Raw genomic sequence first — 61,736 nt, 5'->3', positions numbered from 1 at the left:
ATCTGTAGGTGTACTGTGCAAAAACTTGTTTTGCACAAAGCGGCCTCCTGGTGGCGCTATAACAGGCCGTTCTGGAAAGTTTGGGGCAGAGGTTCATCGTTGGCATCCAGGGAGTGTGTGTGGAAAATTTGGCATCGACCGGGTTAACGGTGGCCGAGATTAGCTGCTCACGGACACACGGACGGACGGACGGACGGACACACAAACGGACGGACACACGGACGGACGGAGTGCAAAACATACTCTCCCCACATGCCTTCGGCCTGGTGGAGACAACTATAGGCAAATTTATGCAGTCTGGTAATCACAGTTTCTGCAAAATTGTGGAGAATATATTACAAGAACCTAGTGTAGAAAAGCCTTCAGCATGTACAGTATAGCAAAGCGAATGGTATTTCACTCACAATACTCAGTGACGGCAAACCGCAATATGATTGTTTTGTCATTATTAAAGGTATATTCAGTGATTTCACTCAAAAAACCATAGGTTTCGTTTTTGGCTGTGGGACCCAGCCTTTCGTCCAATCAGGATAGAGAGTCAAAAACGAAACCTAAGGTTTTTTGACCCCCAGGGGTTAACTGGGGACAGGGAGGAACTCCTTATATGGTCAGCACACTCTATAGTAGGGAGGATTATCACAACAAAACAAAAAAATAAGTGATATTTGAATTAAGTGAAATCACTGAATATACCTTTAACACCCGCCAGGCCGGAACAGCCGGGGGTGGGGATAATGTTTTTGCTCCCATGAGTCCGGACGTCTTTTCCACCATTTTGAAAAACACTTTTTCCCCAAACTCATATACAATATCTCTGCAGTGATGTGATCAAGACGTACGTATCTGTCAGATTTTGGCTACGACAGGCTTTCCAAGTTTATGGAAGGTGTAGGACACGCTTTGCACAAAATGCCACAAATCATGAACAGTTTACGATTGGCGTGAAACTTCACACGCACACTCCCAGTAGGCCAAGAAAGAACTGGGTGTGCCAGAAATGTTTCTTTTTGCGTGAGGGCCCCATTCCACCTCCAAATCACATGAGGGCCCCATTCCACCTCCAAATCACAATCACAAATGTCTTTAACAACACAGAACCAAAAGCACTTCCATCCATACGGGGAACCACTCATGCTAGACAGCTGTTGGGGGGGGGGGGTCTGTGCTCAGAGGAACGCACTTATCTAGTTGATTGTAAAAACTGTAAAAAGGGAGTGTAACTGCCTCTGTGTCAGTCAGTGCAGTATTTTTGAGTTATTTATTTTGATAGGAACCAAAGTTCTCTAAGGCGGAACCTTTGTCCTTTATATCGCTCGTTTCCGTCAAGACGTATTTTAACGTAACACTCGCCAAAAAGTCCGCGGATTTAGTACATGTTTCTCAGTGTATAATGCATCTGCAAGCTAGCTCATAGCTTCAAGAGAGAAAGAATCACACAAAGTAATACAAGCTACACAATTTCTTCATGCAATGCAGCTACTAAGGTACATTTTGCTGACGTTTTTTGTGTGTTTTCTGTCCATTGTTTTGTATTGAATTGTTATACAGCTAAGGGCTAATACAGCTAAGGGCTAACACAGCTAAGGTCTAACACATGCTGGGCTGTAGTTGGATGTAGTCTTTGTGTTTTATTGGATTTTATGTAAGTTTGTGTATACAGTAATTGAAAGTGACGACATTATCAAGACAATGTTTGAGATATTACTGTATGTGTTTTGTTATTATTTTGACTAGTGATTATTGTATTTGTGTATATGTTTTTTGCTTACAGTTTTCACGGTCTGGATTGAACAAAAATAAATCCTGCCAGTATATAAAAACTCGTTGCTGTCGTCTGTACTGAGGGAATTACAGTGAAAACTTAACTGCTCACGAAGACAGCACCAAAGAGCAGTGAATGACAACAGACAAGTAAGATGTCCCGAAATGGCGAAGAGCACACAATTGCAGAAGTACATCGCACAGACATGGAGTCACACGCACCTGACAAGACAGAGTGTGTGCACGAGCACAGCACAACCGTGCAGCCACAAGTGACTGAAGGCATCAGAGTGGACAACCCCGCTTCCTCAGAAGAGCCACCACTAGGCCAAAGAGTCCGCAGAATGACGGAAAAGGGTCAAGAACAGCATGATGAGCAAGTAAGAAAGGTTGCACATCGGTTCAGTGTGTGCTATGAGAAGTGGAAGGACGCCACTAAAGAAGCCGACCAAGCGCTGAGTGGAAAGTGCTCAGACGACATGCTAGATGGAAACAGCGCTATACACAGTACGCTATACACAGTATGCAATACCTATAAGAGTCTAAATGACGTTTATGACGATTGGAAACGCCTTGAGGTTCCTGACCTTGACACACGTCGCAGAATCGACACCTGTGAAACAGTAACAAAGAAGATGGCCAAGGATGCAATGGACCTTATAGGTGCAAGGGAGGAAGCTACAGTCCATAGGCATACTATGAGTCAAAAGCATGAAGAACATCAAGTCATTGAAGAGGTAATGTCTGTAGCCTCAGGAAGGACAGGCATTAGCTCCCACCACACTAATTGCTCCTCTGCAAGCAGGAAGAGTGCAGCTGCTGAGGTTGCTGCCAACAAAGCCACCTTAGAAGTACAGCTGGAGCAAGAGCATTATATTGAAGAGCTTCAGAGACTGGAAGTTGAAGCCGCTCAGCTAAAAGCCAAACAAGAGGCTGAAAATGCAGAGAGACAAAGAGTGCTAGAAGCCGAAGCCGCTCAGTTAAAAGCCAAACAAGAGGCTGAAAATGCAGAGAGACGAAGAGTGCTAGAAGCCAAGCGCAGAGAACTAGATCGATTGGAGACTATTAAGAAGCTAAAGGCTGCCGAGGCACGACAGCAAGTATATGACCAGAGCGAACGTTCATGTCCAGCATCTAAGGGCGACTGCTCAGATGAAGAAATAAATTATCTTCTCCATCGTGTCTCTGTGAAGAAAGAAGAAGTCAAGCCTCGAACTATAAATGATCTTCTCCATCGTGTCTCTGTGAAGAAAGAAGAAGTCAAGCCTCAAACTAGCCCGCTGCGGCACCGTTCTACACCACCAGCTGTAGCACAAGCAAGGCAAGAAAACAAATATGAAGATGGCACAGCAGTTCTCGTCAGAGCGCTCGCAGAAGCCATCAGTGCGAGTCGCATTCCTCTACCTGAACCTACAGTGTTCAGCGGTGACCCACTCCGATTCAACGACTGGAAAGTGTCCTTTCAGACGCTCGTTGACAGGAAGAACATACCAGCTGAAGAGAAGATATATTATCTACGCAAGTATGTGGGTGGATCTGCTAAAAAGGCCATAGAGAGCTACTTTCTACTTGGCACAGAGCCAGCATATTATGCAGCATGGGACATCCTAGAAGAGCGATACGGCAATCCATTCCTCATCGCCAAGGCCTTCAGAGAGAAGCTCGACGCGTGGCCCAAGATAAGCTCCAAAGGCAGTATGGAACTTCAAGAACTCGCCGACTTCCTGCGCTGCTGTGAGGCAGCCATGTCTCAGATCAGAAGTCTTGAAATACTTAATGATTGCAACGAGAACCAGAAAATACTCTCTAAACTCCCAGACTGGTTGACTTCAAGATGGAATAGGAAAGTCATAGAAGCAGAAGAAGACACTCACATGTTCCCGAGCTTCAGCCAGTTTGTCAAGTTCCTCACACGTGAAGCTAAAATCGCTTGCAGCCCAATAACATCTCTTCATGCTCTTAAGTCAAGTGAAAGGATTCCAGACAAGAGTGTAAAGAGCGGAGGTCCTGGAGCAAAGGTGTTCGCAACCACCTCCGATGAGAAAGCCGTCGTCACAAGCTGTGTCTTCTGTGAGGAGGCAGGACACAGTCTACAAGAGTGTTACAAGTTTATGCAAAGGACAATCGTGGAGCGAATCAAGTTTGTTCAAGAAAATAGGTTGTGTTTTGGCTGTCTCAATTTTGGCCACCGATCTAAAGATTGTGAAGAAAGAAACAGCTGCGACACCTGTGAGAGAAGACACCCAACTTGTCTTCATGACGATCGCACCAAGGAAGAAAGGATGTCTACAAGATCTGACAGAGCAAGGTACAGTGACGAGTACGAAGAAAGGAAGAATGAACAGTCACAAGACCAGTCAGAGAGACCATCACGTGAGGCGACGGCACTTAGAGTCATCCAGAATGGTGGAGACACTCATACCTCCACAATAATTCCAGTGTGGGTGTCATCTACGAGTGTGCCAAGTCGTGAAGTTCTGGTATACGCGCTCCTCGATACACAAAGTGACACAACCTTTATCCTCGAAGAGACAGCGAAGGCTCTCAATGCTAGGAGTGAACCAGTCCAGCTAAAGCTCTCCACGTTGGCTTCAAGAAACACAGTCGTGTCCTGTCGGAAGCTAGCTGGTCTACAAGTTAGAGGATTTTATTCAGACAAGATAATCACTCTGCCAGTGACTTACTCAAGAGAGTTTATCCCTGCAAACAGAGACCATATTCCCACACCGGAGACGGCAAAAGCATGGCCTCATCTTGAACACATTGCAGATGAGATCGCTCCTCAACAAAGCTGTGATGTCGGCCTATTAATTGGCTACAACTGTGCCCAAGCCCTCGTTCCAAGACAAGTGGTGCCTGGTGAGGAACACCAGCCGTTTGCACAGAAGACAGACTTGGGCTGGAGTGTAGTGGGATATGGCAACCCGTGTCTCAGGAAAGAAGTGCACTATGTCTGTAGGACACAGATCAAAGAAGTTCTCTTACCTGCAGATGTCATCAAGATGCTGGAGTCTGACGTCGTTGAAAGAGCGTCGGAGACCAGCCCCATCTCTCAAGAAGATCTAAGGTTCCTGTCGAAAATGGAAAAGAGCATCAAGTTAAAGAGCGACGGTCATTGCGAAATGCCGCTGCCATTCAAGAAAGAAAGACCTAACTTACCTGATAATAAGATCTGTGCTATCCATCGTCTCGAGTGCCTAGAAAGGAAGCTGAGAAAAAACGATCGGTACTACAAGGACTACAAGACCTTCATGGATGATACCATAAGACGCGGAGATGCGGAAAGGTTTGTGGCAAATCGTGTGGAACGCACCAAGCAAAGCACAGAGTCTACACAATGGAGGTATGTGGCTTCAGAAGAGAATCCAGCAGACCATGCCTCAAGAGGTCTTTGGCAGAAGGAGTTACCAAGTGGAGACGTCAAGGTGGGAGAGATCACATGTGACGATCCTGAACTTAAGAAGGTCCAGGTTCTCGACACCCAGGCGAAAGAAGTCAAGTCGCTGCTAGATCGCCTACACAAGCTTTCAGACTGGTCCAAAATGGTGAATGCTATCGCCAGACTCCAGCGCCATGTGAAAGAAATGAAGGAGCTCCAGCCAAAGTCCTGTGAAGCCAGCAGTTTGGAGGAAGTGTACCCAGGAAAGGATGGGAACGTGCGAAGACTCAAGTTGCTCATCAGCGACTCAACCCTTGATGAGAAAGGAAAGCGCATCTCCAAACCTATCCACCTGGAAAGGCCCATCCATAAGACGGTGACGCTGATGGAAGCAGACTGAAGACTCCGGCCTCTCTCTTTCTGTTTCCTCCCCTCTCTCTCTATCTGTCTCACTACAGGTGCAGTCATAGGTGATCGTTCTCTGGGGAAGCCAAGGACTGAAGTTGTTTGTTTTTTGTTTATCTCTTTTACGCAGTATGTTGTCTCTCAATAGTTGAAGGAAATCATATACATGTGATATGTTTTGGTGGGAGTGTAACTGCCTCTGTGTCAGTCAGTGCAGTATTTTTGAGTTATTTATTTTGATAGGAACCAAAGTTCTCTAAGGCGGAACCTTTGTCCTTTATATCGCTCGTTTCCGTCAAGACGTATTTTAACGTAACACTCGCCAAAAAGTCCGCGGATTTAGTACATGTTTCTCAGTGTATAATGCATCTGCAAGCTAGCTCATAGCTTCAAGAGAGAAAGAATCACACAAAGTAATACAAGCTACACAATTTCTTCATGCAATGCAGCTACTAAGGTACATTTTGCTGACGTTTTTTGTGTGTTTTCTGTCCATTGTTTTGTATTGAATTGTTATACAGCTAAGGGCTAATACAGCTAAGGGCTAACACAGCTAAGGTCTAACACATGCTGGGCTGTAGTTGGATGTAGTCTTTGTGTTTTATTGGATTTTATGTAAGTTTGTGTATACAGTAATTGAAAGTGACGACATTATCAAGACAATGTTTGAGATATTACTGTATGTGTTTTGTTATTATTTTGACTAGTGATTATTGTATTTGTGTATATGTTTTTTGCTTACAGTTTTCACGGTCTGGATTGAACAAAAATAAATCCTGCCAGTATATAAAAACTCGTTGCTGTCGTCTGTACTGAGGGAATTACAGGGAGGCATTCAAAAGGGCATCTTAAATTTAATGTGGGAGGAGATTTTGGAGAGATTTCGGTGTATGCACGCACACGTGTCCAAATATCATGGACACCGAAAACGTAAATCTCTTTATGTGATTAATTTTAAAGAGCCAAAGAGCTTCCCGGATGGTTTTAATTGAAGAACATGTTCAGCATACAGTAGTAGGCACTTCCAGTATATTGAGTATATTGACCTTGGGATACATCACTGAGGATACGTCCCAGGTGCATCCATTTATGTGTGTATTTTGTTATAGTTCTTCTATTTATAGTGACTCATAGGAATAGACTAAGTGACAACCAGGAATAGTCTGGTGACCACCGGAGAGACGGGTGGCAGCCGGAAATTAGACGGCACCCGGGAGCAGTATGGGTTAGCGCCCCAGCCTGTGTCTTCCGTGAGGAAGAAGCCCAACAAACCCACGGTGAGGCCTTTAGGAGGGCCATGCAAGCCTCAAGTGGAGTCTGCGGCACCACCAAGGGCAAGGTGGAGCCTGCGGAACCGTTGCGGCTTGAGAATCCACCATTCCTGAATAAAGTGCCTGGTGCTGGGAGTCTGGTGCAACGCACAGCGCCTGACCTGGTGAGAGCAGGAGTGGACCTGGTGAGACGTAGGAGGGGCCCGGGCAGGTGTCAACCCACAGAGCCTAGTCCTTCCATGTGCCAGAATGGTACCTCCCAGTCCCGGCAGAATAGTTCAGGAGGAACGGATTGTGTGGCCCTGGTTTTTCCCTAATGGGACTTATCGAGGGTAGCTACTGGGACGTAAGTCGGGACTTGATCACTCCCGGCTGGGTCACCTGAGTGAGGGGTATGATGTTGCGAGACCCGAAACCCTGATGACCTTGGGATACATCACTGAGGATATGTCCCAGGTGCATCCATTTATGTGTGTATTTTGTTATAAGGTAAGCTAGGCCTACAGTATGGTCATTTATACTTAGCCGTACGACAGAGACTAGACATTAGGCCAGGGTTCCCCAATTAATTTTCCTCAAGGGCCATATTTTGACTAGCGTACCAGGCTGGGGGCCGAGTCTGCACGCGCGAGGTCGAGGTCTTGCCCTGAAAATTCATTTTCAGGGCAAGACCCCATTTGAAAAGGATGCCCAGTTTGACATGCATAGGCTACTGACCCCCATTTAATGCCATTTATATCTGGGACACTTAAAAAAAACCCAAAAAAACCCCCCCCTTTTTTTTTTTTTTCTTTTTTATTCTTTCATGGGCCACAAGGGGGCGCTCTGTGGGCCGCAAATGGCCCGCGGGCCGCCTATTGGGGAACCCTGCATTAGGCAATAGAGTGACAGACATGAGACAGTGAGATTAAATCAGCCAATCAATAAAAGTCAGTTTGTGTGGCTGAGAATTCAAATAAGACACAAAAGGGGATTTATTGGGTGGATGTTTGTGCATATGTGCAGCATGAGTCTGCAGAAATATGCTGTATAGATATAATACATATATAATATAATACCAGTGTTGCTGTGGTTGGATTGTATTGCCTGAATGATGAGCAAATAAATACTAGCAGACAGCCTCCCTCACCAGAGGGATGCTGTGTCAGCAATTAAGATGAGCAAGCCCGCTCAGTTGCTCTTCTACAGGAGGGACATCTACAGTATACACAGGAAAGATCTTGTGTTAATCTAAAGCTGTTATCTCAATTTGTACACGATCAGAGTTCAATTCCCACGCTAGATTTAGCTGTGTATGCACTAATGCACACCGCTCTGCTCAGTGCTCACACACACAAACTTGCATTGTCGCTTAAAAACCTACTGTTGGTAGTCCCAGCATTGTGAGCACACACAGACATGATTCTGTTACCACGCACACGCACACACACACACACACACACACACACACACACACACACACAGTATGTTCTTTATTTGATTCCGCAGATTACAATTAATTTTACAGGGAAACAAATAAAAAAAGAGTTCATGGACAGTGGACACCTATAGGATCCACATGGCACCTTCTCCTCCACACAGACAAACTGCATATAACAGCCGAAACAGAGCAGTATTTGACAAGTTGTTTGCTCTTTGTCATGCCAGCTATTGTTAGGCCACTCGTGGTCGGTTTATGTACATGGCCCAGGCTTCCAAATATCAGTATGACGAATCTACATCGATACCCAAGGTTTGTTATGATTCCAAGTTCCAAATGTTTGGTACTTAGAATCTTTATCTCCAAAATCAGGACTTCCTTGTGACTTGTGTCAACAAAAACAACATTAGGTGTAACTGGGATGTTAGCAAAGACATCACATGCACAACTAAACCAATCTGGTAACACTTGAACGGCATCTGACACTAGGTGGTAACAATACGGTAGTGGCGAGCAATATACAAAGTCTTGTATGCACTACATCCATTTGTTATGTGTGCAATGGATTCTAGGTGTTGTTCAGAATCATGGTGGTTTGTACAGAGTGTGGATGTCAGGGTACCAGATTGACAGATTGTATTACTTGGTAATACTTGCAGTCTAGCTTTTATTTGATGGTGAATTTTAAAACATCCTCCCCAATAGCAGCATTTTTACACATCGAATGGGAAACAGAGTGATCAGCTGAATCAACACAGGCCAACTTTCCCTGCAGCCGAAGTCCACGCCAATGTTGTTCAGTCTGTTTCGTACTAAGCAGAAACCTTTCTCGCTGTTTCTACCTGTAGTCTACCTGTACTGGCCAAAATGGTAGAAATCATGTCATATAGGCTACGTATCTGTTACCCTTATTCATCTTTAGGAACAGCATATGTCTCTAAAGATGGATAATAGCCACTATACATTCATCAGATGTTGTTCATCTTGACCACAATGCGACAGGAAGAAGACTATAAGGCCCAATTACCGTAGTCGAGTCCAAGAGCTCAACCATCATACTCCCCCTCAACACACACACATCCAGATGCCATTAGGAGCTATACCGTATTCCAAAGAGCTGTCATACAAGTCACAGACTATCGCTACGTTAGAGTTAGAGAGCACACAAAGCTGTTACACAAGATAATCTGTTTTACACAAGATCCTGTAAAAACAAGCCCAAATTGACTTTAGAGATTTTGGATTAAAGGTATATTCAGTGATTTCACTCAAAAAACCTTAGGTTTCGTTTTTGGCTGTGGGACCCAGCCTTTTGTCCAATCAGGATAGAGAGTCAAAAACGAAACCTAAGGTTTTTTGACCCCCAGGGGTTAACTGGGGACAGGGAGGAACTCCTTATATGGCCAGCACACTCTATAGTAGGGAGGATTATCACAACAAAACAAAAAAATAAGTGATATTTGAATTAAGTGAAATCACTGAATATACCTTTAATGCAGCAGGTTGACATTTTGCACAGGCCTACATTGGACAGGTGGTGTGCAATATGTAATGTTATGAAGCGATGGTGTGCTTTGTTGTTATGTGATGAACATCATAAGAAAAGCTATTAAAGCTGGAGTGCCGTGATTTTTGTATTTGTTCCAGTTTTTCATGTGTTTATGAGGTGACAGTACTTCATTAGACCCCTTTGGTGTGGTTGTTATGTGCAATGATGTATTCCCTTTGTATTTAGGGTTTCTTCCTGGAGGCTAGAAACCTTGACAGTCAAACGTGCCAATGAAGAAAACAGTGACGTCACAATATCATCCCCTTCCCTAACCCCTCCCCCTTTATCATACAACAACAGCTGTGGCTGCGGCTTCAGTTCAGGTGGATCACCACCCATCACCACCCACCAGTGGGTCCTTATATAATAATAATACCTGATGATCATGTTTTAGGGTGGAACAAACATCACGACACTTTAACAAATCACAAACTAACGGTAATTGCTTGTTCTTGTTTCACATCCCTGGCACTCATACATCACCCTTGCAGCACTTCTGCGCAATCTCACACTCTACTCTACCACTGCTGCAGAACAGACTCCTGCATTAGCCACGCAGCTCCTTGGCAATAAGCAAGCAAAATCCTGCAAGACCTCCTCGGGAGGAACTTGGGGAAGTGAGTCACTACTATAGGCTGTTGTTGTACATGTTGTACACCTCCTTCTACCTCACTCAAAAACAACATTTCTATAGCGAGACATAAATGATACCATGTCTCGCTCGAAATGTTGTTTTTCAATGTATTTGCCACTGTTGTCCTGCACTTTTTTGCCATGGAAAAATAATTGTGTGAGTGTTGTTTCTGTTGTTGTAACTGTTTTTTTTTAAATTGTTGATGAGACCGAAGACAAATTTCCACGACAATAAATGAAACTAACTAACTAACTAACTAACTAACTGTCTTGTTGTGTGGCTTGTACGTGTGCAGTCTGGAAAGAGGCATAAAGCAGGGTTACATTTTCAGAGATGGGATGGGTGGAAAACCATCCCTCTGCTTTTGATACCCCCTTTGGTCATTCATTTTTATCACCTCTCTATATATTTATTTTCTTATCCCTGACTTATGTTGATGACTTTCAAAAAAGTTAGACATTTCTCACTTTTTCACATTGCACTCTTTGTGTGTGTGTGTGCACACAGTCGCACACACACACACACACACACACACACACACACACACACACACACACACACACACACACACACACACACACACACACACACACACCATATCATAAAGCTACAATCTCTCTCACTAAAGCAGCATGTATATTGGATCTCTTTGGGTCTTATAGGCCTACTCTAATTCAGAAACTCTCCATTTCCAATTTTCTCTGGAGAGATTAGTTTCACACTGCACTGCACCTAACAGGATGCAGAAAATATTGACACGCTCTTTACATCAACAAGACAAATCAGGACATCCAATTGACACTGCCCATGTGTAACTAATGACATAACATGGCATACAAATCAATGCAGTTCTCTATAATTAGAATAGCAAACATACAGATCATTACATTCATTTATGTTATACTTAAGATATCCACAATTAGATTCTAAAGAGATACGAGCTTGTAAAATGCTGATAAATGATAATTGTATTATTTAAAGATGATGAATGATGAATATAGTTTATTTCAGTGTTAAAATCATGTACAGGATTAAAACAGGGTTAAACACTTTTCAGAAAGTATTTGGACCGAATGGGTGTAGGCTGAAGCTGTAGCTTATAGTGCCTACCCTTTTTATCTTGTATATAATACAAAGAAATAACAAAACAAAACAATAACAACTTTGATGCAACAGGCAAAACAAAGGAAGTAATTTTGTCGACTCACATAATAAAGATAATAAAGGAAGGATGATGAACATCTGAGATTGAGGCTTGCAAAAAAGTCGCAGGCCATTATTCAAGCAACAAACACCAACAATAACTGCAATTTGAGATGTTGGTGGTACCCAGGGCAAGGAATTTCAACGTGGCCATGGCCCTCATTGGCCCTCTCCTTTACTTTAGTAAGGCCGTGTACCTTACTAAAGTCATTATTAGTGCAACTATTATTGGTCAGTCATTGGACCGACAACCTAGATACCTCTATCCCTAACCTAACCCTAACTGCAAGCACGGGAGCAGCACATGTTCGAGCGCTAGTCCGACCATTGTTTCTGCATGTCGGACTAAAGCTCGTTCGGATCCCAGTCCAATCACATTTCATTTTCATGAAAATACAATATAATCTCTATTCTGTGAATTCAGTCAGTGAAGTCCAGGGCTGAATGTGACAAATATTGGCCAATACATTATTTTGTGAAATTAATGGGTTATATTTCACTGATAGTAACTATTCTTGTATTACGTATATGAAAATTAAATCACCTCAAGTTAAATTCATGATTTCTGTGTACTACAGGCCAATTAAGTGGCCTTGCCCCAAAAATGACAACATTCCAGGCCTGGTGGTACCTGCATGTGCAGTAGCTCTCAAAGTGGTGTCTGGGGACACCAGGGGTACTTGAGGGGGTCCCCAACTAAATTTGTTTAGCTTAACCATGTTTTATAGGCTATTTGAAAATATCTGATCTACAAACTCACAACACAATGTGTCAACATTTCCTTATGAATTTCAATGCCACACATTTATTTTGCAGATAGCCCATCTGCCAAATACATTAGGGGATCCTTGACATGAAAATGTTTGAGAACCACTGTGTACTCTACATCTCTTCACCGAAAATAGCCGATCTACAAGCTATCTATCGTCAAATGTTCGCCCCCAGAATATGTATGCTAAGGTGGTGGGTATACTGCACATAACAGGCTACAGTTCCTATACCCTGAAGAAGGCATGCAGTTGTCTGCCAAAACGTTGGTTTATTTATTATTTGCGTCCTATAACTAATATAACCACTTTGGCTATATCAGTGTGCGGACACTTTTTTGTCTTTCAAAGACTACCTTTTAGGCTATACAGTTCAGTCCATGGGGCTTTGAATATCATATACAATTCATATTTTAAAAGCAGAAAAAGCAAGAGGTGGTATCTGACTGTATCAGGCTACATTTCTAGCAGCCCATGGGGCTGGTAACATCCTATATACGTTGAATATTTTTAAAGCAGAAAAGGATGTTGGATTGAACATTTTACATTAGTGATTAGATTACTATAAACCTGTGTGCACATGTGACACTCTGACTCTAGCACACAGCATGGAGCAAACGGTCGCATCATTGTAAATACTAAACTCTTTGATGAATTCTAGGTTATCTAAAGATTCAGTCAGTATGAAGAACAAGCATTAACTTGTTTTGTGAGGAAGATAATTACATTTTGAGTAGCCTAAATAGCATGCAGAATCCTGTTGACTCAGCCAGAGAAAAATGCCAAGTCACCATGGTAACAAGGGATGCAACACACACTTCAGACTGGAAGATGGAGACATGGCTATAACACACACACACACACACACACACACACACACACACACACACACACACACACACACCATATCATAAAGCTACAATCTCTCTCACTAAAGCAGCATGTATATTGGATCTCTTTGGGTCTTATAGGCCTACTCTAATTCAGAAACACACGAAAGCCGAATATACCTCGTTGCCAGGTAACAGCTTGGGTCCAAGTTTATGTCCTGAGTGGCTGACAGTCTGATATTCACAAACACTAACAGGAAATAAACTTGGGCCCATTTAGAATGTTTTATGTATCTTGTTTAAAATGCACAGGTTAAAACGCCAAGTGCAGCTGTAAAATAAGCTGTTTTGTATAGCCTATACTTATATACTATAGTCATTAGTCAGTCTATCCATTATCCACAGCTGTGAACCGCAAATTCCGCAATACTCTCCATCGTCAAAGCTCTGGCAATAGCCTCCTACAAATCACGTTGAAGCTCCTGTTATGTAACTGCGCTGAATTAGCCGTGGCAGCAATTTATAGCCTACCCAGTGTGTTTGTAATGTTAACCATATCAAACTTCATAGACTAACCCGTCCTACCAGTATGCCTTAACACAGCCCTGCTGGTAAACTACCCTCTCTGTCAGGTATAACCCTTTAATGCTGTTTTATTCCAGTGCCTTAATCTGTCACTGTCAACCAAAATGTCACCTCCCAATGTATGAATGAATGAAGATGATGAAGTCAATGAACCATTGTAAAGCGCTTTGACCACTTGGAAAAGCGCTATAAAAATGCAATTCGTTAAAAATTCAATTCATTATAAAAATCTGTTAATGCCACTTAATATAATTAATCATCCACATTTCCCACAAAGTTCTCCATCTGGATTTCAAAATGTAATACAAATAAAATCTGACTTTCACACCATATATGGCATTACTACAAACTTAAATCTCATATAGGATGGGGAATGGTTTCCCCCCATCCCATGCCATGCAGTGTGTGTGAACATAGAATTGGGATGGGATAGGCAGGCAGGCAGGCTGCATACATGTACCATAATGGTGTGTACTGTATGGTGCACCTTACCTGTCTTCAGGTTGAAGGAGATCCGGGCTTCGACCAGATAAGGGGTGTCGCTTTTAGAACGCAGTCTTCTGATCGGTCGGCGGTCTGTACCCAGCCCGTCCGTGCTGGTCGCCATCAATCTGAACAGGGTCCGCCAGACAGTGACTGGAGGAGACCAGAGCGAGCCACGACCGCACAGTGGGAGGTATTGATGATGCTGGTGGGGGGGGGGGGGGGGGACAGAAAGGGGAGTGAGTTCAGTTGTACGCGTGTGTGTGGGACTGTGGAGTGTGGGGGCTGGGGGCTACGTGTTTGTGTGCGTATGTGTGTGGGGGGATAGGGGCTAAGATCATAGAGAGTTATTTATAAGGCTAAGATAAGATCCGTTACGAATTGAGAAAAATGTGTCACAGGGAAAGGAAAGCAAAGAAAGGGAGAAAATGAGTGAAAGAGAGGGAGAGAAGAAGGCGGCAAATAGTGACGAAATGGGAGTGAAACGAGTGGGAAATGGAATGCATGGTGGTGGGATGTAATGAATGAATCATTTAGTCACACAGAACGCAGTTGTCTTGTCTCCCACCAGATGGCGCTCCTAAACTGCAACATTTCACCCAACCTTTCTAATTGTTTTCAAGCATACTTTGCGACCTGTGGTGGAAAATGTTTACAAAATGTTAGGCTACTTGAGTATATTGCACTATCAATACTGCAATATAAAAAAAATAGTCTTCGAAATGTACTTAGCCTGCTCATTGTGCATATGTCCCATTTAAAGTTTTCAAATGTATAAAAAAATCTGATACGAGTTCATTGCAGATCACATTACAATGCAATGCAAATCAGATGATCTACGTACGAACTCACACAATGCAATGCAAATCACATGTAAAACTGCAAACTGTAAAATGCAAACTGTTAATAAATACTTCAATCACTTCACATCTAAAAGCTCACAATTCCACCAGATGGCGCGCCTAGACTGCAACATTTCAACAGATTTCAACCAGACTTCAACCCACTTTTCTTTGGCTCCGTCGTTTGAGCTAATTTAGAACTTCCTGTCTGAGAGCTAGCTAATTTAAGACATCCGGTTGCCTTCAGAATAAAATAAGGTTATTTAATTAATAATTATTACATTACATTATTAGTATTATTATTACATTACAGTTATTGTAAAGACACACATTATGTTTCTGTGTAAAAATAAGTAATTAAATAACATCAAAAAGTTATCTAAATGGATAAATGCTATTCACTGGAGTGAATATTCTATTATATTCTAAAAACGACTTATAAATCCTAAAGCCTTGTTTATACTTCACTGTGCAACGGTCCTATGCTGGACAATAGCAGATATGCAAACTCACAGCACATCTCATTCAAGACACTGAACTTGCAGATCTGCCATTTTTGAACACACTATAAAGTTAACCATTTATCATGCTGCTCTACGTGGCACTGCATTCTGTGACATTAAACCAAATGGCATTTTCCACTCTATGACACTACTGTTCTACATTTTTGTCTAATAAAATAGGCTATTAATTTAATCAATCAAACTGCATTAACTAACAGAGATACTACTAACCAAGCTATCCATGTCAACATGCTCTATAGGAGTCTCAATAACAGGTATAAGTAACGTTTAATGTTTAGTAATGTTTAATGTAGCAGAAGAGGCCATTCATTGAACAGAGTTTTGCACAATTTTAACATCCCAGATCGATTGAAATATGAATCTACTGTGCTGTGCTACACCATGATATATTAAGAGTACAATAACATTCCATTGTGAATAAAAACCTATTAACCACAGTGTAATGCTAAAGGTTTCATCACAGGGCTGTCTGCTTCATGTAATATCATTAAAAGTGTTGTTGGTGACAGTTATATGAGTTGGAAGCATTAAGACCCATTTTAACCCTCAATGGCTTCCTTTCTGACAAATAACGTTATTGTAAAAAAAAAATAAGATTCACGCGTTCATATGTAGCTATTTTGCATTAGAAGCGGATGGGACCAAGGGACCCGGATGTAACGTAAGAGGACTACAATATGACTAATAGATTCGCGGTTAAATCTCGCGGGCGTGGCCTCACACCGGAAGGAAGTGCCGCCGCCCTCAAATACGGAAGAGACGCGTGGAGGTAGGTTTGGTCAGTGTTTGTTTGGAACGTGCCACGTCACCATCGCGGGTCCGTCTTCGGAGCAAGTAAGTGATTACATGTTATTTAATACTTAACGCTGTTGTTGTTTGTGTGTTCAAACGTCTATCACTTGAAGTTACTTGTTATGATGTTTATATATGATGTTTGTACGAAACTGTAAAACAGTGTTTCAGTAGCCGAATGGTTAGTGTCGAAGGTTTATAAACAACTATGCCCGGCCTCAATGTTTACTAACCGTCGACAGTACCCACTCGACTACCGAAACACGGCTTTAAAGAGTAGTATTTACATATCTAAACACAACAAGTAACAACAAGTGATAACATGTTTGATCCACGGACCACCATTTCACATTAATAGACTCTCACAATGGTGGTCAGTGGCTCAAATGGGTCTGAGAGACTAGATGGCCTCAAATGGTGGTCCGTGGCTCAAACGCTGAATAAATAATCGACTAGAGGTGAAAATAGTATTGTTTGGTAGGTAAAAGGACAAACATTCTGTGAAAATTGGCACGAAGCAACAAACATTCTTTGAAATTGGTGGGAAACGATCCCGGGCACTCATGTTAACAAAGCTCAGTCACTAACCACTATGCTACAATCAGCATTATATAATCAAAGGATCAAAAGTAGCAATCTTCTACATTCTCTAATTGTGTAGTTTTTTTGGAAATTAAGCAGATGCTTAACAACAAAGATCTACTATTGGGGTCAATTTGGTTACCTAAATTAAATTGCTCTGTATTGTGACAGTAATCATTGCTATAGTGTGTGTTCAGTAACAGTGTTAAATAGCTCTATAGTGTGACAGTAATCATTGCTATAGTGTGTGTTCAGTAACAGTGTTAAATAGCTCTATATTGTGACAGTAATCATTGCTATAGTGTGTGTGTTCAGTAACAGTGTTAAATAGCTCTATATTGTGACAGTAATCATTGCTATAGTGTGTGTGTTCAGTAACAGTGTTAAATAGCTCTATATTGTGACAGTAATCATTGCTATAGTGTGTGTTCAGTAACAGTGTTAAATAGCTCTATAGTGTGACAGTAATCATTGCTATAGTGTGTGTTCAGTAACTTGCAACACAGCAGCCAAGTATATGCAGAACACATATACACGCATTTGACATAACACAAACAACAAGACAATTTACATACATAAAGACATGAAGAAAAGAGAAATATCCACCGCTTAGATTATCCTGTGGCTACTACAACTCCTGATTAAACCCTTTTCTATTTATTAAAGAGCTGGAGAGACAGGAATATTCCTGTTACTGAACACACACTATAGCAATTATTACTGTCACAATAACTTTGTACTTTTGCTACTGATGTTTGTGTGCAACATTTGAGCTGGTGTCAAGTCACCTTAATTCAAGTGATAGATTATATACAGGGGCATGCCATATGGTCTACCTGCACAGCCTTTGTGATTACTGGTAGATCACGATGTACCTTTTGGGCACCCCTGCAATACAGGATTCCTGTCCAGAATGGTTTTTTATTAAATATAGAGGGTTTAAGTGTAGGGTTTGTCATGTTGGTGTTCTCTATAACTTTTCGTCCTGGGCATGACGTTAAACTGTCCAGTGTAACTCCAAGTTACATGGGGTGGGTATGGTTTGAGAGTTTGTGATGCTCAGTTCTTTTTTTGCGTCTCGGTTCCTCAGGTGGAAGCTGCATAGTTGGGTTTTTGATGGGTTGGGTTTCAAGTGGCTGGTCGTTTGTTTAGATATTGAAAAGGAGGGGGGCGAGCGCGCTACCTTGTGGGAGGCCGTTCTTTTCGGCTTTCCATTTACTCCTCTGGTCATTTAACTGAACATAGAAGCGCCTGTTGAGGAGGCTTTTCCTGACCATTGTGCGGTGTTGGACAGTGTCGTAGGCAGCAGAGAGATCTCTGAATGCTGCTCCAGTTATTTGTTTCCCCTCAAACCCATCCTCAATGTGTTGGGTGAGGTTGAGCTCTGTCCAGCACAGGAGCGGCTGGGACGGAAACCAGCTTGGTCTTTAGTCAGCTTGGTATCTATGAGTGGCAACAAGGCGTTGGAGTAGCAGCTTCTCATGATGCCTTGTAGGTGATGCAGAGGGAAATGGGTCGGTAGCTCTTTGTGGATAATGGGTCTATGCCAGGTTTAGGGATTGCAACCACGTTGGCCTTTTCCCAGACAGAAGGGATGGTTTTCTGTGCTATGCATGTGTTCAGCATCCCCACAAGCCAGGTCTTTGCGTTGGGTCCCAGGTGCTGTAACATTTCTGCCAGTAGGTCATCAATCCCTGCTGCTTTTCCGGGTTTCAACTTTCCCATTGCAGTTTCAAGTTCTTCTAGGTCGAAGGGTTTGGTTTGAGGGCTGGCTGATTGTGGTTGGTCTGATACCACTGTGCGATGGTATTCTCCTGTGGGTCGGTGGCGGTCTTGGTCACAACTGGTGGCCAACAGTTGTAACCAACACCGCCACCGACCCACATAGAATACCATCGCACAGTGGTATCAGACCAACCACAATCAGCCAGCCCTCAAACCAAACCCTTCGACTTAGAAGAACGTGAAACTGCAATGGGAAAGTTGAAACCCGGAAAAGCAGCAGGGATTGATGGCATACTGGCAGAAATGATACAGCACCTGGGACCTATCGCAAGGACCTGGCTTGTGGGGATGCTGAACACATGCATAGCACAGAAAACCATCCCTTCTGTTTGGAAAAAGGCTGGAGTAGTTGCAATCCCTAAACCTGGCAAAGACCCATTATCCCCGAAGAGCTACCGACCCATTTCCCTCCTCTGCATCACCTACAAGCTCTATGAGAGGCACTACAATTTCTGAACAGACTATATTTACATCAATATGTCTGGGTCCCCACCTACTCACTCAGGGTTGACGTGTCACACCTGCAGTGATGGGAGGGGCACCAAAATGTGGTATTTTGATTGTTTAATGGGGGCACTCCCTTAGTATAAAAGTGTATGTTTTGTGTACACATGACCTGATGAAGATCAAATGGATCGAAACGCTGTCAGTATTTCAACAAAGAACGTCTTTCTTATACCTGTGGTGTGCGGGCTCCATCCAATACCTACACCAGTTGTGATGCAACAGAGTTTGCTGTGACCGTTGTGAATTATGGGTGGTGTGGTTTTTGCCAAGACGGTGGATTGTGGCCCATGCCTTCCTGCTGTTATTTGACATGTTGGTGTTCTCTATATCTTTTCGTCCTGGGCATGACGTTAAACTGTTCCGTTCGAGAGGACCAGCGACCCTCGAATGTAAACGGCCACGAAAGGAAATTATGTGTGTGTGAGGTGTTCTCTATAGGTTGGGTTTCAGGTGGTTGTATTGTAGTAGCTTGACATTTCTTGGAGGGCACTTTCAAGGACAGACTCAATCTTCTGGAAGTCTGCTTGTTGGGTCGTAATGCAGAGGTTGTCGGCGTAGATGAAACGCTGGCATTAGGCATTGGGTAGTGGCTGGTCGTTTGTGTAGATATTGAAAAGGAGGGGGGCGAGCACGCTACCTTGTTGGAGGCCGTTCTTTTGGGCTTTCCATTTACTCCTCTGGTCATTTAACTGGACATAGAAGCGCCTGTTGTTGAGGAGGCTTTTCCTGACCATTGTGCGGTGTTGGACAGTGTCGTAGGCAGCAGAGAGATCTCTGAATGCTGCTCCAGTTATTTGTTAACCCTCAAACACATCCTCAATGTGTTGGGTGAGGTTGAGCTCTGTCCAGCACAGGAGCGGCTGGGACGGAAACCAGCTTGGTCTTTAGTCAGCTTGGTATCTATGAGTGGCAACAAGGCGTTGGAGTAGCAGCTTCTCATATAGCCTTGTAGGTGATGCAGAGTGAAATGGGTCGGTAGCTCTTTGTGGATAATGGGTCTTTGCCAGGTTTAGGGATTGCAACCACTTTGGCCTTTTCCCAGACAGAAGGGATGGTTTTCTGTGCTATGCATGTGTTCAGCATCCCCACAAGCCAGGTCTTTGGGTTGGGTCACAGGTGCTGTAACATTTCTGCCAGTAGGTCATCAATCCCTGCTGCTTTTCCGGGTTTCAACTTTCCCATTGCAGTTTCAAGTTCTTCTAGGTCGAAGGGTTTGGTTTGAGGGCTGGCTGATTGTGGTTGGTCTGATACCACTGTGCGATGGTATTCTCCTGTGGGTCGGTGGCGGTCTTGGTCACAACTGGTGGCCAACAGTTGTAACCAACACCGCCACCGACCCACATAGAATACCATCGCACAGTGGTATCAGACCAACCACAATCAGCCAGCCCTCAAACCAAACCCTTCGACTTAGAAGAACGTGAAACTGCAATGGGAAAGTTGAAACCCGGAAAAGCAGCAGGGATTGATGGCATACTGGCAGAAATGATACAGCACCTGGGACCTATCGCAAGGACCTGGCTTGTGGGGATGCTGAACACATGCATAGCACAGAAAACCATCCCTTCTGTTTGGAAAAAGGCTGGAGTAGTTGCAATCCCTAAACCTGGCAAAGACCCATTATCCCCGAAGAGCTACCGACCCATTTCCCTCCTCTGCATCACCTACAAGCTCTATGAGAGGCACTACAATTTCTGAACAGACTATATTTACATCAATATGTCTGGGTCCCCACCTACTCACTCAGGGTTGACGTGTCACACCTGCAGTGATGGGAGGGGCACCAAAATGTGGTATTTTGATTGTTTAATGGGGGCACTCCCTTAGTATAAAAGTGTATGTTTTGTGTACACATGACCTGATGAAGATCAAATGGATCGAAACGCTGTCAGTATTTCAACAAAGAACGTCTTTCTTATACCTGTGGTGTGCGGGCTCCATCCAATACCTACACCAGTTGTGATGCAACAGAGTTTGCTGTGACCGTTGTGAATTATGGGTGGTGTGGTTTTTGCCAAGACGGTGGATTGTGGCCCATGCCTTCCTGCTGTTATTTGACATGTTGGTGTTCTCTATATCTTTTCGTCCTGGGCATGACGTTAAACTGTTCCGTTCGAGAGGACCAGCGACCCTCGAATGTAAACGGCCACGAAAGGAAATTATGTGTGTGTGAGGTGTTCTCTATAGGTTGGGTTTCAGGTGGTTGTATTGTAGTAGCTTGACATTTCTTGGAGGGCACTTTCAAGGACAGACTCAATCTTCTGGAAGTCTGCTTGTTGGGTCGTAATGCAGAGGTTGTCGGCGTAGATGAAACGCTGGCATTAGGCATTGGGTAGTGGCTGGTCGTTTGTGTAGATATTGAAAAGGAGGGGGGCGAGCACGCTACCTTGTTGGAGGCCGTTCTTTTGGGCTTTCCATTTACTCCTCTGGTCATTTAACTGGACATAGAAGCGCCTGTTGTTGAGGAGGCTTTTCCTGACCATTGTGCGGTGTTGGACAGTGTCGTAGGCAGCAGAGAGATCTCTGAATGCTGCTCCAGTTATTTGTTTCCCCTCAAACCCATCCTCAATGTGTTGGGTGAGGTTGAGCTCTGTCCAGCACAGGAGCGGCTGGGACGGAAACCAGCTTGGTCTTTAGTCAGCTTGGTATCTATGAGTGGCAACAAGGCGTTGGAGTAGCAGCTTCTCATATAGCCTTGTAGGTGATGCAGAGGGAAATGGGTCGGTAGCTCTTTGTGGATAATGGGTCTTTGCCAGGTTTAGGGATTGCAACCACTTTGGCCTTTTCCCAGACAGAAGGGATGGTTTTCTGTGCTATGCATGTGTTCAGCATCCCCACAAGCCAGGTCTTTGCGTTGGGTCCCAGGTGCTGTAACATTTCTGCCAGTAGGTCATCAATCCCTGCTGCTTTTCCGGGTTTCAACTTTCCCATTGCAGTTTCAAGTTCTTCTAGGTCGAAGGGTTTGGTTTGAGGGCTGGCTGATTGTGGTTGGTCTGATACCACTGTGCGATGGTATTCTCCTGTGGGTCGGTGGCGGTCTTGGTCACAACTGGTGGCCAACAGTTGTAACCAACACCGCCACCGACCCACATAGAATACCATCGCACAGTGGTATCAGACCAACCACAATCAGCCAGCCCTCAAACCAAACCCTTCGACTTAGAAGAACGTGAAACTGCAATGGGAAAGTTGAAACCCGGAAAAGCAGCAGGGATTGATGGCATACTGGCAGAAATGATACAGCACCTGGGACCTATCGCAAGGACCTGGCTTGTGGGGATGCTGAACACATGCATAGCACAGAAAACCATCCCTTCTGTTTGGAAAAAGGCTGGAGTAGTTGCAATCCCTAAACCTGGCAAAGACCCATTATCCCCGAAGAGCTACCGACCCATTTCCCTCCTCTGCATCACCTACAAGCTCTATGAGAGGCACTACAATTTCTGAACAGACTATATTTACATCAATATGTCTGGGTCCCCACCTACTCACTCAGGGTTGACGTGTCACACCTGCAGTGATGGGAGGGGCACCAAAATGTGGTATTTTGATTGTTTAATGGGGGCACTCCCTTAGTATAAAAGTGTATGTTTTGTGTACACATGACCTGATGAAGATCAAATGGATCGAAACGCTGTCAGTATTTCAACAAAGAACGTCTTTCTTATACCTGTGGTGTGCGGGCTCCATCCAATACCTACACCAGTTGTGATGCAACAGAGTTTGCTGTGACCGTTGTGAATTATGGGTGGTGTGGTTTTTGCCAAGACGGTGGATTGTGGCCCATGCCTTCCTGCTGTTATTTGACATGTTGGTGTTCTCTATATCTTTTCGTCCTGGGCATGACGTTAAACTGTTCCGTTCGAGAGGACCAGCGACCCTCGAATGTAAACGGCCACGAAAGGAAATTATGTGTGTGTGAGGTGTTCTCTATAGGTTGGGTTTCAGGTGGTTGTATTGTAGTAGCTTGACATTTCTTGGAGGGCACTTTCAAGGACAGACTCAATCTTCTGGAAGTCTGCTTGTTGGGTCGTAATGCAGAGGTTGTCGGCGTAGATGAAACGCTGGCATTAGGCATTGGGTAGTGGCTGGTCGTTTGTGTAGATATTGAAAAGGAGGGGGGCGAGCACGCTACCTTGTTGGAGGCCGTTCTTTTGGGCTTTCCATTTACTCCTCTGGTCATTTAACTGGACATAGAAGCGCCTGTTGTTGAGGAGGCTTTTCCTGACCATTGTGCGGTGTTGGACAGTGTCGTAGGCAGCAGAGAGATCTCTGAATGCTGCTCCAGTTATTTGTTTCCCCTCAAACCCATCCTCAATGTGTTGGGTGAGCTCTGTCCAGCACAGGAGCGACTGGGACGGAAACCAGCTTGGTCTTTAGTCAGCTTGGTATCTATGAGTGGCAACAAGGCGTTGGAGTAGCAGCTTCTCATATAGCCTTGTAGGTGATGCAGAGGGAAATGGGTCGGTAGCTCTTTGTGGATAATGGGTCTTTGCCAGGTTTAGGGATTGCAACCACTTTGGCCTTTTCCCAGACAGAAGGGATGGTTTTCTGTGCTATGCATGTGTTCAGCATCCCCACAAGCCAGGTCTTTGCGTTGGGTCCCAGGTGCTGTAACATTTCTGCCAGTAGGTCATCAATCCCTGCTGCTTTTCCGGGTTTCAACTTTCCCATTGCAGTTTCAAGTTCTTCTAGGTCGAAGGGTTTGGTTTGAGGGCTGGCTGATTGTGGTTGGTCTGATACCACTGTGCGATGGTATTCTCCTGTGGGTCGGTGGCGGTCTTGGTCACAACTGGTGGCCAACAGTTGTAACCAACACCGCCACCGACCCACATAGAATACCATCGCACAGTGGTATCAGACCAACCACAATCAGCCAGCCCTCAAACCAAACCCTTCGACTTAGAAGAACGTGAAACTGCAATGGGAAAGTTGAAACCCGGAAAAGCAGCAGGGATTGATGGCATACTTGCAGAAATGATACAGCACCTGGGACCTATCGCAAGGACCTGGCTTGTGGGGATGCTGAACACATGCATAGCACAGAAAACCATCCCTTCTGTTTGGAAAAAGGCTGGAGTAGTTGCAATCCCTAAACCTGGCAAAGACCCATTATCCCCGAAGAGCTACCGACCCATTTCCCTCCTCTGCATCACGTCTTTCTTATACCTGTGGTGTGCGGGCTCCATCCAATACCTACACCAGTTGTGATGCAACAGAGTTTGCTGTGACCGTTGTGAATTATGGGTGGTGTGGTCTTTGCCAAGACGGTGGATTGTGGCCCATGCCTTCCTGCTGTTATTTGTCATTTGTCATTATGGTGTTCTCTATATCTTTTCGTCCTGGGCATGACGTTAAACTGTTCCGTTTGAGAGGACCGGCGACCCTCGAATGTAAACAGCCACGAAAGGAAACTGTGTGTGTGAGGTGTTCTCTATCATTTCATTCCAGACTTCACTGTCTATCTCCTGTGTTTTCCATTCATCTTGAGCGTTACACAGTCGTCTGATGTGCGGGGGGAGGTGCCGGCTAGCGCATAAAGGCACGGACGGGACAGGTGTTTTCTTGACCCATCCCGTGATGATGCGACAGGTGTCATTTAGGGCTGTGTCGACCAATTTGGTGTGACGTGATCGGCTCCAGCTTGAGCAGGAATACTCTGCTGTAGAGAAAGACAGGGCCATGGCAGTTGCACGGATTGTTTGTGGGTCTGCGCCCCACTTGGGAGTTCACTAGTTTTCACAGGATGTTATTGTGGGTGTTGACCGTGGCTTTTGTGTTCTCCAGGTGTTTTTTTGAAGAAGAGTGTCCTGTCCAGTGTAACTCCAAGATACATGGGGTGGGTATGGTTGGAGAGTTTGTGACCATCCCAAGTGACGCTCAGTTCTTTTCTCGCGTCTCGGTTCCTCAGGTGGAAGCTGCATAGTTGGGTTTGTGTGTCTTTCTTTTTCTGTCTTTCTTTCTTAGGACGGAGATCAAGGTAGACGCCACAGGAAGGCTCAACACTAGCCGATGCCCCTAGAGATCCATCCCAAAGCTTCCCTCAGGGAGCACAGCAAGCCAGCTAGCCAGCAAGCCTGCCCAGTCAGCCAACGCAGCCAGTCAGCTCCGCCAGTCAGCCAGTGTAGAAAGTCAGGCTGCCAAGCCAGAGCATATCAGCCCTTGCAGTCAGCCATTGCAGCCATACCAGCCTTGCTCAGTCAGCTCAGCCAGGCCTCTCTTGAGGCCTGGCTCTCTGTCTGCCTGGCCCGGTCTGCCCTGCCCTGCCTTGCAGCAACAGAACCAGCCTTTCTGGAAAGCCAGCCAGCTCAGAATGCGAGCTGAGCAAGCCAGTGCAGCAGCAAGCCCAGACTAGGTTACCGCAGCCTTACTGTGCAGCCACAGCCACTCAGTCTAGACCAGCAGGAGCTGGCCAGGCTCCAACCCTTGCAGCGCAGCCTTAGGCCGGACAGTCCCCCTGCCTGCACTTTGTTGCCTTCCTGGCCTGTCTGCCTGCCTAGGCGCCTCGGTCTTCCTGTCTGTCTGCCTTGGCCTGCCAGTCTGAAACTGGTTTAGACTAACTGCGTGCTTGCCAGCTGCGCTGGCTTGCTGAGCTCGTATTCTGAGCTGGCTGGCTTGCCAGCAAGGCTGGTTCTGTTGCTGAAAGGCAGGGCGGGGCAGACCGGGCCAGGCAGACAGAGAGCCAGGCCTCGAGAGAGGCCTGGCTGAGCTGACTGAGCAAGGCTGGTATGGCTACAATGGTTGACTGCAAGGGCTGATGTGCGCTGGCTTGGCAGCCTGACTTTCTACACTGGCTGACTGGCGGAGCTGGCTGGCTGCGTTGGCTGACTGGGCGGGCTTGCTGGCTAGCTGGCTTGCTGGACTCCCTGAGGGAAGCTTTGGGATGGATCTCTAGGGGCATCGGCTTGTGTTGAGCCTTCCAACGGCGTCTACCTTGATCTTCGTCCTAAGAAAGAAAGACAGAAAAAGAAACACACACACAAACTCAACTATGCAGCTTCCACATGAGGAAGGCAGGCAGGCACGCAGGCAGGCACAAGCTGCCTGCGTGCTTGCTTCGCCCTCCAGTTGCTGCTCCAGTTATTTGTTTTCCCTCAAACCCATCCTCAATGTGTTGGGTGAGGTTGAGCTCTGTCCAGCACAGGACGGGACGGAAACCAGCTTGGTCTTTAGTCAGCTTGGTGTCTATGAGTGGTATGAGGCGTTGGAGTAGCAGCCTCTCTTGTAGGTGATGCAGAGGAGGGAAATGGGTCGGTAGCTCTTTGAGGATGATGGGTCTTTGCTAGGTTTGGGGATTGCAACCACTTTGGCTTTTCTCCAGACAGAAGGGATGGTTTTCTGTGCCATGCATGTGTTCAGCATCCCCACGAGCCAGGTCTTTGCGTTAGGTTCCAGGTGCTGTATAATTTCTGCCAGTATGTCATCAATCCCTGCTGCTTTTCCGGGTTTCAACTTTCCCATTGCAGTTTTGAGTTCTTCTAGGTCGAAGGGTTTGGTTTGAGGGCTGGCTGATTGTGGTTGGTCTGATACCACTGTGCGATGGTATTCTCCTGTGGGTCGTGGCGGTGTTGGTTACGACTGTTGGCCACCAGTTGTGATGCAACAGAGTTCGCTGTGACCGTTGTGAATTATGGGTGGCTCCCTGAGGTCCTTGATCGCCATTGGGTCCAACAGTGGTCATTGAAGCGTGCACACACATGCACACATGCACCTACACACACAGGGGCACATGCGTATGCACACCTGGACCTTTAAATGAACAACAACACAAAAACTAAGGCACTGGTGTCGGACTTCTGGTTTACCGGAACGGGGTTCAACTCCCTGCAGTGCCCTGCTCAATGTGTTGTATTTCATTCATTGGTCCATGGTCTCAGGTCATTGAGCGGCGCGCTATAGTGTGCGATTCTTCATCATTGTTGAGGATTTTTTAAAGGTGAAAATCAAGGAAAAGCAAAAGGCTATAGTCCATGGTCACGGACCGCATACTGGTCAAGGTCATTTATACTGGTGAAGATCATTTACTAGTCTTCTAAAGGTCATTTATACTGGTGAAGATCATTTACTAGTCTTCTAAAGGTCATTTATACTGGTCAAGGTCATTTACTAGTCTCATGAAGGTAATTTATACTGGTCAGTCATATACTGGTCACGGTCATTTATACTGGTCAAGGTCATTTGTACTTGTCAAGGTCATTTATACTGGTCAAGGTCATTTACTAGTCTTATTGAAGGTCATTTATACTGCTCAAGGTTATTGATCAATATCAATGACCTTGATGACCCCAAGGTCATTAAGTGGCATGCTATAGTGCGCGATTCTTCATCATTGTTCACGATTTGAAAAAAGGTTAAATCGCGGAAAAGCGAAAGGCTATAGTCCATAGTCTCGGAGGGCATACAAAAATGTGTGGTGCTATACAGGCCGTTCTGGAAAATTTGGGACAGAGGTTCATCGTTGGCATCCAGGGAGTGTGTGTGCAAAATTTGGCATCGACCGGGTTAATGGTGCTGGAGATTAGCTGTTAACAAACTGACGGACACACACACTCACTCAGAGTGCAAAACATACTCTATCCCCATGGCTTTGGCCTGGTGCCATACCGTTATTAATTATTGCCTACAATGTCAATTGTGAAATTACTTTACCGTTGCAATGCAAAATTTACATTTCAACGAATGGACCTCGTAAAACAAAACAAAAACCAAGGCACTGGTTGTGGTACTTCTGGTTTACCGGAATGGGGTTCAACTCCCTGCAGTGCTCTGCTCAATTTGTTGTATTTACATGGTTCATTTTTATTTTCTGCTCATTGTGTTGCCTTTTCATAGATGATAACCCCCAGGTTCTTTAATGTGTTTGCACTCCCTACAGTTAGGTTACCAAGTCTATTTATTTATTATTTCTGTTCACTAGAACTAGAACCAATTACCAAAGTAGGCTTTCTAATGACACAACTCGCCTTTGTTTTTATGTGTAGCAAAAACGTTCTTTTTATTTACGCCAAAGAGTAGAGGCTGGTCTGCATTCATGCGAGCGGGGAAGTTTAGAGTAACATAGCTCTAAATGAAACGCATTAGAGCTATGGACCAGAGCTAGTAGTCATAGCACTTCATGGTATATGCATAGTTTATATAGTTTCATTATAGATATATTAAACAGAGAGGACTGGAGTCAATTGGGTTATATTATGTTTAACACTAATTTGAAGCTGTCAAAATCTGACAGACTTCTGGCGGCCATGGCCACGCCCACCTTTTGGTAACGCCCACTTTCGGCCAAGCCCACAAAAAGGACCCCCCATGTCATTTGCCAGGCAGGCTCCACTCTCAGACAGATATTTGGCTCCGTCTTATGAGCTAATTTAGAACTTCCTGTCTGAGAGCTAGCTAATTTAAGACATCCGGTTGCCTTCAGAATAAAATAAGGTTATTTGATTCGTTAATTAAATAATTGTCAATGCCCCAAGGCACAGCACTTTTTTGAGCGTTGACCTCAGTAGAAGGTCTGCTGCCGTGAATTTTACACCTCTCCCACTTAGCGGAGAGTGGGGTGTGGTACAGGACATCTCCCCGAACGCGTGGGTATACTGCATCTACAAGTAGTACAAGATAAATTGAAACCATTGACACCTACTTCGATGGTTCAGTTGTCATCTATGCCGGGGAATTTAGCAGCTCTCATTCAAGCGTTTTTTCAAAATCCAGGTCACACATTTGATTGCAAAACAATCTGTGGTGTCACTCAACAACTAGTGAATAGCATCTTACTTGGCCTTAGGAATGCACAATGACCCATTAGATTTTATACACAAACTAGTAGTTTGGTTGAGTATGTGTGGTGTCCACACAGTTGTTCAAGCAAAACATACAGACATCTGTACATTCTGTGCCTGGACAGTTGAAAGCAATTAACAGAACAATAACGGAGGACAATTTGGAAGAAGATGATGATGATGTGGTTTTATGCAATGAAAGTCTAAATGACAATATGTGTGAAGCTATACCATTACCAATTCTAACATTTCTACAACAGACATCTGCTATCAAAAAATGTCACACACGGCTTGAAGAAGCAGCAGCGCAGGACTCAACATTTAGACGGAAACTTCTAGCCAACACATCAGTGTCATTAGTGTCTCAGAAATGTTCTAGGACAGAAGTATGCACCATATTAAATAGATTTGTAGAATACACACTTCGGTCTCCTTTCCTTGGAGATGACCTGCTTTGCCTGAAAAGTCTTAGTCTGTATAGTTGTACTCAATGTGGTGACAAGGCCTTACCATCTACAAAGAACATGTCACAATTCATAGTGCAGCCACTTGACGTGTCACAAAAAGGCATCTTAGACACTATTGCACAAATATTACCTGCTCAATCTGAACAATGTGAAACATGTCAGCAGGAAAAGAGCTTATCAACATATGAAGTAATTAACAGCCCACAGACCTTACTTCTCCTGTTAAGAGCTGGCACAAGAATTCCAAAAACGTTCAATTTATCCTGTCTGTACCACCAAAATGAGTATGCTTTGACCAGTATGTGTGTATTTTTCGACAGGCCACCATATGCGTCATTGTACATCCTTAAAGATCATAAATGGCATATCTGGACAAATGAATCGAATGACACAGCAGGCTATACCTTTGAGCTGATGCAAAGAACATTCGCTCGACAGCACACAAAGACAGTAGTCACAGGTAGTTTCTATGTCGTGTCATACGAGAAAATAAACAGTCGAGAAATAATCAAGTTTCGTCAGGACAAACAAATGCATAAATGCACAGACAGATGCAATCAACGCACACAAGTGACACCCATTCCAAAGCTAGAGGTAACTCCTTGACCTGACTTAGCTTGCGTAGAGAAAGTGATTTCATGTCAATGCCCCAAGGCACAGCACTTTTTTGAGCGTTGACCCCAGTAGAAGGTCTGCTGCTGTGAATTTTACACCTCTCTCGCTTAGCGGAGAGTGGGGTGTGGTAGAGGACATCTCCCCGAACACGTGGGTATGTCCAGATAGTTGCCTCGCGGAGGCCTCTTTGTCCAGTGTCCATTCTGGGTCCGGAAACGGTACTTTTTGTCAGCATTGACCCCAGTAGAAGGTCTGCTGCTGTGAATTTTACACCTCTCCCGCTTAGCGGAGAGTGTGGTGTGGTAGAGGACATCTCCCCGAACGCGTGGGTATGTCCAGATAGTTGCCTCGCGGAGGCCTCTTTGTCCAGTGTCCATTCTGGATCCGGAAACGGTACTTTTTTCAGCGTTGACCACAGTAGAAGGTCTGCTGCTGTGAATTTTACACCTCTCCCGCTTAGCGGAGAGTGGGGTGTGGTACAGGACATCTCCCCGAAAGCGTGGGTATGTCCAGATAGTTGCCTCGCGGAGCCGTCTTTTGTCCAGTGTCCATTCTGGGTCCGGAAACGGTACTTTTTGTCAGCCTTGACCCCAGTAGAAGGTCTGCTGCTGTGAATTTTACACCTCTCCCGCTTAGCGGAGAGTGTGGTGTGGTAGAGGACATCTCCCCGAACGTGTGGGTATGTCCAGATAGTTGCCTCGCGGAGGCCTCTTTGTCCAGTGTCCATTCTGGGTCCGGAAACGGTACTTTTTGTCAGCATTGACCCCAGTAGAAGGTCTGCTGCTGTGAATTTTACACCTCTCCCGCTTAGCGGAGAGTGGGGTGTGGTACAGGACATCTCCCCGAACGCGTGGGTATGTCCAGATAGTTGCCTCGCGGAGCCGTCTTTTGTCCAGTGTCCATTCTGGGTCCGGAAACGGTACTTTTTGTCAGCCTTGACCCCAGTAGAAGGTCTGCTGCTGTGAATTTTACACCTCTCCCGCTTAGCGGAGAGTGTGGTGTGGTAGAGGACATCTCCCCGAACGTGTGGGTATGTCCAGATAGTTGCCTCGCGGAGGCCTCTTTGTCCAGTGTCCATTCTGGGTCCGGAAACGGTATTTTTTGTCAGCATTGACCCCAGTAGAAGGTCTGCTGCTGTGAATTTTACACCTCTCCCGCTTAGCGGAGAGTGTGGTGTGGTAGAGGACATCTCCCCGAACGTGTGGGTATGTCCAGATAGTTGCCTCGCGGAGGCCTCTTTGTCCAGTGTCCATTCTGGGTCCGGAAACGGTACTTTTTTCAGCGTTGACCACAGTAGAAGGTCTGCTGCTGTGAATTTTACACCTCTCCCGCTTAGCGGAGAGTGGGGTGTGGTACAGGACATCTCCCCGAACGCGTGGGTATGTCCAGATAGTTGCCTCGCGGAGCCGTCTTTTGTCCAGTGTCCATTCTGGGTCCGGAAACGGTACTTTTTGTCAGCCTTGACCCCAGTAGAAGGTCTGCTACTGTGAATTTTACACCTCTCCCGCTTAGCGGAGAGTGGGGTGTGGTATAGGACATCTCCCCGAACGCGTGGGTATGTCCAGATAGTTGCCTTGCGGAGCCGTCTTTTGTCCAGTGTCCACTTTATAAAGTCCATGCACTCCAGTGAATAGCATTTATCCATTTAGATAACTTTATTATTATTATTATAAGGATTTAATTACTTATTCTTACACAGAAACATAATGTGTGTCTTATAGCATCATATAGCATCATTTAAATGCTTAATTTGTAGTTTTAATGTGCAAATTAAACTTTTTTTCAATACTCTAGAGGGTACTCTTATTTTGAAGAGATCGTCCACCGGAAGTCTTAAATTAGCTCACTAGATTAGCTCACTAGACGCTGCCCTTTTCTTTTTCGAGCATGCTTTGCTTTGCGACTACTGTGTATATTTACGGCTCCCTGTGTGTTTTGATTGCGTTGTGTTAAAAGGTAAACAAACGGCGTTGGACATTATTGCGGAGGAAACATCAACCCTGTTATACGCGAGGTGAGTGTGAATGACAAGTTAATAACGCATGTTGGATTTGATGTAACGTGTACGGAGAAAAAGCAAATACTACTCATGTTTTACAAGTTCAGGAAATGGTTGCAATTGCACGCACGCCACACTCGACTCGGCTGAATGCATCATAAACTTTATAGAGCAACTTAAAATAAATAGAAGTACTAGTTTTTACACTTTCCATCCATACCATCAATCAAATAGCCAACGCAACGAGTTGATATGTGAAACATGTGCAGGAGTTGTCAGGAGGTAGAGAATGTTTAGTGTTCGCTGCATATGGTCGATTGAGGATTCATGCCAAACCTGTTTGTAACTTGTTTGTAATCATACATTTTGTTTCCACTAAAATATGTCTGTCAAGTTCCGTCCTGCAGGGGCGCGCCCAGGATAATTGTAATCTACATTTTTTTCACAATGGGCCTGGCCCTCAACAGGCATTTGGATAATACGTTTCATTATGTTTCTGTTCAGTCCAAGAAGCTTACATGACTCACTAATGAGGAAAAAAACATCAACATGAAAATGCTTGGCGGTGTTGAACCCTTTCTGCAAACTTGTTAATACAATTTTCAATCAATCAATCAGACTCAGCCTGACTGACAAGCAAGTGATGATTATTATGTGTTATTTTATCTCCAGACAATGATCCTCAGAAATGTGGCTGTTGTTGCATTTGGTCCACGCATGTCTAACGTGACAAGAGGACCTTTGTTTGAGATTGCAAGGGCCAGCTCAGGTAAAGATTACTATAGACCTTGCATGCTTTTGTTGGCTCTGTGCCAATTAAGTGGCTTTTATTCAACCCAGGGGCGGGGTCCTATTACTGTTATGAATAGTCCATGACGACTTGATATGAGATACATCTTGTTGTCCTAATACATCATGTATTGTATTCATACAGTACATTGATAGAAGATGCATCTTTTAGATGCCTAGTATGCCCGACAGTAAGTCACTTTGGTCGTTTGGACTTTAGATCTGAAATATGATGCTGCGATATCTATAAGGACATCTATAAGCTCACATATGTCGCCATACTAAAGCCATGCTAATTTGGCTGTATACTACAGAGACAGCAGCACACGCTGCAAACAACATTTTCACATACTGGTGTATATATTACCGGTATACCATATGAAAATACATTATTTCTATATTTGCATATTGTCATGAATTCAGCAAATATCGCAAAATTCAACATTGAGCGACATTGAATCGCCCAGAGTTCTCAGGTGTCCATTGTTCCTTTATTTAGTGTATACTCATTTTGCTTTCCCTTCCAGATATGTCAGAATTCCGTAAAGTGTTTTCCAAAGCGAAGCACATAGCAATCATCACAGGGGCAGGTGTGAGTGCAGAGAGTGGAGTACCAACCTTTAAGGGAGCTGAAGGGAGGTGGAGGAAATGGTTGTCCCAGGTAATAAAATAAAATCTAACAAACATAATTATCTACTGTGGGGGGGGGGGGTCTAGTTCTTTTTTTTTTGCCTGTCTCCAAACCACCCACAGCCAGCAACCATGTTTGGGACAGGGCAAGCTTAGCTTATCAATTCCTCCGTCCTTGGATGTGTGATAAATGAAATCAAATATCACAACTCTATTTTCTTTTTGTCTATATTCTTCTGAGCTATTGGGAAGTGGGTGTATTTCTTCTTTATCTTTACATAATACATCGATTTCCCATGTTCTATCAGGGTTTTATCTAGACATGGTGATGCTTGCATAACCAGGCTTCATGCAGGGACCAAGGCATGAAGGCAATATACAGTCTGCTTCATGCAATACAAGGGGAAGACAAAAAAACTCTTTCCTGCCTTTAAATTAATCCTCATACCGATTTTTCATATTCATTTGAGCTACCTAAACTCGCTTTTTCACCCGCCGTATCTTTTTCTAACGTTTGGCTCAGAATCCTAATTTGATACTGCCATAAGCACTTAAACCCTATATACAGTACTTTGTTGACCGGGGTCCTCAGGGGTCTGTACTTGGTCCCCTCTTTTTTCCCTCTACACCAAATCTCTTTGCTGAACATTGCTGAAGTACAAGCTCACTGAATGTTCAACTATTGACATGCCCAAATAGATACACTACGGTTCATGTGGTTAAGCATGAATTCGTTCAGTTGAAAATACTGTTTTGTTTTGTCACTTTGTTGGAGTATTGTGAATTAGGCGGTAGGGATCAAAGAGGGGAATTCAGGGCCAAGTGTGCCCATCCTCGAAGAGACACGTACTCAGTTGAGAAGTTCAATGTAATAAAGTAATAAAGTATAGGGTGCAAGGTTCAGATAGAGAAAGTCCATAGAAAAGAATACCGGCACTCACTTTGTATCCAATAGGACTCTTGTTTATTGAAAGTTTCCCCCAGCAGCAAACAAACTGCTGCTGGGAGAAACTTGAAATAAACAAGAATCCTATTGGATATAAAGTGAGTGCTGGTATTCTTTCCCATCCTTATGTGTCCCCCAGGATCTTGCCACGCCAGAGGCGTTTTCTCGCTACCCATCTCGGGTCTGGGAGTTCTACCATTACAGGAGGGAGGTGGCACTGAGCAAGAAGCCCAACGCGGCCCATCTGGCTATAGCAGAGTGTGAAGCTCGGCTGAGGAAACAAGGGCGTTCTGTGGTCGTCATAACACAGTCCATCGACGACCTCCACCGACAAGCAGGCTCCAAACACGTGCTCAAGATTCACGGTGAGGCAGAGGCACAGGATTGGTGATTAATGGCAACGCCTATAAGTGGTAACAAATGTGGACCAGAAGAGCATCACAGTTACACATCACATCCATCCTCACAAAAAGGATGGCTCTGGGCATTCTAGGAATGGTTGCCAGGACAATTAACTAGTATTGCCAGCTTAACCTATCATTAACACGAAGGACATTTGGGCTGTTAACCCATTAAGACCTGAGGCTCATTCTCCAAATGTCTTCTAAATCCTAACTGTTTTCTGAAAAACGTATGTTTCTATATCAGACTGTGCTCAAACCAACCTTTTCATGTCAAGAACCCCCAAAATGACATGTATTTGGCCGTGTACCCCATCTCAGTAAATACTTATCTTAAAAACATTATTGGTAGAGATCACACAATTGGATTGATGTGCTTTTGTACATATATTTAACCTATATTATCTATATATCTGACAAGTGTCAGTTGTTGTTTGTATGTATATTGTATTGTATGTTGTTTTTATGTTATGATGTTTTATGTGGACCCCAGGAAGACTAGCGACCGCAGCAGCGGATGGGATCCGAATAAAGAATCTAAATATTTTGTTCCAGGGACCGCCTGAAGCAAATTTTAGTTAAAAATGTTTGCTTTGAAACGCGCTATGAGCTTGTGTATCTGAGATTTCGTAATAGCCAAAGTATAATTTTTTTTTTTTTTTTTTTTTTTTTAAGATATTTTTTTGCGGCTTACGCCTTTTATTGATTTTTGAAGGGACAGACAGTAGGCTGACAGGAAACGGGAGAGAGATGGGGGGATGACATGCAGTAAAGGCCGTGTCGGGTCCGGGAGTCGAACCCGCGGCACACTGCGACTGGATTACCAGTCCGGTGCCCAGACCGTTACGCTACGGCCTGGGCCAGCCAAAGTATAATTTGATCATTGAAATGATTAAAATGATTGTGACGCGATTATGAACTAAAAAGTTGAATGGGTTAATACACACACAGGGCCTCTACAGCTGTCCTTCTCTTCTGTATTTCTAACTGCAGGGAGCCTGTCAGAGACGCGTTGTGTGAGCTGTGGACATGTGGACCTAACCCAGAAAAAACAAATGTGTGCTGCCCTGGAGGGCAAAGGGTAAAGTGTGCAGCTTTAATACACTCACAAAAACACATTATTTACATACGATACATGTTATTGTGGTCTGACCTTTACGTTTTCTTTGCCCTACTACATTAGCAACATAACATGTTTCTGTTCCCTCTATGCACAGTTCACCTGACCCTGATGTTGCTGATGCCCAGATTCCTGTGGAAAAACTGCCAAGGTTTGTTTTGAAGTATTTTGAGGGGCGATAGGCCCTCCTATGTCCAGCTTTTAGTGTATGTGCTAACACAAACTTTGTCCTACACAAACATTAAATCCAATTGACGATGAATGGACAATTGAGTGTTCGTGTAAACACAAACATTGCGTAACACAAACATTGAAGACGAAGGTGATCAAATTCTGATTGGCCGGAATGAGATGTACTGTATGATGATGTAGGATGATAAGATCGCCCCTCACTTCACACGGGTGTGATTTTTCTCTACATCTACGTCTCTCAAAAAGGCATAGACATGATATGAGGTTTTGCATAATTCACTGTTCATGCTCTAAAATTATATAGACTATAATTATTCAGCCATTTTGGTCTTTTGGGATTTTATACTTTACTTTACTTTATTTAAAGGTAAACCTCTTTGGAGCATACTGTACTCCCTTGTATACCACCCCCTTGTGGGTTAAGTTCAGGAAGGCAAGCATGTATAAACTGCAGGTTGCTTAGAATGATTGCATGCGTATACTATACTATTGCAAAGAGCTAGGTGGAGCCGTGCAAGTGAGCTGTTCTGTAATGTGGGAACACTTTTCATGCCCTACTGAGAAACTTGGTTCATGTGTCGACTGAATGAGTCTCAGAACTTTATAATTACCAGTATGCTGCCTCTAACCCCAGCCTCAGTATCACAAGATGTCGGTCTGCTTTTTGGAAACGCTGGTATGATTGTTTATTGTAGACCCTACTACAATGTAGACCCTGAGTCTGTCAGTCTAAACAAATACAGTTCATTGATTGATTGTTATGGCCTAAGAGCAAAGTGGCTAATGTATGAATATAGCCAAAAACACAGCAGGTACAGGGGTAAAGGTCCCTGCACACCGCTGCGTTTTTCGGATTTTTAGCAGCGGTTTTCCGAAAAACGCGTCCAGTGTGCAACCACCTTAACCCATTCTGACCTGAGATCAGGTTCTAAAAATGTCTTCTGCATCCTGACAGTTTTCATTCATTTTTTTTTTTTACTAATTTTTTATCCCACGATTTTGTAACCCAGTTTTCTTTTCACCCAGTGCCAATTATCTAATGTAATCCTGGGTGCTACACTTCCTCTGCCAACCTGGGGGGGGCAGCGGACTGACCTCATGCCTCCTTCTATGCATGAGGTCCAAGCTGCTTCTTTTCACCTGACAGAGGGGAATTTCCCCGGCCGGACGCAGCGCGTGGAAGGGACACGTTATTCCGACCAGTTCCTTTCCCCTCCATCAGGCGCCCCGGCTGGCCAGGGGGAGGTAGTTTTAGAGACCAGGATTACTGCATGTTTTTGTGAGGGTATCTACCCTAGGGGACACGGGGAGAACATGCAAACTCCACACAGAAAGGCCCTTTCGCCAACCCCCGCCTCGGGTATGGGCACGACAGTTTTCATTCTGACCCGAGATCAGATTCTAAACATGTCTTCTATGTCAGTCGCTCTTTGATTTTTCAAAAATAGCAGACCTACAAGCTCGTAGCGTGCCACTCGGTGGCGCGCTATGAGCTTGTAGATCTGCTATTTTTCAATAGCTAAAGCATAACGTAATGCAAACACCAAAATGGGTTCCCGCACAAAATGGGTTAACTCATCGTCAGGTTGTCATTGTGGTGGTCATGATCTGACACGTTAGTTTTGTCAGCGCGAGTAGTCAATAGTCAAAATATTATGACACATTTAATCTCTGATTTCTCTTTTTGTTCCCATCATTCCCTGGTAATATTGAAGGTGTAAAGAAAGCGATTGCAGAGGTCTGCTCAGGCCCAACGTGGTGTTTTTTGGGGAAACTCTGGATTCTCATATCCTGACAAAGGTGGAAAAGGAGCTGGATATCTGCGACCTTTGTCTGGTGGTGAGTTGTGTCCCTGTTGTTACTGTAGCTAAAGAGGTATTTTAATATCTGAGCTGAGACATGATGACACACAGGTTATAAAATATCTTGACAGTGACATCTTCCATGTGTTGTATCCTGGGCCACCCACCATCTTTTATGTCATCGTCATGAATTTAAAATATATAAATGTATATTTGGATTTATGTCGTCATTGTTTTGTCCAGTTATTCGAGTGCTAAATGTGTCCACAATCTGCTCCCATTGTGGACACATTTAGCCTTTGGCCTTTTTGTGTCATCCATTTCAAGTGTTTCTAACTAACTTTTTAAACAAGTTTTAAACATTGTCAATATTTGTACCGGTATTCAATCAACTAGCTCCTGTTGTTAACCCACAGGTGGGCACGTCCTCCATTGTATACCCAGCAGCCATGTTTGGCCCCCAGGTTGCATCCAGAGGCATCCCTGTGGCCGAATTCAATCTTCAAACGACGCCGAAAACCGAATATTTTATGTAAGTGATGCACTACAGCTTATATAAATAATAAATATGGGCCCAGGCCGTAGCGTAACGGTCTGGGCACCGGACTGGTGATCCAGTCGCGGTGTGCCGCGGGTTCGACTCCCGGACCCGACACGGCCTTTACCGCATGTCATCCCCCCATCTCTCTCCCGTTTCCTGTCAGCCTACTTTCTATCCCTTAAAAAATCAATAAAGGCGTAAGCCACAAAAAAATATCTTAAAAAAAATTAATAATAATAATAATAAATATGCAATATATTTAATTCTGATATTATTTGCACCACCATGTGGTTGCAAGCCACTGCCTTCACCAAGGTTCTACATGTTTGACATGCATGCTATGAGAGAGATTGAATGATAGTGACCATGATAGGATGGCCTCTCATAGCAATCAGAGCATTGTATGCTGCCGTAGACTCGTCTACTGACCTACCGCAAACCGTCACCAGCGCGATACAGTGAGACGTTTTGGAGAAGTTCAGTAGGCTGCGTTCTGCGTTGATCACGACTACTGTATTGACAGCGACATTATTAACCCTAACACTAAAGGGCCTGTCAAACGTGAAGCACCTATAGTTCATTTTCAATGAGACCTGCGTTTTGCACGGAGAAGTCGCAGTGCGACAATGCAAGCACATTAACGTGAGCGCGGTCCCGTGAATTTGTTGCACGCGTGCTTGTTTCGTGCACACGCCCGCGACTCACCAGACCTGGATTCTGTTTGGCTTTTTTTTTTACACTTGCGTTGTCGCGGCCCTCTTGTGCAGACCTGTAGCAGACCTGTCGTTGATCCAGGCAACAACATGTGTGTTCCTCGCGTCCCGTTTGAAAGGCCCTTTAATCTAACTCTAACCTCAGTCTTAACCAGCCACGTAAGTCCCCTAACCTCATCAGTCTTAACCAGCCACGTAAGTCCCCTAACCTCATCAGTTTTAACCAGCCACGTAAGTCCCCTAACCTCATCAGTTTTAACCAGCCACGTAAGTTCCCTAACCTCATCAGTTTTAACCAGCCACTTAAGTCCCCTAACCTCATCCGTTTTAACCAGCCACTTAAGTCCCCTAACCTCATCAGTCTTAACCGGCCACGTAAGTCCCCTAACCTCATCAGTTTTAACCAGCCACTTAAGTCCCCTAATCTCATCAGTTTTAACCAGCCACGTAAATCCCCTAACCTCATCAGTTTTAACCAGCCACGTAAGTCCCCTAACCTCATCAGTTTTAACCAGCCACTTAAGTCCCCTAATCTCATCAGTTTTAACCAGCCACGTAAATCCCCTAACCTCATCAGTTTTAACCAGCCACGTAAGTCCCCTAACCTCGTATCCACGTAGTCAGTTGACAACGCGCGTCTCGCGACTCGCCAGTAGCCGTGATCAATCGCACAGAATGCAGCCTGCTGAGATCTTGGTAGGTATTGGTATTCAATGCTCTGATTAAACGTGATTTTGTCCCTTTCAATGCTTTGATGGCATTCGAAACGGGAGCCTCTCAACAGACAGAAATCCTGATCTGTGTGTGTGTGTGTGTGTGTGTGTGTGTCATACAGGTACCACTTCTCGGGTCCATGTGGAACCACAGTACCTTTGGCTTTGGCACGACATGAATCAGAGGTTATGTAGGAGATGGGAGGCTATCTTTGTAAATAACCAGTGGCCTCTTCTATAATGCACTCTGGGGCCACTGGATTTCATAATAATGTACTGTTATGCCTGCTGCCTTTAAGACACTTCAGCACTTGGTAAGTTGATAGCTTCGCTGCCTGCCTATCATTCTACACAGTTGAGATGGATTTCTCATAAGATACTTGAACTACTGTATATATGTGGTTGACTGGAAGTGGGATTTTATACATTATGATTGTGTGTTGTTGAGTTTTAATAAGAGACGACATATCTTCTCATATTATGGTGGTTGATGTTTTACATGCTATTGGTAAGGGCTTGAAGGGCAATGTCACTCATTTTTAACATTAAAATATGTTATTACGGCCTGGGCCATGGCTCAATGGTTCAGGCACCTTGGCTGGTAATCCAGTTCTGGCAGTGTGCCGCGGGTTCGACTCCCGATCCCGACGGCCTTTACTGCATGTCTTCCCCCCATCTCTCTCCCCATTTCCTGTCAGCCTACTGTCTGTCCCTCCATAAAATTGATCCACCGCCTGTTTTCGACTGGCACCCGCCCCTCTAGACCAGAAGTCACACTGGCTGGGCCAGGCTACTGATCATCAAAATGTATTCTCGGGTTCTAGACTACAGAGAAAGGAGGGACTTTATTCGTATTAACTCACAGCTCTACGGTATAGTTTAAGTATACTTTAATGTTGAAAATGAGTGTCATTCCCTCCCCTTTAAGAGCAACAACAGCTTAACATCTAAATTATATTTGTGCCAATAGTGACAAATTCTCTATTGCTTCAGCTGGATGTACCAGCACACTTTCCAAAATGTAATCTAGTGCCTTTCAAACCGTTTACACAAACTTGACCAAATAATACTTGTTTGTTAAAACCTCAAGTGCATAGCAACTAGTGCTACATAGATTGTAGAACTGTTGAACAAGTACACGGGATAGAGAAAGGGACACTTATTTCTTATCATCTCCCTCGTGTAATACATGTTTAATAATTAATACGTGTTTCATTGTCACTATGGTTGCATGTCATGGGCTATCTGTAGCTTTACAAGCTTTAATCAATTAATTAATTAATTTAATCAATGTTGTACTCATTTAGTACTTAATGATTTTGTACTGAATTGTTGCCACCGAAAACATAGGAAATTGATTTATATTCAGTGTGATATGTTTTTTTAATCTATGTACGCTATGCTCAAATATAGTAGTTTACAATATAAACACTGCCATCGCAATTCTTAAAAATTAAACTAAATAAAATGCAAAAAGATTTTATCCTCTGTGCTCCATTTTTTGTTTGAACTATAATGAATAAGCATTCATGTGTAAATGTGAACAGCATGACAATGTAAGTGAAAGGGGGAAGATCAAAATAGTGAGAGGACTTGACTGCCGCTTTTGGCAGGTATCATCAATCACCACCGATGGTGAGTGCTGTAAGAATTGAGCAACACAAAATCACTGGTCAGTTACTTTACCGTGGGGGGGGGGGGCATAGAAAATGGGCTTTGAAGGTTTCCTTGAGAAGTTTCAAAAGGATCATCTTTGATGTACAATCCAACACCTGCACATGTTTGGATATGTACTAGCCTATGTTCATGCCTATATATTTATTTGTAGATTGTGTATATGGTGTATTTTGCCCTGCTACTAAAAAGTAGGACAGGTGACTTGTTGTATTTATGCATAGGTACTTTAAGGTGTATTATGGATGTTGTATTTGCTGGTTCAAAATTTAACATTGATGATGTGGTACTGAAGTGTAATTTTTATTTCTGCCTCTTGACCCACTTGTAAAATAGACGCAGGGCTGTATTTTGCGTCTTAAGTGCCAGGTCTTATTACTTAACTTAAGACCTGGAGGCGTGGTCAATGCTCTTTGGCCACTCAGAATAGCGTAAGACGAGTAAGACGACATTGAGGAGGGCAGAAAACAGCCCGGTCATATGGAAGTAAAAACATGACATTATTCGGCACACATAATACCATTCGTCACGTGTATTTTTAGGTCTCCTCACTTGTGTTTTAAACCTCGCAAATCATACGTCGCAAAATGTATTCACTGCTTCACTTGTGTTTTCACTGCTTCACTTGTCTGCAAAATACAACTCGCAAAGATTTGCACTCCTTCACTTGTGTTTTATAGCGTTCGCAAACAACTTAATTATTTATTTATTATTTACACATGTGTCGTTCCTTTTTTTACAAGTGAAGCACCAATTTCACATTTGTGCAATAATGTCTCATTTGACCCTCGCCAACTTTGTATTTTACATTTTACAAATCAACTTTGTGACTTGTAAACGGCAAGAGAATTCACACATGTTTTCCGTGTTTCGCCTGTGTTTTCCAGATCCTGCAAAATAATTTGTGCATGTCACACACACACACAAAGGATCTGTAAGCACGTCATCTTATTTACAGTCTTGCGGCTCTCTTTTCTACGCTTGTGGATGTTAACAATCGCTTTGTGACCACGTGACATTTGTGACGCATTTTTGTCCATTTTGAGGCTAGCGCCCACTATAGAATGAGGCAACCACACTAAATATAGGCTACGTATATATTGGGGAAAACATTCTGCTGTCAGACTCCGTTCTCTATGTTTCTAAAGAAAGGGAGCTCCCATGTCCACCGAGCTAATACTGAAACAATAATATCACCATACTGGATAGGTTAACACAGGTTTGACACCGTGAACCACTCCATACTGGTTAACAAGCTTAAAGCTATTGGTTTTGATAGCACATCAGTGAGCTGGATGCAATCCTACCTGGAGGGGTGAGAACAGATGGTGGAGGTGAACGGAACACTGTCCCCTCCCCTCCCAGTGAGCTGTGGCGTCCCACAAGGAAGCATACTAGGGCCTTTACTGTTCCTAATTTATGTTAACGACATGACTTCAGCTTGTGACTGCAACTTGTTCCTGTTCGCAGATGACTCAGCACTGCTGGTCTCGGACAGGAACAAACTGCAGGTTGAAAAGACCCTCAGCTCTGAACTCGGTAGAATCTGCACCTGGCTCGCTGATAACAAACTATCCTTACACCTGGGAAAAACTGAATCCATCCTCTTCGGATCAAATAGTAAACTCAGCAAGGCAGATGGCTTCTTGGTTAGAGTGGGTGACAATATTATCACACGAAAAGATCAAATTACCTACCTAGGTTCCATCCTGGAGGCCAATCTTTCCGGTGATAAAATGGCCACCAACGTAATCAAAAAAGTCAATCAAAGAACAAGATTCCTTTACAGGATCTCCTCACTGGTCAGCAAAAACACCTTGAAGACCTTAACAGGAGCCCTCGTACAAGGTTTCTTTGACTATGCATCCACCTCTTGGTACCACAGCACCTCAAAGGCCCTTAAAACAAGGCTCCAGACCTCCCAAAACAAACTGGTCAGGCTCCTACTTGGCCTCACCCCCCGAACCCACCTCACCCCTGCCCACTTTGACAGGCTGGGATGGCTTAGGGTCGACGACAGAGTACAGCATCTTGCAATGGGTCTGGTCCACAAGATTCGATACACCACCAAAATACCCATGTACCTGTCTAAATACTTCCTTAATGTAAACGAAGTCCACACCCACAACACCAGAGGGAGTGCAACAAACCATGTACAACCCAGATTCGGCACAAACAAGGGACTAAATTATTTTCGCTCCTATGCCACCTAAATGTGGAACGCCCTACCAACAGTCATTAAGACATGTGAATCCCTTGACTCCTTCAAAACCGCTCTCAAAGGGCACCTACGGATGGCTGCAATTCGAAACTGGCCTCTGTAAAATCTGAATCCCCCCCCCCATTTTCCCTCACTGTATATTGTATCTTTTCCCTTTTTTGCTTCCCATATGATGAATTCCTGTTCTGTTCTTTAGCTACATAGAAATGTCTATTTGTATGTCTCTAAATGTTTGTATGTCTTTAAATGTTTTGATGAATTGAACAATGTGGACCCTGTTGTAAACAAGTGTAATGCTTAATTGGGTCGTCCACTCACAGTTGACAGTATTTGTATTGAGTTTGTGCTTAAAATGTACTGTAAATTCTACAAACTGTTAATAAATATTTCAATCAATCAATCAATCAATCAACAAAACAAAGTGTAGCCTAATGAATGATCTATCATCCACAAAACATAACATCATTTCCAGTTTCCACTGGCTGGGTGCCAATGTTGTCTGGCCTTTTGCTTCCAATGAATCCCTATCCAAATCCAATAGATAGATCTGTGACACTCGAATGTAATCTTCAATTCAAACTTAGTAAACGATGATCACATTAGAGGCACAAGCTGGGGCTACGTTATGTTAAGTTCATACCGTATCAATATTGTATATTGCATGTGCATAAATTGAACAGTAGATGCCAGTATGTCGCTTTGAGTCTACTGCAGCATTATGCACAAGCATACTCTGCCTCAGATCAACTCAGAGAATCCTAGTGTACATGAGAAAGGGGAGACTGACTTCAGTACCCCAAGGCAACTGCATCATGCAGCCATCAAGTGTGTAGTTATAGGTAACATCTTTGTGGTAACATTTGTTACAGTGTCACAAGCTAACTGCCAGTAATTTAAATGGGGTGAGCGAAAATATGACAAAAACAGCTACACAACAATATAGAAAATTCATGATGGCGACAGTGGGATGGGGGGGCCCTCTATGTGCTGTGTATACCACAGCACGTACAGAGCAGCGGTCACAAAACCTTTTTGGCCGTGCACCCCCTGTTACCTACTGACCTAGTTGACGCACCACCAATGCTCGGTCTCGTATTTGGCTTTTATAATATGATTATGGCAAATAATCACAGAATATCACTGCACTGAGAGACATGCAGCTGCTGTATACTCCTGCAGCTGCTCTATACATCTCCTCACAACAGTGTTTTACCAGATTTAGCCGTCTGTGTTAATTACCCATTTGATGTCACGCACCCCCACTAGAGGCGTTGGCGCACCACAAGGGGTGCATGCACCACAGTTTAGGAACCCCTGACATAGAGGATATGTCACAGGAAGTGAGCCGTTTACAACCCTGGGGGGGAGGCCAGCAGGGGAATGAATTTAGCTAAATCCAATTTGAATGTTCATGGAGCTACTGTATGCTTCTAGGTCAGCCTTAAACCGCCCTGAAACTGGGTGGTCGGGGTTCGAGCCCCGGCCGGGTCATACCAGAGACTGTAAAATGGGACCCAATGCCTCCTTGCTTGCACTCAGCATCAAGGGTTGGATTGGGGATCAACTACAAAATTATTCCCGAGCGCGGCACGGCTGTGGCTCTAGCTCCAAGAGATGGGTCAAATGTGGAGAACAAATCTTGCAATAATTGCATATATATATATATATATATTTTTTTTTTAAGTCTTTCCACCAAATAATGAATGAATGAACAAAAATCAAACATAAATATGAATATTTTCATATCTTGCAATGTATTTGACAAATAGTAATAGTAGGACTTTAACCTTCAACTTGGGGGGACACGGTCAGAGGAACTCCCTTGGGTACCTTTGAGCATCCCTTACTCTGGAGAAGTAGTTCGAAAGTAACTTGAAAAGCAGACCCAGAGCTGGGAAACTCTTTCTTCCACCTTGAGCCCTCCTATCCTAATAAAGTGATTTGGGGTTAGGTGAGACCTGGGGTGCAAGTTAGTTGATAAGCAATCTCACAAGATTAGTTTGAAGAGGTCTGCAGTTTAGTCTTCAGTGGCTTGGCGATGCTACTGAATTAAGAGACTAAACTGCACTAAACATGAACAGCTTTACATGGATACTCTTACGGTCGCAGTCGAGACATTTTAAACAACAAGAGAGCTTCCATGTTCTGAGACGTTTGCCATGTTGGGTTTCTTGATCCCACGATTTTGCAACCCATTGTTTCCCCCAGTGTCAATTATCTAATGTAATCCTGGGCGCTACACTTCCTCTGCCAACCTGGGGAGAGCAATGGACTGACCTCATGCTTCCTTCTACTGTATGTACCTGACAGGGGGGAGTTTCCCCATTTGGACGTAGCGCGTGGAAGGAACACGTTATTCCAAACCAGTTCCTTTCCCCTCCATCAGGCGCCCCAGCTGGCCAGGGGGAGGCAGTTTTAGAGACCAGGATAACTGCATGTTTTTTGTGAGGGTACCTACCCTAGGGGACACGGGGAGAACATACAAACTCCACACAGAAAGGCCCTTTCGCCAACCCCACCCAGGGTCATGTTGGGTTTCTGTCTTCACACATCCTTAGAGGCACTAGGCTTCAGGTACAGTTGATGGAGAATGTAAACAACCCCCACGATACATTCCCGCATCCCTTGACTAGACTCCTAGCTGCTCCAACAGTAATTGATTTAGCTGAATTCAATCGCTCCCACGCATTTGTGACATGAATGATGGCTCACCTGCCTTGAAGATGCAGCATCCTTACTATTGGCAAATCGAATGATGAAATAATGTACACGGATCTATACTGTACTAGGGGTAGCCTACTGTCACAAATCAGAAAGTTCTAGGAAACATATTGTTACATTTTCAGTGACCAGATGATAATTAATTTTAGTGGATTTTTATTGTATATCTATCTCCCTGCTCTTAATGCTTTATGATGGTGTTTAATTGCGCCGAGCAGGGAGAAAATGCAGCAGAGCCGAACGCCAAATCAAAGTCAAATCATGTGCACACTTGTATTCTCATTCTACAATAAATATTGGTTAAATCTATTCGTGAGTTGTCTGACTGAAATATATATATAGCCTTGCCAATCCTGACTCTCACATCAGCATCTGTTCCACCCTGCTTGTTGACAATGCTGCTGTGAACGTCTTCCTTCCAGCATTATGGATGAAGTGCTGCCAGAGTTGAGACTCAGGACGTTTTATGTAAACTAATGTGTGTTCAATATTGGCCATTTATTGTGAATGCCTTTTTTTTTTTTTTTTTTTTTTTGTAAACATCCATAGCTAAGCCATATTCTCATTAGTTATCTCTTAGATCTACTATTCATTGTCAAGCAAACTATTGTGCATCATCAGTGGTACTTTAATCGAGTATTTTCAATTTCCAATACTTTTACTTCTACGTTACATCTCAGAGGCAAATATTGTACTTTTTTTACTACAATTATTTGAAAACGTTAGTTACTAGTTACTTTGTAAATTTTGATTTATTATCACAAAAACACAACCTTCAGCGCTATATACATTTCAGTCATTTGAAAATAGACGATTTACAAGCTCACAGTGTGTCGCACATTGTGAGCTTGTAGATCGGCTATTTTCAAAAGATTCTTTAGATATTTTAAATCTTGAAATGGGACAAGACCACCACTCAACTAACACAAAACACACTATTCACAATACATATAAAAGTATACCTTAAATAAATGGTGGATAAACAGTTAAGTTTGAATTTCTGACAACCATCAAGTAAGCAACACATTTTTTGTTGCTTACTTTATTAGCTAAATAAGAGAATATAACACTTATATAAACGTATACAAATAATTTGTATTAACGTTCTATGAACACACACACACACACACACACACACACACACACACACACACACACACACACACACACACACACATACTTTAATTTATGAAATTCACATTGAATTTGAAGGTAGGCTTATAGATATTTGGAAATATTTAGGAAATTACAACTCAAAGTGGGTAGAAATGTATAGCAAGAATGGCATTACCCATTTCTCAGCAAGAGATAATAGCAATATACAATAACACCTGCTGTCTTTCCCGTGTGTGAGGCCGCTGCTCTTAGCTGCAAAAATGTTATGTAATATTCTATGGAAACGAGAAGACAAGTGTGAAAATTCACACACTTTTCCCATCTGATGTGCAAAATCTTCAAAAATATACAGAATATTTATTAAATTATTATTTTCTGTCTGGTTGTAATTTACCTAGTAAACAGACAGTTAATGTATAACTGTACATACATTCAGACGCCCACTGCATACTATATATTTAGTGCCAGAATCTAAGCTTATCTAAGCCTTTTTTATCTTGGCTTTTTGTGTGTTGTACTCGTTCCTGTACAGTCTCTCATGTGTTCCTTACTATAGAGTACAGTATGTGCGTGACATAATCATCCTACTGTACCTGGAAGTTATTCGGTAACGCCGCCCTATACTGAGTGGCAAAAAAACCCTACTTTCTGGCCTTAACATACATCCAAACAGAAAAGTCCTATCTCTTCTGATTGCATTAAACAACTTTAAACTCACTTTGCCACTTGATTTTCCACTCACTTTATGCATGGGCATTATTATTGACACCTGAACATAGGGACCCTACCGGCTGCAACTGCCAATAAAATAATCTGTGCCACTTATTTTATCAAGAAAACAAATGATTTATTCACATTGTATTGCTGTAATATAACTATGATTAAGGTAAGCTTAAAATGCCTGAATTATTTTTCACAATATGTTTCAGAAGGAGCAAGTGCATTTCCCTGCAGCAGCATCTGCACTCGCTGTCCCACCATTGATCAAGTAAATGTTTACCAGCTTCAGTTAGATAAGAAGTCCTCTCTGGTTGGTGAAACTACTTTAAAAATTGGGCGTACCCATTTATCAACTGGATATAAATAATAGTCACACAACTAAGGGCCACTACCACCTTGTCTGATTGCAGCCTGCAGACCCTCTTGGGTCTTTTGGGAAACGAAAAGAAGCCAGCTATAGTCCACATTACAGGTAAGGCACTATGTTCGACATACAAAAAAAAACATTGAAAGTCATTGAGAAATGAGAATATACTGTACAAAGAGACTCAAACTGAATGTAATTGACTTTGAAAAAGGCTGTTTTAAATTGAATCAACATGTCGCATGCACACTAGAGACCTGCAAGCCCGTCGGGACCCGCCGGGGCCCGGCCCGGCCCGGCCCGTCAAAACGGGCCGGGCCCGGGCCGACTTTGTCACTGCCCAACGGGCCACGGGCCGGGCAGGCCGAGCCCGAGATTCATTATAATATTTTGCGCAATGAATTTCACCTGGTCTAAACCGCGCGAGCGGGCTTTGCGGGCTTTCGGCCCGGGCCTTTTCTGGACTTGACCAACGGGCTTAGGGCCGGGCGGGCCCATATTTTAGGCCCGTGCAGGGCTCTAATGCACACACACACACACACACACACACACACACACACACACACACACACACACACACACACACACACACACACACACACACACACACACAATGCACTATCATCATAAAAGCCACAAAAAAAAAGATTTAGCTCCTCTCTCTCTCACCTCTCATGCAGAGTTCATTGTGACTGGGTCATCATGGCGTTCTGCCCATCTCTCACGCTGGGTCTGCTGTTCCTCTGTGGCCTGACTGCTGTCCACGGGGGCACCGTCACCATCAGCAGCATGTCCGCAGACAATTTGTCCGGAGACCCTTTTGGGAATCCACCCGATCCCTACGTCAAAGTCTGGTGGGGCGGTGACTTTGGTGCTCAGACAGAGTACATCGAAGACACCAGGAATCCAATCTGGTCTGCAACGTTCTACTTCCCCGACAAGCAACTTGGCGACGAGCTGAAAATGGAGGTGTGGGACAAGGACAGCTTGAACGACGACGACCTTCTGGGAACCTGCAGCATACGTATATATACTGGCACTAATTTTGAGAGATGTAGTGTGGACAAGGGAACTTTCTATTACACAGTTGAATATTCCCAATAGGAATCTTGCATCTTGCAATTATTTCTGCAATGGCTCTTTATTACTTTACCATTATTACTTTTATTATATTCATTCCATTATTCCTCAGGTGACCTAATCATAGTATTGTCATCACCTTTTTTTTCCTACAGTAGTACAATATGGTGCACTGCCACAGCCAATTTAGTCCTCCCTAATACCTGCTGTTTTCCACCAAGAAGTCTGCAATTGAATACTATGAATATAAAAAAGATATAGCTTGAGGGGAACAGTAAGAAGCAGGCTTTTACACAGACATATGATGTACAGAGATCTCCAGATGGGCACAAAAGGGACAAACAAGAATACAGGATACAAGGGGAACTCTAGAATAGCGTAGATGTGAATGCTGCACCCCGAACCTCTAGTCGTTTTCAGTAAACAGGGAAAAAGTACATTATTTTGTTTGTTTTTGTTAACTTTAATAACCTTAGTGACTGCATTTAGTGAGGATGAGTCACAACTCTGAGTCAAAGAAAGTTATTGTGTAATTTTAGATAAACATTGTGATGCTGATAAGGGTTATATCTGAAGAATTAGGATGTGAGAATGTATTTGTACAATATGTGCATGAATGTACAGGCACAGTTCAGTTATGTGAGTCACATTCGTTTTTGGTTCCTGGCCTGTACGTGGCAAAGCAGCACCACAATAGAGGGTATGCGTGTGACATCATCATCATAACCGTAAGTTATGCGGGAACGCCTACTGAGTGACAAAAAAACGACTCTCTGGACTTGACAGCTAGCCCATACATCCAAACAGAAAAGTCCTATCTGATTGCATTAAACGACATTAAATAACATTAAACTCACTTTACCACTCACTTTGCCACTCAATTTGCAATTGACTTTGTGCATGCGCATACCCTCTATTCAAAAAATAATAATAAAAGGGAACACACCAGCACCATATGCTACAAAAGACACGTGTGACCATTTTCCGATCAAGTGTGTAATTCTGTTTCCACTGTGGTGCTGTCGTATCTGGGAACCATCATTTAGTCTCCGAGACCTGTCTTTGTTATTTAAAGTCAAGGTGTCGTTGGCCTGTTTACATGCCTTTTGTTTAAGTTCAGATCCTGGGTCACACCTAAGGATATTACCATGCTAGAAGATGAACAATGGATCAAGGCCTTTACCTTCCAGGGAGGGGCCATTGTAACTGTTTAAAGCAGTTGGATTTCAATGTAAACGTGGTCATTCTCTCCGACGGCGAAGGCCGTCGGACCTATGCTTTGCTGCTGTGCTGTGTACTCTCTGAATAAAACAACATTGTGGAACATCGAATCCTGTCTGCCGTGCACATTTACTCTCCTGTATGGTATTTTAATATACGACAGTGCCTTTCTCCTTCCTTTCCTTACTCAACAATTAGCATCTAAATCAAATCCCTCTGCCCACCATAATGCATCTCCCACTGTACATCATCATCATCATCATTCTGTTCTTCTCATTTCCTTCTGCTCCCCATTAAGGAGAGGTGAAGCAACGTCTTACTACTGGACAGTAAGAAGAGCGTGGAGAGGTACTTCATAGAAATATTGTCCGTTTGATAGCAGCCTACAGTAGTTCACATGTGTGGCCTGATGTGAACAACACTTGCATCACCCATGTAGCTCAGTGCTTCTCAGCCCTATCTGGATATGGGTCAATTTAGGAACATCTCAAAAGCGTTTGTTGGCCCACCCATCTGACCACTTAACACAGCAGCTGAATATCTGCCGTGTTAATGATCAGATTGGTGGGCCGTGTGCATTTTCAGATGTGATTTGTAATGATCAATCGATTGTGTTCCAGCTTAGATTAATATACTTTATGAAAACTCCTTTTTCAAGGTTTTTAAGAAAACCTTTATTTTATTTTTTTAATCTTAGTGTTTTGCTAATTACTTAATTGGGCTTGCAGCTTCCTGTTGGCCCACAGGTTGAGAATGTCTGGAGTGATCCATGGATGCAGAAGAGATGGAGTGTTGAGATATAGTGGAAGTTGAAAGCTTCCTGTCTGGCCCACTATAGCCTTCAGGTTAATAGACTCCTCATCACTGGTGGCAGCTCTGCAAATATCCCTGTGTCAGTCTGAATGAGGAAGTGGATTGACAGTGTGACAGCATGCGTGCGTGAGTGCGTGCGTGCGTGCGTGCGTGCGTGCGTGCAACACACACACACACACACACACACACACACACACACACACACACACACACACACACACACACACACACACAATAGAACTATTTCTAATATTTATTTTCACCATCCAAAGGTATTAAATCAATGATCACGGGAAATATAATCAAATGCTTTTTTTTGGTCAAGTCCTATAATGTATAGAAATCCTTCTCAGTGCATATGTCTACTGTGGGTGCGGGCCGCTCAGCCTACACTACTTACATCCCCTCCTATAATGAATATACTGTAATTTACATAGATGTTTTATTTACATTCTGTACATGCAAACATATAATGTAAAAAAGAAAATCATGTCTGCAGGTGCTTCCTTGACCCCCATGCACATGCCTTACAAATCTCCCCCCGCAACGCACGCGCACGCACACACACACACGCACACACACATTTCAAATTGTGCTACTGTTATCTATACTACAAATATGTTAGCGATACTACAAATACTATTAACATTGAGTGACTGCAGTTTCTTCCAGCGGTGAAATATCCCTTTAACCCTTTTTATGCATATTTGCTGAATGGCACTGTCGGCCTACAGTGACCATGTGACCACCGTGTGAACAAATGAATATATTTACTAAGAACCCCAAAATCTCAGCCCGCAGCAGCATATCAGTTGTAGAGATATTGCCACTGTTTTATTCAAAACAAAATCACACCTGTGTGAAGTGAGAGGCGCACATGTATGTACTGTATCATCATACATCCTCATTCATCATACATCACATTCAGTGCCCAGCCCATCAAATCATCAGAAATGTCATTTCCGGCCAAATCACAATTTGCGTCCTCACTTTTGTCTTCGATGTTTGTGTTTACACAAAAAGCATGGGCATAGGAGGGGCTAGCGCCCCTCAAGAAAACAAATACTTAAACTAAAAGACAAGACTGTGGTGTAGGCCTACTCGTTTGACATGAATATTACATATTTTTCCTGTGTAATGCAATGTCCATATTGTGGTATTTGTTGTTTTTCTATGTTGTGGGTGGTTCTATAATTATATTGCGATCGAACAGATGTGAAATTTCAGAGTCTCAATAAAAGTACATGGAAAAAAACCCAAAACAAACAAGCAAATCTGCCTAAAATAAAGAAAGAAATACAAATACAAATACATAAAAATGTATACATTTGAATAGTGTGTTTCATAGGTAGAATATTAAAATATTCTATGAAACCCCTAGTCTGTGCAAATGTGTGCCTGTGTGTATAGCTGAAAGACCAGCCCCATGCAGTCTCCACTGTTGTGAACAGAATTTATACAGTTGCTATAAATAGCAAATACCTAGGCCTGCATAACCCACGCCTCGTCTGTCTTTTTGTCACTAAACAGCCGAGTCAAGATTCATTGTGAATGTTAAAAGCACACGCTTTGTATCCTTCAAGGCACGATAATAAACCGTGCCAATTGCTTCATTTATAGGCTACTTAGTCTCACAGCTCAGTGGCCTTGTGGTTAGAGTGTCCGCCCCCAAAAATGGGATCCAGTGACCCCCTGCTTGGCACTCAGCATCAAGGGTTGGATTGGGAGTAAGTCCTTGCGACATGTTAGCGTCATGTCCAGGGGGTGTAGTTTGTACATCATGTCCAGGGGGTGTAGTTTGTACATCAAACTGTCTACAGAAACAGGAGATATGCTCCTATGGCCTCGCCAAGGCTTACTTACTTAATCTTAACAGCACATGGCATGGGTTGAGGTTGTAGATCTGGCTGTTACAGATCCTTGGCATGATGCACTGTGTGCCGATTCAGGCTTATCAAGCATACCTGACTCTCGAAACTTCAGAAAAATATGAACAAAGAAATGTTATGTAGTTATTCAATCTTTGAAGATGCAAGATAGATATCACTGCTACGCCGATGACACACAACTGTTTCTATCCTTCCCCCCCTCTGCCACTCAGGTGGAAGAGCGCATCACCGCATGCCTGGCTGACATCTCACAGTGGATGTCCTCCAACCACCTCAAACTGAACCCAGACAAGACTGAGCTTCTCTTCTTCCCAGCTAAGTCCTGCCCTATGCGAGAGCTAACTATTTCCATAGACAACGCCCTGGTAACGTCTGTCCCAACAGCCAGGAATCTTGGTGTTGTCCTGGACAGTCAGCTCTCGTTCAAAACTCACATCACAGCTGTCACTCGATCTTGTAGGTTCACACTCTATAACATACGACGAATTAGACCGTTCCTCACCCAGGAATCAGCCCAGCTCCTAATCCAGACAACAGTCTTTTCAAAACTCGACTATTGTAACTCCCTCCTTACTGGCCTACCAGCATGTGCACTTAAGCCTCTCCAGCTGATCCAAAATGCCGCAGCTCGCTTGGTCTTCAACCAGCCAAAATTCTCCCATGTCTCCCCCCTGCTCAGCTCCCTCCACTGGCTCCCGGTCGCTGCCCACACAGAATACAAAACTCTGATGCTGGCATTCAAAGCAACCAAAGGTATGGCTCCCCCATATCTTGCAAGTATGATCGAACCCTACAAACGCTCCTGCGCACTCAGATCAGCCAACGCAGGGAAGCTGGAAGTACCCTCACTAAAAACGCCGGGACAACGCTCCACACGTCCCAATCTCTTCTCCCTTCTGGCTCCAAAACTGTGGAATGCACTTCCCAGTGCAGTCAGAACTGCAGCATCACTCCCAATCTTCCGCCGTAGTCTGAAAACCCACCTTTTCAGACTCCATCATGGCCCATAGCACTTACCCCACCCCCTTAGATAGCATTTCTGTAGACTTAGATAGCATTTGATACAGACTTATAGCATGTTATGTAGACAGCACTATAATTGCATTGTATGTATTCATAGCACGTCATAGTACATATGTATAGCATAGTAGTATAGATGTATAGTTTATATGTATAGTTTCATTATATAGATATTCCACTGTTACTTTCTTAGCTTACGCATGTTTCATGATAAATGTTTTTATGTGATGTATTCCCATGCTTTTTTGTTTTTGCTTAATGTAAGTCGCTCTGGATTAAGAGCGTCTGCTAAATGCCTAAATTGTAAATTGTAAATTGATAGCATGTCAATGATGTGATGTGATGTGCCTATGATGCATCCGTGACGCATTATGAAATTGTGGATCTGCTATTTTTGGTGCATCCCTGATGTCAGCAGTGTATCGGACTGACCCAACACTCCCCCGGGTTGTCAACGACCATTGACCAAAGTAATGTAATGTAGTAACTCTAAATTATACTTAAGTAGGCCTACAGTACTTGAGTAAATGTTGCCTACTTAGTTGACCAATGTCCCACGTGCTATATTTGGAAAATGGATAAATAAATAAATACATTTCATTAGCTCCTCTGGGCTGGGTCACACTGACAGTACAGCACAGTACGTACGTACATCACACCATTCATTTCTCTTCCACAAACAACACCGTAACCATGGCAACCTCCCCAGTCCCACTAACAGGGAAAACCACGATGAAATGATATTTTTTTTTGCAGAATCAAGAATCCAGCAGGTAATTTGTCACTGCTCATACAAGCACAAGCGGTGAAATTCGAGTGTGGTAAGGTCTGCAATACTGTGCAACATCGACATAATGATGACAATAATTAACTAAAGAATGGTGTGCGGTTACTAATGAAAACATCCATTTCAGTGTCCTCAGCTATATGGAGAGTTTGAAGACGATGGGTTGGACGGTTCTCAAGTCAAGATATGTGGGGAAAACACACACGCACAGCGCACACGCACGCACGCACGCACGCACGCACGCACACACACACACACACACACACACACACACACACACACACACACACACACACACACACACACACACACACACACACACACACACACACACACACACACACACACACACACACACACACACACACACACACACACACACACACACACACACACACACACACACACACACACACACACACACACACACACACACACACACACACACAAACTTACAGAAGGAACATTGCATACAGTAGGCTATGTTTTATATTATTGCTTTATATACTGCTGCTACCTTGGCCGGGTCTCTTGTAAAAGACAGATTTATGTCAATGGGACTTGGCTCTGGTCCATAACGTTAGAAGTTAGAACCCTATGGAGAGATTGAGAGCTAGTATTCCTGGAGGTAAAATAGAGGTAAAATAAACACACACACACACACCTACCGGGTAGGCTGATTGGGAGTTGTTGTTTAAGACAGACTGAGAGAGAGACTCAGGTGCCTGCTAATCTGCTCTAAACCCTGCACTAATTAGCCTTGAGGCTGGCGGCCGCCGCTTTCCCCTAGTTATTGATCACCGACCATGCCTGACTGAGGGAAGTGCTTGCTGGGCCCACGAGAACAGCAAAGGACCACAGGCACATGAAAGGAAACAAATCTTGTTTTATACCGTGAAATTCACTATCCAGACACTGTTTATTATAACACAGACCTTAGTGTTGTTGGAGTCTCGTCTGTTTCCCAAAACTTTTCCACCAAAATAACTTTATTCGTTCAAGAACCGGTTCCGTTCTAGATAAATGGTTGGCACCATTTATAATTAGGGGCAGGATTCCCCAGTTATCCCGGGTTTTGATTCCAAGCCTGGCCTGCAATGTGTTGAATATTATACCAGTCAAAGTTTTTATTTAACAGGGGAAATTCAATCATCAATAGCCAGTTACAGTTTTTGGGGTGTGAGTACTGTGAGTGTGAGTGTGAGTGTGAGTGTGAGTGTGAATGTGTGTGTGTGTGTGTAGCACAGGATTCCAAGAAGTTTAGAACCACCGCCCTCCAATCATTTCTAAAAAACAAAATAAAAACAAAAAAACTTTTTTTTTCACTTTGTCATATGGGGCAAATGCCTTATTTGAAAAAGGCTGTAACATAAGATTTGGGGAAAAATAAAATAAGTGGGACTAAATATTTTCACTGGCTCCCTCTCCCTCTCTCTCTCTGCGTGTGTGTGTGTGTGTGTGTGTGTGTGTGTGTGTGTGTGTGTGTGTGTGTGTGTGTGTGTGTGTGTGTGTGTGTGTGTGTGTGTGTGTGTGTGTGTGTGTGTGCGTGCGTGCATCTCTCTCTGGCTGTCTCTCTCGGTCTCTATCTCATACTCTCCCTCTGTAAGTGAAGTGTGCAGAGGATAAACCCCAGTGCTACAATCAGATGCTGTGTATGAGGCACGTGAGCCATGGTGGGAGGGAAGAGATAAGAGCACATGGACCCGGAGACACCTACACACACATGCATGTGCGCGCACGGACGCACACAAGCACGCACGCACACAGCCATGCACATGAACTCGTGCACACAGTCACACACGCGCATGCAGGCAGGCAGGCAGAGACTGGCCTCTCCCAGATTACTTGACCTGTCAGAAGCTTTAAGAGGATTCTGCTGTGGGGGTGTTTTGCCATTGAATCTCTTAGACCTAAGCCGACATAATAGACACAATACTGTATATGTGCCAAACAATTGCTATTGTTACTGTGTAACTTGAACCATTAATAAGCTTCTGACCGTGCATGCTCACTTACAGTATGAACCATTTCTGATTGCCCTCTGCCATAGCTTGCAGTAGCTGTCTGGAGCAATGAGTTTCAGTCTTCATTTTTCATTTGACCTTTGTTCTGATTTTTAAAGACATGAATGCAGTTCAAAGTGCTTTACTTTGAACTGCATTCTTGTCTGAAGGGTTAATAAATAAAGATTTCTTATTCATATTATAATTTATTATAAATTACATTACTTTGAAATTGAATAACCCTATCCTCTTTGTCTCCAGATATGTTACATTTTTTTGACAGTAATCACCCAGTTTAACAAGCCACAGCTCGTTGAAAGGGAAAACAGCACACTTTCAAAAGACATGTCCCTATATTTAGTCAAATGCTATATTTAGTCAAAAAGGACATTTACACACAGCTTCGCAGAATGGCAAATAACTGAAAATGTGAAATAGTGTACACCAACTGCTGTGCCTATATTAGCAGTGCTGATTCGTGCAGTAGACCGGGCAAATAGTACCTTCTGTGATCAAGATCACCCAACCGGTCACTCAAACAAAAGATTACAGTCAGCAAGCTGTCATGCTATCAAAGAGAGACTGGAAGATTCAATGTAGGCTTTCTTTGTTCAGGAAAATGAGAATATACTCAGTGAAGCGCAAACCTCTGCCTGTAAGTGTATGTCCCAAATTCTCCCAATAATAACATTTACAACTAGAAAAAGTGCTCCTCGGAGCACAGCTGGTCTCCGCCAGGCCAGGTAGGTTATTGTGGGCCAACAATTTTTGGAATTCAGTCATTATAGAGGTGAGTACTACTACTACTACTATACTACTATACTACTACTACAGAGGTGAGTAGAATCTGTAGCGAAGTTGAGGGATTCATGTTGATGAAGTTCTGCAAACTCCTGCAAACTTTGGAGGTCAATCTTAGCCAATCTATATGGAATATGAAAAATCTGACAGATCCGTCTTGATCACATTACTATAGAGATCATGCGTGACATTTGGACAAAATCTGTAGGAGTTATATATATTTATTTTTAAGTTTTCCAAAAAATGGCCTATTGGTGGAGTTACAACAGGAAGAAAATAGCCAGCTTATTGTGTAAAAACGTATATACTTATATACCAATTACCCGAAAGCCCCCACAGTAAAGAATTGCAGCCACGATAAAAAACTATAAATGAATAAACTTTACACTCATCTTTTAATTATTATCATTACAAAGTAACTAACTAGACCGGTGCCCGGCTGACGGCTGAGAGAGCACAGAGTTCGGTAACGATGCAATACCAGTTGTACCCGTGTCAGAGTACCCGTTCCACCCATCTGTCTGTGTCCCTTTTATGCCCATATGGAGATTTCTGTACTTTATCTGTCTCTCTGTGTCCCTTTATTCCTATGGTGTTCTGTGTCAGACATGCCCAAATATGGAGTGTTGTGATGTCAGAACAGGCCAAGAGAATGGCATAAAAATACAAATATAGAGGGATAGTGAATAGATCCCAAATGCCAGGATAGCTTGTGGCCTCTGTTGGACTCCATAACCTCGGATGGATGTTGATTGTGCATGAGGTTGTGGTGTAGAAACAAATTGTTGTCTCTTGTAAGGAAGTTTTTTGCAAAACGCTTTTGATTAGGTGCATTATGTGCATTATGTGCATTATTTTCTCCTGTCTGACAAATGGAGTTGACTGATTTTGGAGATGACAAATAAGGGGAAAAAAAAGAAAAAAACATAACTTTTGGTTTTCCTCAGCACATTTTAATTAAGGCTGACATGTGGGTGGTTCACAACATACTTTGCATGTCCCTCTTGGGTCTGGCTTGGCTCTTTCATTAGCTGGTGTTGAGCCAATCTGTCGCGGATTATAACACCAACAATGCTTTAGCTACATCTGGACACTGGAGGGACTCTGGCTGCTGATCACTTGATGACAGCTTGGTTATAGAGCCCTATTAAGCCCAAGGCAGTATAGCTAGCTTTGATCGTCTGTTTTTCCCCATTTACACTATTTTCCAGATGAAGGGGTAAAATTTCAAACGTATGTAAAATATTCGGATATTCTTCATCTAGAAAACATAGAGATGTCCATTGACTGCAATATGTCAGTCTGACGTCTGACAGGCATTAGTCCGACACCCTAACCTGGTCCAAACTCGGGGCCTAACCTAACCTCACCTCACAGGGAAGCCACGGGTGAGGTTTAACCCGGCAATGCATGCCGGGAGTCACCGGTGAGTCTTAACCGGCCACGCATGTCGGACCAACGTGTGTGCGCCCCCATGTACCATGTCATCCAAATGTATCATTCATTTTCATGAATACTGAACCATGTCACAAACCTTGGAATTTCATTTGTAAACAGAGAGCTGCTTTCAGCTACACTTTTCATATGTGCTTTAAAATGGATTAAAGTGACCTGACGTAAAGCTAGTTTTAAGTCTCCACGCGGCATGATTTTCATGCCATATTGCAATGTCTGGAACGCAATAGCTTCCTCGAAAATCAAACAAACCACTGTATAGCCTATGCTTTGGAAATTGGTCACCTGTAATGTCAAGTATACTGTGAGTTGTGGTCGGTGGTTCTAAACATGTAATGACAAATCACTGGCATGGTCCCTTGAGGCTCTGAGTTTTTGTTAAATATTTATCAGAGTGCAAGAATGGGAATGACATGCTAGACTACACGGCTGACAGAGGAGATGACTGCAAATCCTTTTATTTATTTTACTGTGCATGTTGAAGCATCCATTTGGAGAGATGTGTCTCTTCCATATGTTTCCAGCGTTTTAAAGATGCCATGAAATGACTAGCTATACAGAGCACTGGATTCAGCCCTGGTGGAAATTAAGCTGTTTCGCCAATAACACACGCTGGATTATAATGATGTTAGATTTTTTTTATCAAATAGTCAAGAGACCACACTTGGGACACTTAAAATCTTATTTCAGCAGAGATTTTACGCTAGTATGAAAGAGCAAGGAAGAAATAGAAAAGAAAAATCAGGATACAGAAAGTAAATGGTAAATTACACATTTATATATAGCGCTTTTATCCAAATTGCTTTTCATAGATTGTGCATTACATTCACCCATTCACACACACATTCACATCGATGAAGGAGGAAACGATGAAAGGCACCAACCGGCAAATCGGGAGAAATTAGGCGTTCAGAGTCTTACACAAGGACAGTTCGACACTAACTCTGTAGTCTAGTAGCCAGCCCATAGACCCCCATTGTGAACCCGGACATGTTGAGTACACTAAGGTTTTATGTTAGAAATGTTTAGTATGGGTCCCCAGCATGTAGAAACTGCCGGATGCTAACTTGCATATGTTGGGCAATTTTCATAATTGGCATAATATGTGACCATACCAATTACAACCTATAGAAGGCAAAATATTCAAAATGCTTTATGTAGCATGTGATGTGTCAAACTAGGGGGTTTTCATGATGCTGAATCCATTCCAGGCATTAGTTTTGGGCTAAAAACGGCCAATGCCGTCATCACAAAGTGGGCATGGCCGTTTTAAGCCCAATGAGTGTTTTTTTGCAATGCTTGGAATGGATTCAGCATGGATTCAGCATCATGAAAACCCCCTAGTTTGACACATATACTGGAGTATTTCCATTTATCAATATATGTACTCCACTACAAAGGCAAATATTGTACTTTTTACACTCACACGCGCACCCACACACACAAACACTTTACCTCTTTACTCTGTTGATTTTGATTATTATTACAAAACTTACAATTACCACGTCTATAGCCCTATATACTGTACATTTTGGGTGAAAATAGCCGATCTACAAGCTCACAATGCGTTGCACTCGTGACACATTGTAAGAACCTATTTAACCTGTGCTCATTTTCTTAGTGTAGGATGGCTCAGGTAAGTGTACACATTGTTTGCAAATTGAAAGGGGGAATTCCCCTTGGGGGGGTGAGCAGGTTTCACATGCATGAGACATGGGTTCGAATCCTGGGTGTTAATTAACTTGGTGTCCGACCCCCACCCCCCACCCCCCAATCTCCTGAATTCTGACACTCCAATGTTGACAGCCCTGGTGTCGTGACCTGGATT

General features: G+C 43.5%; 1 protein-coding gene across 1 annotated transcript; it reads left to right on the top strand.

Moving 5' to 3' along the window:
• The first annotated feature begins 32,072 nt into the window (after positions 1-32,072).
• On the top strand, positions 32,073-41,506 carry LOC310870294 (NAD-dependent protein deacylase sirtuin-5, mitochondrial-like). Its single transcript, XM_083781458.1, has 9 exons — positions 32,073-32,191; positions 32,849-32,945; positions 33,493-33,626; positions 34,681-34,906; positions 35,936-36,023; positions 36,160-36,213; positions 37,970-38,093; positions 38,473-38,588; positions 40,146-41,506. The coding sequence occupies exons 2-9, from the start codon at positions 32,852-32,854 to the stop codon at positions 40,216-40,218; spliced, it is 909 nt and encodes a 302-aa protein (XP_083637584.1). The 5' UTR covers positions 32,073-32,191; positions 32,849-32,851; the 3' UTR covers positions 40,219-41,506.
• The last annotated feature ends 20,230 nt before the right edge of the window (positions 41,507-61,736 follow it).

The sequence above is a fragment of the Protomyctophum parallelum genome (assembly GCF_964188405.1).
Source record: "Protomyctophum parallelum genome assembly, chromosome: 14".
In the NCBI taxonomy this organism is placed as follows: Eukaryota; Metazoa; Chordata; class Actinopteri; order Myctophiformes; family Myctophidae; genus Protomyctophum; species Protomyctophum parallelum.
The sequence above is the reverse complement of the archived record's forward strand: the minus strand, read 5'-3'. Positions and strand labels throughout refer to the sequence as shown.

Coding starts and splice junctions, on each gene's coding strand:
- LOC310870294 (XM_083781458.1), top strand. CDS start 32,852: ATGATCCTCAGAAATGTGGCTGTTGTTGCATTTGGTCCACGCATGTCT. Junction 32,946..33,492: donor GATTGCAAGGGCCAGCTCAG/GTAAAGATTACT, acceptor TTTCCCTTCCAG/ATATGTCAGAATTCCGTAAA. Junction 36,214..37,969: donor CCTGTGGAAAAACTGCCAAG/GTTTGTTTTGAA, acceptor GTAATATTGAAG/GTGTAAAGAAAGCGATTGCA.